Below are 72,089 nucleotides of genomic sequence, written 5' to 3'. Positions count from 1 at the left end.
ATGTGAAATTAGGGGGGAAACACACATTTTAGTAAAAAAAAAATTTTTTTTAACATATGCAAAAGTCGTGAAACCCTGTGGGGTATTAAGGCTCACTTTATTCCTTGTTACGTTCCTCAAGGGGTCTAGTTTCCAAAATGGTATGCCATGTGGGAGTTTTTGCTGTTCTGGCACCATAGGGGGCTCCCTAAATGCGACATCCCACCCGAGCAAAATTTGCTCTCAAAAAGCCAAATATGACTCCTTCTCTTCTGAGCATTGTAGTTCGCCCGTATTACACTTCAGGTCAACCTATGGGGTACCTCCATACTCAGAAGAAATTGGGTTACAAATTGAGGGGGGTATTTTCTGCTATTAACCCTTGCAAAAATGTGAAACTGGGGGGGAAACACACATTTTAGTTACATTTTTATTTTTTTTTACATATGCAAAAGTCGTGAAACCACTGTGGGGTATTAAGGCTCACTTTATTCCTTGTTACGTTCCCCAAAGGGTCTAGTTTCCAAAATGGTATGCCATGTGTTTTTTTTTTTTCTGTTCTGGCACCATAGGGTCTAAAGCCAAATTTGCTCTCAAAATGCCAAATATGACTCCTTCTCTTCTGAGCATTGTAGTTCGCCCGTATTGCACTTCAGGTCAATTTATGGGGTACCTCCATACTCAGAAGAGATGGGGTTACAAATTTTGGGGGGTATTTTCTGCTATGAACCCTTGCAAAAATGTGAAATTGGGGGGGAAACACACATTTTAGTGAAAACATTTTTTTTTTTTACATATGCAAAAGTCGTGAAACCCCTGTGGGGTATTAAGGCTCACTTTATTCCTTGTTACGTTCCTAAAGGGGTCTAATTTCCAAAATGGTATGCCATGCGTTTATTTTTGCTGTTCTGGCACCATATTGGCTTCCTAAATGCGACATGCCCCCCCCCCCCCCCCGTGCAAATTTGCTCTCAAAATGCCAAAGATGACTCCTTCTCTTCTGAGCACTGTAGCTTGCCCGTAGTGCACTTCAGGTCAACCTATGGGGTACCTCCATACTCAGAAGAGATGGGGTTACAAATTTTAGGGGGTATTTTCTGCTATTAACCCTTGCAAAAATGTGAAATTAGGGGGGAAACACACATTTTAGTAAAAAAAATATTTTATTTTATCATATGCAAAAGTCGTGAAACCCTGTGGGGTATTAAGGCTCACTTTATTCCTTGTTACGTTCCTCAAGGGGTCTAGTTTCAAAAATGGTATGCCATGTGTTTTTTTTTTTTTTTTGCTGCTCTGGCACCATAGGGGCTTCCTAAATGCGACATGCCCCTCGTGCAAAATTTGCTCTCAAAAAGCCAAATATGACTCCTTCTCTTCTGAGCATTGTAGTTTGCCCGTAGTGCACTTCAGGTCAACTTATGGGGTACCTCCATACTCAGAAGAGATGGGGTTACAAATTTTGGGAGGTATTTTTTGCTATTAACCCTTGCAAAAATGTGAAATTTGGGGGGAAACACACATTTTAATGAAACATCTTTTTTTTTTTTACATATGCAAAAGTCGTGAAACCCCTGTGGGGTATTAAGGCTCACTTTACTCCTTGTTACGTTCCTCAAGGGGTCTAGTTTCCAAAATGGTATGCCATGTGTTTTTTTTTTTTTTGCTGTTCTGGCACCATAGGGTCTAAAGCAAAATTTGCTCTCAAAATGCCAAATATGACTCCTTCTCTTCTGAGCATTGTAGTTCGCCCGTATTGCTCTTCAGGTGAACTTATGGGGTACCTCCATACTCAGAAGAGATGGGGTTACAAATTTTGGGGGGTATTTTCTGCTATTAACCCTTGCAAAAATTTGAAATTGGGGGGAAACACACATTTTAGTAAAAACAATATTTTTTTTTTTACGTATGCAAAAGTCGCGAAACCCCTGTGGGGTATTAAGGCTTACTTTATTACTTGTTACGTTCCTCACGGGGTCTAGTTTCCAAAATGGTATGCCATGTGTTTTTTTTGTTTGCTGTTCTGGCACTATAGGGGCTGCCTAAATTCGACATGCCCCCCGAGCAAAATTTGCTCTCAAAACGCCAAATATGACTCCTTCTCTTCTGAGCATTGTAGTTCGCCCGTATTGCACTTCAGGTCAACTTATGGGGTACCTCCATACTCAGAAGAGATGGGGTTACAAATTTTGGGGGGTATTTTCTGCTATTAACCCTTGCATAAATGTGAAATTTGGGGGGAAACACACATTTTAGTGACAATTTTTTCTTGTTTTTTACATATGCAAAAGTTGTGAAACCCCTGTGGGGTATTAAGGCTCACTTAATTCCTTGTTATGTTCCTCAAGGGGTCTAGTTTACAAAATGGTATGCCATGTGGTAGTTTTTTGCTGTTCTGGCACCATAGGGGCTTCTTAAATGCGACATGCCCCCCATGCAAAATTTGCTCTCAAAATGCCAAATATGACCCCTTCTCTTCTGAGCATTGTAGTTCGCCCGTATTGCACTTCATGTCAACTTATGGGGTACCTCCATACTCAGAAGAGATGGGGTTACAAATTTTGTGGGGTATTTTCTGCTATTAACCCTTGCAAAAATGTGAAATTTGGGGGGAACACACATTTTAGTGAAAATTAATTTTTTTTACATATGCAAAAGTCGTGAAACCCCTGTGGGGTATTAAGGCTCACTTTATTCCTTGTTACGTTCCCCAAGGGGTCTAGTTTCCAAAACGGTATGCCATGTGGTTTTTTTTTTTGCTCTTCTGACACCATAGGGGCTCCCTAAATGCGGCATGCCCCCCGAGCAAAATTTGCTCTCAAAAAGCCAAATATGACTCCTTCTCTTCTGAGCATTTTAGTTCGCCCGTAGTGCACTTCAGGTCAACTTATGGGGTACCTCCATACTCAGAAGAGATGGGGTTACAAATTTTGGGGGGTATTTTCTGCTATTAACCCTTGCAAAAATGTGAAATTTGGGGGGAAACAGACATTTTAGTGAAAAAAATTATTTTTTTTACATATTCAAAAGTCGTGAAACCCCTGTGGGGTATTAAGGCTCACTTTATTCCTCGTTACGTTCCTCAAGGGGTCTAGTTTCCAAAATGGTATGCCATGTGTTTTTTTTTTTTTTGCTGTTCTGGCACCATAGGGACTCCCTAAATGCGACATGCCCCCCGAGCAAAATTTGCTCTCAAAAAACCAAATATGACTCCTTCTCTTCTGAGCATTGTAGTTATCCCGTATTGCACTTCAGGTCAACTTATGGGGTACCTCCATACTCAGAAGAGATGGGGTTACAAATTTTGGGGGGTATTTTCTGCTATTAACCCTTGCAAAAATGTGAAATTGGGGGGGAAACACACATTTTAGTAAAAAAATTATTATTTTTTACATATGCAAAAGTCGTGAAACCCCTGTGGGGTATTAAGGCTCACTTTATTCCTTGTTACGTTCATCAAGGGGTTTAGTTTCCAAAATGGTATGCCATGTGTTTTTTTTTTTTTGCTGTTCTGGCACCATAGGGGCTTCCTAAATGCGACATGCCCCCCGCGCAAAATTTGCTCTCAAAAAGCCAAATATGACTCCTTCTCTTCTGAGCATTTTAGTTCGCCCGTAGTGCACTTCAGGTCAACTTATGGGGTACCTCCATACTCAGAAGAGATGGGGTTACAAATTTTGGGGGGTATTTTCTGTTATTAACCCTTGCAAAAATGTGAAATTTTGGGGGAAACAGACATTTTAGTGAAAACATTTTTTTTTTACATATGCAAAAGTCGTGAAACCCCTGTGGGGTATTAAGGCTCACTTTATTCCTTGTTACGTTCCTCAAGGGGTCTAGTTTCCAAAATGGTATGCCGTTTTTTTTTTTTTTTTGCTGTTCTGTCACCATAGGGACTCCCTAAATGCGACATGCCCCCCCGAGCAAAATTTGCTCTCAAAAAGCCAAATATGACTCCTTCTCTTCTGAGCATTGTAGTTTGCCCGTAGTGCACTTCAGGTCAACTTATGGGGTACCTCCATACTCAGAAGAGATGGGGTTACAAATTTTGGGGGGTGTTTCTGCTATTAACCCTTGCAAAAATGTGAAATTGGGGGGGAAACACACATTTTAGTAAAAAAATTATTTTTTTTACATATGCAAAAGTCGTGAAAACCCTTTGGGGTATTAAGGCTCACTTTATTCCTTGTTACGTTCCTCAAGGGGTCTAGTTTCCAAAATGGTATGCCATGTGTTTTTTGTTTGCTGTTCTGGCACCATAGGGTCTAAAGCAAAATTTGCTCTCAAAATGCCAAATATGACTCCTTCTCTTCTGAGCATTGTAGTTCGCCCGTATTGCACTTCAGGTCAACTTATGGGGTACATCCATACTCAGAAGAGATGGGGTTACAAATTTTGGGGGGAATTTTCTGCTATTAACCCTTGCAAAAATGTGAAATTTGGGGGGAAACACACATTTTAGTGAAAACATTTTTTTTTTTTACATATGCAAAAGTCGTGAAACCCCTGTGGGGTATTAAGGCTCACTTTATTCCTTGTTACGTTCCTCAAGGGGTCTAATTTCCAAAATGGGATGCCATGTGGGAGTTTTTGCTGTTCTGGCACCATAGGGGCTCCCTAAATGCGACATCCCACCCGAGCAAAATTTGCTCTCAAAAAGCCAAATATGACTCCTTCTCTTCTGAGCATTGTAGTTCGCCCGTATTACACTTCAAGTCAACCTATGGGGTACCTCCATACTCAGAAGAAATTGGGTTACAAATTGAGGGGGGTATTTTCTGCTATTAACCCTTGCAAAAATGTGAAAATTGGGGGGAAACACGCATTTTAGTGAAAAAAATAATACAATATTTTTTTTTCATATGCAAAAGTCATGAAACCCCTGTTGGGTATTAAGGCTCACTGTATTCCTTGTTACATTCCTCAAGGGGTCTAGTTTCCAAAATGGGATGCCATGTGTTTTTTTTTTTTGCTGTTCTGGCACCATATTGGCTTCCTAAATGCGACATGCCCTTCCCCCCCGTGCAAAATTTGCTCTCAAAATGCCAAATATGACTCCTTCTCTTCTGAGCACTGTAGCTTGCCTGAAGTGCACTTCAGGTCAACCTAGGGGGTACCTCCATACTCAGAAGAGATGGGGTTACAAATTTTGGGGGGTATTTTTTGCTATTAACCCTTGCAAAAATGTGATATTAGGGGGGAAACACACATTTTAGTAAAAAAAAAAAATTTTTTTACGTATGCAAAAGTCGTGAAACCCTGTGGGGTATTAAGGCTCACTGTATTCCTTGTTACATTCCTCAAGGGGTCTAGTTTCCAAAATGGGATGCCATGTGTTTTTTTTTTGCTGTTCTGGCACCATATTGGCTTCCTAAATGCGACATGCCCTTCCCCCCCGTGCAAAATTTGCTCTCAAAATGCCAAATATGACTCCTTCTCTTCTGAGCACTGTAGCTTGCCTGTAGTGCACTTCAGGTCAACCTAGGGGGTACCTCCATACTCAGAAGAGATGGGGTTACAAATTTTGGGGGGTATTTTTTGCTATTAACCCTTGCAAAAATGTGATATTAGGGGGGAAACACACATTTTAGTAAAAAAAAAAATTTTTTTACATATGCAAAAGTCGTGAAACCCTGTGGGGTATTAAGGCTCACATTATTCCTTGTTACGTTCCTCAAGGGGTCTAGTTTCCAAAATGGTATGCCATGTGGGAGTTTTTGCTGTTCTGGCACCATAGGGGCTCCCTAAATGCGACATCCCACCCGAGCAAAATTTGCTCTCAAAAAGCCAAATATGACTCCTTCTCTTCTGAGCATTGTAGTTCGCCCGTATTACACTTCAAGTCAACCTATGGGGTACCTCCATACTCAGAAGAAATTGGGTTACAAATTGAGGGGGGTATTTTCTGCTATTAACCCTTGCAAAAATGTGAAAATTGGGGGGAAACACGCATTTTAGTGAAAAAAATAATACAATATTTTTTTTTCATATGCAAAAGTCATGAAACCCCTGTGGGGTATTAAGGCTCACTGTATTCCTTGTTACATTCCTCAAGGGGTCTAGTTTCCAAAATGGTATGCCATGTGTTTTTTTTTGCTGTTCTGGCACCATAGGGGCTCCCTAAATGCGACATCCCACCCGAGCAAAATTTGCTCTCAAAAAGCCAAATATGACTCCTTCTCTTCTGAGCATTGTAGTTCGCCCGTATTACACTTCAGGTCAACCTATGGGGTACCTCCATACTCAGAAGAAATTGGGTTACAAATTGAGGGGGGTATTTTCTGCTATTTACCCTTGCAAAAATGTGAAAATTGGGGGGAAACACACATTTTAGTGAAAAAAATAATACAATATTTTTTTTTCATATGCAAAAGTCGTGAAACCCCTGTGGGGTATTAAGGCTCACTGTATTCCTTGCTACATTCCTCAAGGGGTCTAGTTTCCAAAATGGTATGCCATGTGGGGGGGTTTTGCTGTTCTGGCACCATAGGGGCTTCCTAAATGCGACATGCCCCCCGTGCAAAATTTGCTCTCAAAAAGCCAAATATGACTCCTTCTCTTCTGAGCATTTTAGTTCGCCCGTAGTGCACTTCAGGTCAACTTATGGGGTACCTCCATACTCAGAAGAGATGGGGGTTACAAATTTTGGGGGGTATTTTCTGCTATTAACCCTTGCAAAAATGTGAAATTTGGGGGAACACACATTTTAGTGAAATTTTTTTTTTTTACATATGCAAAAGTCGTGAAACTCCTGTGGTGTATTAAGGCTCACTTTATTCCTTGTTACGTTCCTCAAGGGGTCTAGTTTCCAAAATGGAATGCAATGTGTTTTTTTTTTTTGCTGTTCTGGCACCATAGGGGCTCCCTAAATGCGATATGCCCCCCGAGTAAAATTTGCTCTCTAAAAGCCAAATATGACTCCTTCTCTTCTGAGCACTGTAGCTTGCCTGTAGTGCACTTCAGGTCAACCTAGGGGGTACCTCCATACTCAGAAGAGATGGGGTTACAAATTTTGGGGGGTATTTTTTGCTATTAACCCTTGCAAAAATGTGAAATTAGGGGGGAAACACACATTTTAGTAAAAAAAAAATTTTTTTTTAACATATGCAAAAGTCGTGAAACCCTGTGGGGTATTAAGGCTCACTTTATTCCTTGTTACGTTCCTCAAGGGGTCTAGTTTCCAAAATGGTATGCCATGTGGGAGTTTTTGCTGTTCTGGCACCATAGGGGCTCCCTAAATGCGACATCCCACCCGAGCAAAATTTGCTCTCAAAAAGCCAAATATGACTCCTTCTCTTCTGAGCATTGTAGTTCGCCCGTATTACACTTCAGGTCAACCTATGGGGTACCTCCATACTCAGAAGAAATTGGGTTACAAATTGAGGGGGGTATTTTCTGCTATTAACCCTTGCAAAAATGTGAAACTGGGGGGGAAACACACATTTTAGTTAATTTTTTTTTTTTTTTTACATATGCAAAAGTCGTGAAACCACTGTGGGGTATTAAGGCTCACTTTATTCCTTGTTACGTTCCTCAAAGGGTCTAGTTTCCAAAATGGTATGCCATGTGTTTTTTTTTTTTGCTGTTCTGGCACCATAGGGTCTAAAGCCAAATTTGCTCTCAAAATGCCAAATATGACTCCTTCTCTTCTGAGCATTGTAGTTCGCCCGTATTGCACTTCAGGTCAATTTATGGGGTACCTCCATACTCAGAAGAGATGGGGTTACAAATTTTGGGGGGTATTTTCTGCTATTAACCCTTGCAAAAATGTGAAATTGGGGGGGAAACACACATTTTAGTGAAAACATTTTTTTTTTTACATATGCAAAAGTCGTGAAACCCCTGTGGGGTATTAAGGCTCACTTTATTCCTTGTTACGTTCCTCAAGGGGTCTAATTTCCAAAATGGTATGCCATGCGTTTATTTTTGCTGTTCTGGCACCATATTGGCTTCCTAAATGCGCCATCCCCCCCCCCCGTGCAAATTTGCTCTCAAAATGCCAAAGATGACTCCTTCTCTTCTGAGCACTGTAGCTTGCCCGTAGTGCACTTCAGGTCAACCTATGGGGTACCTCCATACTCAGAAGAGATGGGGTTACAAATTTTAGGGGGTATTTTCTGCTATTAACCCTTGCAAAAATGTGAAATTAGGGGGGAAACACACATTTTAGTAAAAAAAATATTTTATTTTATCATATGCAAAAGTCGTGAAACCCTGTGGGGTATTAAGGCTCACTTTATTCCTTGTTACGTTCCTCAAGGGGTCTAGTTTCAAAAATGGTATGCCATGTAATTTTTTTTTTTTTGCTGCTCTGGCACCATAGGGGCTTCCTAAATGCGACATGCCCCTCGTGCAAAATTTGCTCTCAAAAAGCCAAATATGACTCCTTCTCTTCTGAGCATTGTAGTTTGCCCGTAGTGCACTTCAGGTCAACTTATGGGGTACCTCCATACTCAGAAGAGATGGGGTTACAAATTTTGGGAGGTATTTTTTGCTATTAACCCTTGCAAAAATGTGAAATTTGGGGGGAAACACACATTTTAATGAAACATCTTTTTTTTTTTTTACATATGCAAAAGTCGTGAAACCCCTGTGGGGTATTAAGGCTCACTTTACTCCTTGTTACGTTCCTCAAGGGGTCTAGTTTCCAAAATGGTATGCCATGTGTTTTTTTTTTTTGCTGTTCTGGCACCATAGGGTCTAAAGCAAAATTTGCACTCAAAATGCCAAATATGACTCCTTCTCTTCTGAGCATTGTAGTTTGCCCGTATTGCTCTTCAGGTGAACTTATGGGGTACCTCCATACTCAGAAGAGATGGGGTTACAAATTTTGGGGGGTATTTTCTGCTATTAACCCTTGCAAAAATTTGAAATTGGGGGGAAACACACATTTTAGTAAAAAAAATTTTTTTTTTTTTACGTATGCAAAAGTCGCGAAACCCCTGTGGGGTATTAAGGCTTACTTTATTACTTGTTACGTTCCTCACGGGGTCTAGTTTCCAAAATGGTATGCCATGTGTTTTTTTTGTTTGCTGTTCTGGCACTATAGGGGCTGCCTAAATTCGACATGCCCCCCGAGCAAAATTTGCTCTCAAAACGCCAAATATGACTCCTTCTCTTCTGAGCATTGTAGTTCGCCCGTATTGCACTTCAGGTCAACTTATGGGGTACCTCCATACTCAGAAGAGATGGGGTTACAAATTTTGGGGGGTATTTTCTGCTATTAACCCTTGCATAAATGTGAAATTTGGGGGGAAACACACATTTTAGTGACAATTTTTTCTTGTTTTTTACATATGCAAAAGTTGTGAAACCCCTGTGGGGTATTAAGGTTCACTTAATTCCTTGTTATGTTCCTCAAGGGGTCTAGTTTCCAAAACGGTATGCCATGTGGTTTTTTTTTTTGCTCTTCTGACACCATAGGGGCTCCCTAAATGCGGCATGCCCCCCGAGCAAAATTTGCTCTCAAAAAGCCAAATATGACTCCTTCTCTTCTGAGCATTGTAGTTATCCCGTATTGCACTTCAGGGCAACTTATTGGGTACCTCCATACTCAGAAGAGATGGGGTTACAAATTTTGGGGGGTATTTTCTGCTATTAACCCTTGCAAAAATGTGAAATTTGGGGAGGAAACACACATTTTAGTGAATTTTTTTACATATGCAAAAGTCGTGAAATCCCTGTGGGGTATTAAGGCTCACTTAATTCCTTGTTATGTTCCTCAAGGGGTCTAGTTTCCAAAATGGTATGCCATGAGGAAGGTTTTTGCTGTTCTGGCACCATAGGGGCTTCCTAAATGCGGCATGCCCCCCGTGCAAATTTTGCTCTCAAAATGCCAAATATGACCACTTCTCTTCTGAGCATTGTAGTTCGCCCGTATTGCACTTCAGGTCAACTTATAGGGTACCTCCATACTCAGAAGAGATGGGGTTACAAATTTTGGGGGGGTATTTTCTGCTATTAACCTTTGCAAAAATGTGAAAATTGGGGGGAAACACAAATTTTTGTGAAACATTTTTTTTTTTTACATATGCAAAAGTCGTGAAACCCCTGTGGGGTATTAAGGCTCACTTTATTCCTCGTTACGTTCCTCAAGGGGTCTAGTTTCCAAAATGGTATGCCATGTGTTTTTTTTTTTTGCTGTTCTGGCACCATAGGGTCTAAAGCAAAATTTGCTCTCAAAATGCCAAATATGACTCCTTCTCTTCTGAGCATTGTAGTTCGCCCGTATTGCTCTTCAGGTGAACTTATGGGGTACCTCCATACTCAGAAGAGATGGGGTTACAAATTTTGGGGGGTATTTTCTGCTATAAACCCTTGCAAAAATTTGAAATTGGGGGGAAACACACATTTTAGTAAAAAAAATATTTTTTTTTTTACGTATGCAAAAGTCGCGAAACCCCTGTGGGGTATTAAGGCTTACTTTATTACTTGTTACGTTCCTCACGGGGTCTAGTTTCCAAAATGGTATGCCATGTGTTTTTTTTGTTTGCTGTTCTGGCACTATAGGGGCTGCCTAAATTCGACATGCCCCCCGAGCAAAATTTGCTCTCAAAACGCCAAATATGACTCCTTCTCTTCTGAGCATTGTAGTTCGCCCGTATTGCACTTCAGGTCAACTTATGGGGTACCTCCATACTCAGAAGAGATGGGTTACAAATTTTGGGGGGTATTTTCTGCTATTAACCCTTGCATAAATGTGAAATTTTGGGGGAAACACACATTTTAGTGACAATTTTTTCTTTTTTTTTACATATGCAAAAGTTGTGAAACCCCTGTGGGGTATTAAGGCTCACTTAATTCCTTGTTATGTTCCTCAAGGGGTCTAGTTTACAAAATGGTATGCCATGTGGTAGTTTTTTGCTGTTCTGGCAACATAGGGGCTTCTTAAATGCGACATGCCCCCCGAGCAAAATTTGCTCTCAAAAAGCCAAATATGACTCCTTCTCTTCTGAGCATTGTAGTTATCCCGTATTGCACTTCAGGTCAACTTATGGGGTACCTCCATACTCAGAAGAGATGGGGTTACAAATTTTGGGGGGTATTTTCTGCTATTAACCCTTGCAAAAATGTGAAATTGGGGGGGAAACACACATTTTAGTAAAAAAATTATTTTTTTTTACATATGCAAAAGTCGTGAAACCCCTGTGGGGTATTAAGGCTCACTTTATTCCTTGTTACGTTCCTCAAGGGGTCTAGTTTCCAAAATGGTATGCCGTTTTTTTTTTTTTTTTGCTGTTCTGTCACCATAGGGACTCCCTAAATGCGACATGCCCCCCGAGCAAAATTTGCTCTCAAAAAGCCAAATATGACTCCTTCTCTTCTGAGCATTGTAGTTTGCCCGTAGTGCACTTCAGGTCAACTTATGGGGTACATCCATACTCAGAAGAGATGGGGTTACAAATTTTGGGGGGTGTTTCTGCTATTAACCCTTGCAAAAATGTGAAATTTTGGGGGAAACACACATTTTAGTAAAAAAATATTTTTTTTTACATATGCAAAAGTCGTGAAACCCCTGTGGGGTATTAAGGCTGACTTTATTCCTTGTTACGTTCCTCAAGGGGTCTAGTTTCCAAAATGGTATGCCATGTGTTTTTTGTTTGCTGTTCTGGCACCATAGGGTCTAAAGCAAAATTTGCTCTCAAAATGCCAAATATGACTCCTTCTCTTCTGAGCATTGTAGTTCGCCCGTATTGCACTTCAGGTCAACTTATGGGGTACATCCATACTCAGAAGAGATGGGGTTACAAATTTTGGGGGGAATTTTCTGCTATTAACCCTTGCAAAAATGTGAAATTTGGGGGGAAACACACATTTTAGTGAAAACATTTTTTTTTTTTACATATGCAAAAGTCGTGAAACCCCTGTGGGGTATTAAGGCTCACTTTATTCCTTTTTACGTTCCTCAAGGGGTCTAATTTCCAAAATGGGATGCCATGTTTTTTTTTTTGCTGTTCTGGCACCATATTGGCTTCCTAAATGCGACATGCCCTTCCCCCCCGTGCAAAATTTGCTCTCAAAATGCCAAATATGACTCCTTCTCTTCTGAGCACTGTAGTGCACTTCAGGTCAACCTAGGGGGTACCTCCATACTCAGAAGAGATGGGGTTACAAATTTTGGGGGGTATTTTTTGCTATTAACCCTTGCAAAAATGTGATATTAGGGGGGAAACACACATTTTAGTAAAAAAAAAAAATTTTTTACATATGCAAAAGTCGTGAAACCCTGTGGGGTATTAAGGCTCACTTTATTCCTTGTTACGTTCCTCAAGGGGTCTAGTTTCCAAAATGGTATGCCATGTGGGAGTTTTTGCTGTTCTGGCACCATAGGGGCTCCCTAAATGCGACATCCCACCCGAGCAAAATTTGCTCTCAAAAAGCCAAATATGACTCCTTCTCTTCTGAGCATTGTAGTTCGCCCATATTACACTTCAAGTCAACCTATGGGGTACCTCCATACTCAGAAGAAATTGGGTTACAAATTGAGGGGGGTATTTTCTGCTATTAACCCTTGCAAAAATGTGAAAATTGGGGGGAAACACGCATTTTAGTGAAAAAAATAATACAATATTTTTTTTTCATATGCAAAAGTCATGAAACCCCTGTGGGGTATTAAGGCTCACTGTATTCCTTGTTACATTCCTCAAGGGGTCTAGTTTCCAAAATGGTATGCCATGTGTTTTTTTTTGCTGTTCTGGCACCATAGGGGCTCCCTAAATGCGACATCCCACCCGAGCAAAATTTGCTCTCAAAAAGCCAAATATGACTCCTTCTCTTCTGAGCATTGTAGTTCGCCCGTATTACACTTCAGGTCAACCTATGGGGTACCTCCATACTCAGAAGAAATTGGGTTACAAATTGAGGGGGGTATTTTCTGCTATTAACCCTTGCAAAAATGTGAAAATTGGGGGGAAACACACATTTTAGTGAAAAAAATAATACAATATTTTTTTTTCATATGCAAAAGTCGTGAAACCCCTGTGGGGTATTAAGGCTCACTGTATTCCTTGTTACATTCCTCAAGGGGTCTAGTTTCCAAAATGGTATGCCATGTGGGGGGGTTTTGCTGTTCTGGCACCATAGGGGCTTCCTAAATGCGACATGCCCCCCGTGCAAAGTTTGCTCTCAAAAAGCCAAATATGACTCCTTCTCTTCTGAGCATTTTAGTTCGCCCGTAGTGCACTTCAGGTCAACTTATGGGGTACCTCCATACTCAGAAGAGATGGGGGTTACAAATTTTGGGGGGTATTTTCTGCTATTAACCCTTGCAAAAATGTGAAATTTGGGGGAACACACATTTTAGTGAATTTTTTTTTTTTACATATGCAAAAGTCGTGAAACTCCTGTGGTGTATTAAGGCTCACTTTATTCCTTGTTACGTTCCTCAAGGGGTCTAGTTTCCAAAATGGTATGCCATGTGGGGGGGTTTTGCTGTTCCGGCACCATAGGGGCTCCCTAAATGCGATATGCCCCCCGAGTAAAATTTGCTCTCTAAAAGCCAAATATGACTCCTTCTCTTCTGAGCACTGTAGCTTGCCTGTAGTGCACTTCAGGTCAACCTAGGGGGTACCTCCATACTCAGAAGAGATGGGGTTACAAATTTTGGGGGGTATTTTTTGCTATTAACCCTTGCAAAAATGTGAAATTAGGGGGGAAACACACATTTTAGTAAAAAAAAAAATTTTTTTTAACATATGCAAAAGTCGTGAAACCCTGTGGGGTATTAAGGCTCACTTTATTCCTTGTTACGTTCCTCAAGGGGTCTAGTTTCCAAAATGGTATGCCATGTGGGAGTTTTTGCTGTTCTGGCACCATAGGGGCTCCCTAAATGCGACATCCCACCCGAGCAAAATTTGCTCTCAAAAAGCCAAATATGACTCCTTCTCTTCTGAGCATTGTAGTTCGCCCGTATTACACTTCAGGTCAACCTATGGGGTACCTCCATACTCAGAAGAAATTGGGTTACAAATTGAGGGGGGTATTTTCTGCTATTAACCCTTGCAAAAATGTGAAACTGGGGGGGAAACACACATTTTAGTTAAATTTTTTTTTTTTTTTACATATGCAAAAGTCGTGAAACCACTGTGGGGTATTAAGGCTCACTTTATTCCTTGTTACGTTCCTCAAAGGGTCTAGTTTCCAAAATGGTATGCCATGTGTTTTTTTTTTTTGCTGTTCTGGCACCATAGGGTCTAAAGCCAAATTTGCTCTCAAAATGCCAAATATGACTCCTTCTCTTCTGAGCATTGTAGTTCGCCCGTATTGCACTTCAGGTCAATTTATGGGGTACCTCCATACTCAGAAGAGATGGGGTTACAAATTTTGGGGGGTATTTTCTGCTATTAACCCTTGCAAAAATGTGAAATTGGGGGGGAAACACACATTTTAGTGAAAACATTTTTTTTTTTTACATATGCAAAAGTCGTGAAACCCCTGTGGGGTATTAAGGCTCACTTTATTCCTTGTTACGTTCCTCAAGGGGTCTAATTTCCAAAATGGTATGCCATGCGTTTATTTTTGCTGTTCTGGCACCATATTGGCTTCCTAAATGCGACATGCCCCCCCCCCGTGCAAATTTGCTCTCAAAATGCCAAAGATGACTCCTTCTCTTCTGAGCACTGTAGCTTGCCCGTAGTGCACTTCAGGTCAACCTATGGGGTACCTCCATACTCAGAAGAGATGGGGTTACAAATTTTAGGGGGTATTTTCTGCTATTAACCCTTGCAAAAATGTGAAATTAGGGGGGAAACACACATTTTAGTAAAAAAAATATTTTATTTTATCATATGCAAAAGTCGTGAAACCCTGTGGGGTATTAAGGCTCACTTTATTCCTTGTTACGTTCCTCAAGGGGTCTAGTTTCAAAAATGGTATGCCATGTGTTTTTTTTTTTTGCTGTTCTGGCACCATAGGGTCTAAAGCAAAATTTGCTCTCAAAATGCCAAATATGACTCCTTCTCTTCTGAGCATTGTAGTTCGCCCGTATTGCTCTTCAGGTGAACTTATGGGGTACCTCCATACTCAGAAGAGATGGGGTTACAAATTTTGGGGGGTATTTTCTGCTATTAACCCTTGCAAAAATTTGAAATTGGGGGGAAACACACATTTTAGTAAAAAAAATATTTTTTTTTTTACGTATGCAAAAGTCGCGAAACCCCTGTGGGGTATTAAGGCTTACTTTATTACTTGTTACGTTCCTCACGGGGTCTAGTTTCCAAAATGGTATGCCATGTGTTTTTTTTGTTTGCTGTTCTGGCACTATAGGGGCTGCCTAAATTCGACATGCCCCCCGAGCAAAATTTGCTCTCAAAAAGCCAAATATGACTCCTTCTCTTCTGAGCATTGTAGTTCGCCCGTATTGCACTTCAGGTCAACTTATGGGGTACCTCCATACTCAGTAGAGATGGGGTTACAAATTTTGGGGGGTATTTTCTGCTATTAACCCTTGCATAAATGTGAAATTTGGGGGGAAACACACATTTTAGTGACAATTTTTTCTTGTTTTTTACATATGCAAAAGTTGTGAAACCCCTGTGGGGTATTAAGGCTCACTTAATTCCTTGTTATGTTTCTCAAGGGGTCTAGTTTACAAAATGGTATGCCATGTGGTAGTTTTTTGCTGTTCTGGCACCATAGGGGCTTCTTAAATGCGACATGCCCCCCATGCAAAATTTGCTCTCAAAATGCCAAATATGACCCCTTCTCTTCTGAGCATTGTAGTTCGCCCGTAGTGCGCTTCATGTCAACTTATGGGGTACCTCCATACTCAGAAGAGATGGGGTTACAAATTTTGTGGGGTATTTTCTGCTATTAACCCTTGCAAAAATGTGAAATTTGGGGGGAAACACACATTTTAATGAAACATCTTTTTTTTTTTTACATATGCAAAAGTCGTGAAACCCCTGTGGGGTATTAAGGCTCACTTTACTCCTTGTTACGTTCCTCAAGGGGTCTAGTTTCCAAAATGGTATGCCATGTGTTTTTTTTTTGCTGCTCTGGCACCATAGGGGCTTCCTAAATGCGACATGCCCCTCGTGCAAAATTTGCTCTCAAAAAGCCAAATATGACTCCTTCTCTTCTGAGCATTGTAGTTTGCCCGTAGTGCACTTCAGGTCAACTTATGGGGTACCTCCATACTCAGAAGAGATGGGATTACAAATTTTGGGAGGTATTTTTTGCTATTAACCCTTGCAAAAATGTGAAATTTGGGGGGAAACACACATTTTAATGACACATCTTTTTTTTTTTTACATATGCAAAAGTCGTGAAACCCCTGTGGGGTATTAAGGCTCACTTTACTCCTTGTTACGTTCCTCAAGGGGTCTAGTTTCCAAAATGGTATGCCATGTGTTTTTTTTTTTTTGCTGTTCTGGCACCATAGGGTCTAAAGCAAAATTTGCTCTCAAAATGCCAAATATGACTCCTTCTCTTCTGAGCATTGTAGTTCGCCCGTATTGCTCTTCAGGTGAACTTATGGGGTACCTCCATACTCAGAAGAGATGGGGTTACAAATTTTGGGGGGTATTTTCTGCTATTAACCCTTGCAAAAATTTGAAATTGGGGGGAAACACACATTTTAGTAAAAAAAATATTTTTTTTTTTACGTATGCAAAAGTCGCGAAACCCCTGTGGGGTATTAAGGCTTACTTTATTACTTGTTACGTTCCTCACGGGGTCTAGTTTCCAAAATGGTATGCCATGTGTTTTTTTTGTTTGCTGTTCTGGCACTATAGGGGCTGCCTAAATTCGACATGCCCCCCGAGCAAAATTTGCTCTCAAAACGCCAAATATGACTCCTTCTCTTCTGAGCATTGTAGTTCGCCCGTATTGCACTTCAGGTCAACTTATGGGGTACCTCCATACTCAGAAGAGATGGGGTTACAAATTTTGGGGGGTATTTTCTGCTATTAACCCTTGCATAAATGTGAAATTTGGGGGGAAACACACATTTTAGTGACAATTTTTTCTTGTTTTTTACATATGCAAAAGTTGTGAAACCCCTGTGGGGTATTAAGGCTCACTTAATTCCTTGTTATGTTCCTCAAGGGGTCTAGTTTACAAAATGGTATGCCATGTGGTAGTTTTTTGCTGTTCTGGCACCATAGGGGCTTCTTAAATGCGACATGCCCCCCATGCAAAATTTGCTCTCAAAATGCCAAATATGACCCCTTCTCTTCTGAGCATTGTAGTTCGCCCGTAGTGCGCTTCATGTCAACTTATGGGGTACCTCCATACTCAGAAGAGATGGGGTTACAAATTTTGTGGGGTATTTTCTGCTATTAACCCTTGCAAAAATGTGAAATTTGGGGGGAACACACATTTTAGTGAAAATTTATTTTTTTTACATATGCAAAAGTCGTGAAACCCCTGTGGGGTATTAAGGCTCACTTTATTCCTTGTTACGTTCCCCAAGGGGTCTAGTTTCCAAAACGGTATGCCATGTGGTTTTTTTTTTTGCTCTTCTGACACCATAGGGGCTCCCTAAATGCGGCATGCCCCCCGAGCAAATTTTGCTCTCAAAAAGCCAAATATGACTCCTTCTCTTCTGAGCATTGTAGTTATCCCGTATTGCACTTCAGGGCAACTTATTGGGTACTTCCATACTCAGAAGAGATGGGGTTACAAATTTTGGGGGGTATTTTCTGCTATTAACCCTTGCAAAAATGTGAAATTTGGGGAGGAAACACACATTTTAGTGAATTTTTTTTTTTTTTTTACATATGCAAAAGTCGTGAAATCCCTGTGGGGTATTAAGGCTCACTTAATTCCTTGTTATGTTCCTCAAGGGGTCTAGTTTCCAAAATGGTATGCCATGAGGAAGGTTTTTGCTGTTCTGGCACCATAGGGGCTTCCTAAATGCGGCATGCCCCCCGTGCAAATTTTGCTCTCAAAATGCCAAATATGACCACTTCTCTTCTGAGCATTGTAGTTCGCCCGTATTGCACTTCAGGTCAACTTATAGGGTACCTCCATACTCAGAAGAGATGGGGTTACAAATTTTGGGGGGGTATTTTCTGCTATTAACCTTTGCAAAAATGTGAAAATTGGGGGGAAACACAAATTTTTGTGAAACATTTTTTTTTTTTTACATATGCAAAAGTCGTGAAACCCCTGTGGGGTATTAAGGCTCACTTTACTCCTTGTTACGTTCCTCAAGGGGTCTAGTTTCCAAAATGGTATGCCATGTGTTTTTTTTTGCTGTTCTGGCACCATAGGGGCTTCCTAAATGCGACATGCCCCCCCGCGCAAAATTTGCTCTCAAAAAGCCAAATATGACTCCTTCTCTTCTGAGCATTTTAGTTCGCCCGTAGTGCACTTCAGGTCAACTTATGGGGTACCTCCATACTCAGAAGAGATGGGGTTACAAATTTTGGGGGGTATTTTCTGCTATTAACCCTTGCAAAAATGTGAAATTTGGGGGGAAACAGACATTTTAGTGAAAAAAATTATTTTTTTTACATATTCAAAAGTCGTGAAACCCCTGTGGGGTATTAAGGCTCACTTTATTCCTCGTTACGTTCCTCAAGGGGTCTAGTTTCCAAAATGGTATGCCATGTGTTTTTTTTTTTTTGCTGTTCTGGCACCATAGGGACTCCCTAAATGCGACATGCCCCCCGAGCAAAATTTGCTCTCAAAAAGCCAAATATGACTCCTTCTCTTCTGAGCATTGTAGTTTGCCCGTGGTGCACTTCAGGTTAACTTATGGGGTACCTCCATACTCAGAAGAGATGGGGTTACAAATTTTGGGAGGTATTTTTTGCTATTAACCCTTGCAAAAATGTGAAATTTGGGGGGAAACACACATTTTAATGAAACATCTTTTTTTTTTTTACATATGCAAAAGTCGTGAAACCCCTGTGGGGTATTAAGGCTCACTTTACTCCTTGTTACGTTCCTCAAGGGGTCTAGTTTCCAAAATGGTATGCCATGTGTTTTTTTTTTTTGCTGTTCTGGCACCATAGGGTCTAAAGCAAAATTTGCTCTCAAAATGCCAAATATGACTCCTTCTCTTCTGAGCATTGTAGTTCGCCCGTATTGCTCTTCAGGTGAACTTATGGGGTACCTCCATACTCAGAAGAGATGGGGTTACAAATTTTGGGGGGTATTTTCTGCTATAAACCCTTGCAAAAATTTGAAATTGGGGGGAAACACACATTTTAGTAAAAAAAATATTTTTTTTTTTACGTATGCAAAAGTCGCGAAACCCCTGTGGGGTATTAAGGCTTACTTTATTACTTGTTACGTTCCTCACGGGGTCTAGTTTCCAAAATGGTATGCCATGTGTTTTTTTTGTTTGCTGTTCTGGCACTATAGGGGCTGCCTAAATTCGACATGCCCCCCGAGCAAAATTTGCTCTCAAAACGCCAAATATGACTCCTTCTCTTCTGAGCATTGTAGTTCGCCCGTATTGCACTTCAGGTCAACTTATGGGGTACCTCCATACTCAGAAGAGATGGGTTACAAATTTTGGGGGGTATTTTCTGCTATTAACCCTTGCATAAATGTGAAATTTTGGGGGAAACACACATTTTAGTGACAATTTTTTCTTTTTTTTTACATATGCAAAAGTTGTGAAACCCCTGTGGGGTATTAAGGCTCACTTAATTCCTTGTTATGTTCCTCAAGGGGTCTAGTTTACAAAATGGTATGCCATGTGGTAGTTTTTTGCTGTTCTGGCAACATAGGGGCTTCTTAAATGCGACATGCCCCCCGAGCAAAATTTGCTCTCAAAAAGCCAAATATGACTCCTTCTCTTCTGAGCATTGTAGTTATCCCGTATTGCACTTCAGGTCAACTTATGGGGTACCTCCATACTCAGAAGAGATGGGGTTACAAATTTTGGGGGGTATTTTCTGCTATTAACCCTTGCAAAAATGTGAAATTGGGGGGGAAACACACATTTTAGTAAAAAAATTATTTTTTTTTACATATGCAAAAGTCGTGAAACCCCTGTGGGGTATTAAGGCTCACTTTATTCCTTGTTACGTTCCTCAAGGGGTCTAGTTTCCAAAATGGTATGCCGTTTTTTTTTTTTTTTTGCTGTTCTGTCACCATAGGGACTCCCTAAATGCGACATGCCCCCCGAGCAAAATTTGCTCTCAAAAAGCCAAATATGACTCCTTCTCTTCTGAGCATTGTAGTTTGCCCGTAGTGCACTTCAGGTCAACTTATGGGGTACATCCATACTCAGAAGAGATGGGGTTACAAATTTTGGGGGGTGTTTCTGCTATTAACCCTTGCAAAAATGTGAAATTTTGGGGGAAACACACATTTTAGTAAAAAAATATTTTTTTTTACATATGCAAAAGTCGTGAAACCCCTGTGGGGTATTAAGGCTCACTTTATTCCTTGTTACGTTCCTCAAGGGGTCTAGTTTCCAAAATGGTATGCCATGTGTTTTTTGTTTGCTGTTCTGGCACCATAGGGTCTAAAGCAAAATTTGCTCTCAAAATGCCAAATATGACTCCTTCTCTTCTGAGCATTGTAGTTCGCCCGTATTGCACTTCAGGTCAACTTATGGGGTACATCCATACTCAGAAGAGATGGGGTTACAAATTTTGGGGGGAATTTTCTGCTATTAACCCTTGCAAAAATGTGAAATTTGGGGGGAAACACACATTTTAGTGAAAACATTTTTTTTTTTAACATATGCAAAAGTCGTGAAACCCCTGTGGGGTATTAAGGCTCACTTTATTCCTTTTTACGTTCCTCAAGGGGTCTAATTTCCAAAATGGGATGCCATGTTTTTTTTTTTGCTGTTCTGGCACCATATTGGCTTCCTAAATGCGACATGCCCTTCCCCCCCCGTGCAAAATTTGCTCTCAAAATGCCAAATATGACTCCTTCTCTTCTGAGCACTGTAGTGCACTTCAGGTCAACCTAGGGGGTACCTCCATACTCAGAAGAGATGGGGTTACAAATTTTGGGGGGTATTTTTTGCTATTAACCCTTGCAAAAATGTGATATTAGGGGGGAAACACACATTTTAGTAAAAAAAAAAAAATTTTTACATATGCAAAAGTCGTGAAACCCTGTGGGGTATTAAGGCTCACTTTATTCCTTGTTACGTTCCTCAAGGGGTCTAGTTTCCAAAATGGTATGCCATGTGGGAGTTTTTGCTGTTCTGGCACCATAGGGGCTCCCTAAATGCGACATCCCACCCGAGCAAAATTTGCTCTCAAAAAGCCAAATATGACTCCTTCTCTTCTGAGCATTGTAGTTCGCCCATATTACACTTCAAGTCAACCTATGGGGTACCTCCATACTCAGAAGAAATTGGGTTACAAATTGAGGGGGGTATTTTCTGCTATTAACCCTTGCAAAAATGTGAAAATTGGGGGGAAACACGCATTTTAGTGAAAAAAATAATACAATATTTTTTTTTCATATGCAAAAGTCATGAAACCCCTGTGGGGTATTAAGGCTCACTGTATTCCTTGTTACATTCCTCAAGGGGTCTAGTTTCCAAAATGGTATGCCATGTGTTTTTTTTTGCTGTTCTGGCACCATAGGGGCTCCCTAAATGCGACATCCCACCCGAGCAAAATTTGCTCTCAAAAAGCCAAATATGACTCCTTCTCTTCTGAGCATTGTAGTTCGCCCGTATTACACTTCAGGTCAACCTATGGGGTACCTCCATACTCAGAAGAAATTGGGTTACAAATTGAGGGGGGTATTTTCTGCTATTAACCCTTGCAAAAATGTGAAAATTGGGGGGAAACACACATTTTAGTGAAAAAAATAATACAATATTTTTTTTTCATATGCAAAAGTCGTGAAACCCCTGTGGGGTATTAAGGCTCACTGTATTCCTTGTTACATTCCTCAAGGGGTCTAGTTTCCAAAATGGTATGCCATGTGGGGGGGTTTTGCTGTTCTGGCACCATAGGGGCTTCCTAAATGCGACATGCCCCCCGTGCAAAGTTTGCTCTCAAAAAGCCAAATATGACTCCTTCTCTTCTGAGCATTTTAGTTCGCCCGTAGTGCACTTCAGGTCAACTTATGGGGTACCTCCATACTCAGAAGAGATGGGGGTTACAAATTTTGGGGGGTATTTTCTGCTATTAACCCTTGCAAAAATGTGAAATTTGGGGGAACACACATTTTAGTGAATTTTTTTTTTTTTTACATATGCAAAAGTCGTGAAACTCCTGTGGTGTATTAAGGCTCACTTTATTCCTTGTTACGTTCCTCAAGGGGTCTAGTTTCCAAAATGGTATGCCATGTGGGGGGGTTTTGCTGTTCTGGCACCATAGGGGCTCCCTAAATGCGATATGCCCCCCGAGTAAAATTTGCTCTCTAAAAGCCAAATATGACTCCTTCTCTTCTGAGCACTGTAGCTTGCCTGTAGTGCACTTCAGGTCAACCTAGGGGGTACCTCCATACTCAGAAGAGATGGGGTTACAAATTGAGGGGGGTATTTTCTGCTATTAACCCTTGCAAAAATGTGAAATTGGGGGGGAAACACACATTTTAGTGAAAACATTTTTTTTTTTACATATGCAAAAGTCGTGAAACCCCTGTGGGGTATTAAGGCTCACTTTATTCCTTGTTACGTTCCTCAAGGGGTCTAATTTCCAAAATGGTATGCCATGCGTTTATTTTTGCTGTTCTGGCACCATATTGGCTTCCTAAATGCGACATGCCCCCCCCCCCCGTGCAAATTTGCTCTCAAAATGCCAAAGATGACTCCTTCTCTTCTGAGCACTGTAGCTTGCCCGTAGTGCACTTCAGGTCAACCTATGGGGTACCTCCATACTCAGAAGAGATGGGGTTACAAATTTTAGGGGGTATTTTCTGCTATTAACCCTTGCAAAAATGTGAAATTAGGGGGGAAACACACATTTTAGTAAAAAAAATATTTTATTTTATCATATGCAAAAGTCGTGAAACCCTGTGGGGTATTAAGGCTCACTTTACTCCTTGTTATGTTCCTCAAGGGGTCTAGTTTCCAAAATGGTATGCCATGTGTTTTTTTTTTTGCTGTTCTGGCACCATAGGGTCTAAAGCAAAATTTGCTCTCAAAATGCCAAATATGACTCCTTCTCTTCTGAGCATTGTAGTTCGCCCGTATTGCTCTTCAGGTGAACTTATGGGGTACCTCCATACTCAGAAGAGATGGGGTTACAAATTTTGGGGGGTATTTTCTGCTATTAACCCTTGCAAAAATTTGAAATTGGGGGGAAACACACATTTTAGTAAAAAAAATATTTTTTTTTTTACGTATGCAAAAGTCGCGAAACCCCTGTGGGGTATTAAGGCTTACTTTATTACTTGTTACGTTCCTCACGGGGTCTAGTTTCCAAAATGGTATGCCATGTGTTTTTTTTGTTTGCTGTTCTGGCACTATAGGGGCTGCCTAAATTCGACATGCCCCCCGAGCAAAATTTGCTCTCAAAAAGCCAAATATGACTCCTTCTCTTCTGAGCATTGTAGTTCGCCCGTATTGCACTTCAGGTCAACTTATGGGGTACCTCCATACTCAGTAGAGATGGGGTTACAAATTTTGGGGGGTATTTTCTGCTATTAACCCTTGCATAAATGTGAAATTTGGGGGGAAACACACATTTTAGTGACAATTTTTTCTTGTTTTTTACATATGCAAAAGTTGTGGAACCCCTGTGGGGTATTAAGGCTCACTTAATTCCTTGTTATGTTTCTCAAGGGGTCTAGTTTACAAAATGGTATGCCATGTGGTAGTTTTTTGCTGTTCTGGCACCATAGGGGCTTCTTAAATGCGACATGCCCCCCATGCAAAATTTGCTCTCAAAATGCCAAATATGACCCCTTCTCTTCTGAGCATTGTAGTTCGCCCGTAGTGCGCTTCATGTCAACTTATGGGGTACCTCCATACTCAGAAGAGATGGGGTTACAAATTTTGTGGGGTATTTTCTGCTATTAACCCTTGCAAAAATGTGAAATTTGGGGGGAAACACACATTTTAATGAAACATCTTTTTTTTTTTTACATATGCAAAAGTCGTGAAACCCCTGTGGGGTATTAAGGCTCACTTTACTCCTTGTTACGTTCCTCAAGGGGTCTAGTTTCCAAAATGGTATGCCATGTGTTTTTTTTTTGCTGCTCTGGCACCATAGGGGCTTCCTAAATGCGACATGCCCCTCGTGCAAAATTTGCTCTCAAAAAGCCAAATATGACTCCTTCTCTTCTGAGCATTGTAGTTTGCCCGTAGTGCACTTCAGGTCAACTTATGGGGTACCTCCATACTCAGAAGAGATGGGATTACAAATTTTGGGAGGTATTTTTTGCTATTAACCCTTGCAAAAATGTGAAATTTGGGGGGAAACACACATTTTAATGACACATCTTTTTTTTTTTTACATATGCAAAAGTCGTGAAACCCCTGTGGGGTATTAAGGCTCACTTTACTCCTTGTTATGTTCCTCAAGGGGTCTAGTTTCCAAAATGGTATGCCATGTGTTTTTTTTTTTTTTGCTGTTCTGGCACCATAGGGTCTAAAGCAAAATTTGCTCTCAAAATGCCAAATATGACTCCTTCTCTTCTGAGCATTGTAGTTCGCCCGTATTGCTCTTCAGGTGAACTTATGGGGTACCTCCATACTCAGAAGAGATGGGGTTACAAATTTTGGGGGGTATTTTCTGCTATTAACCCTTGCAAAAATTTGAAATTGGGGGGAAACACACATTTTAGTAAAAAAAAATATTTTTATTTTTACGTATGCAAAAGTCGCGAAACCCCTGTGGGGTATTAAGGCTTACTTTATTACTTGTTACGTTCCTCACGGGGTCTAGTTTCCAAAATGGTATGCCATGTGTTTTTTTTGTTTGCTGTTCTGGCACTATAGGGGCTGCCTAAATTCGACATGCCCCCCGAGCAAAATTTGCTCTCAAAACGCCAAATATGACTCCTTCTCTTCTGAGCATTGTAGTTCGCCCGTATTGCACTTCAGGTCAACTTATGGGGTACCTCCATACTCAGAAGAGATGGGGTTACAAATTTTGGGGGGTATTTTCTGCTATTAACCCTTGCATAAATGTGAAATTTGGGGGGAAACACACATTTTAGTGACAATTTGTTCTTGTTTTTTACATATGCAAAAGTTGTGAAACCCCTGTGGGGTATTAAGGCTCACTTAATTCCTTGTTATGTTCCTCAAGGGGTCTAGTTTACAAAATGGTATGCCATGTGGTAGTTTTTTGCTGTTCTGGCACCATAGGGGCTTCTTAAATGCGACATGCCCCCCATGCAAAATTTGCTCTCAAAATGCCAAATATGACCCCTTCTCTTCTGAGCATTGTAGTTCGCCCGTAGTGCGCTTCATGTCAACTTATGGGGTACCTCCATACTCAGAAGAGATGGGGTTACAAATTTTGTGGGGTATTTTCTGCTATTAACCCTTGCAAAAATGTGAAATTTGGGGGGAACACACATTTTAGTGAAAATTTTTTTTTTTTACATATGCAAAAGTCGTGAAACCCCTGTGGTGTATTAAGGCTCACTTTATTCCTTGTTACGTTCCCCAAGGGGTCTAGTTTCCAAAACGGTATGCCATGTGGTTTTTTTTTTTGCTCTTCTGACACCATAGGGGCTCCCTAAATGCGGCATGCCCCCCGAGCAAATTTTGCTCTCAAAAAGCCAAATATGACTCCTTCTCTTCTGAGCATTGTAGTTATCCCGTATTGCACTTCAGGGCAACTTATTGGGTACTTCCATACTCAGAAGAGATGGGGTTACAAATTTTGGGGGGTATTTTCTGCTATTTACCCTTGCAAAAATGTGAAATTTGGGGAGGAAACACACATTTTAGTGAATTTTTTTTTTTTTTTACATATGCAAAAGTCGTGAAATCCCTGTGGGGTATTAAGGCTCACTTAATTCCTTGTTATGTTCCTCAAGGGGTCTAGTTTCCAAAATGGTATGCCATGAGGAAGGTTTTTGCTGTTCTGGCACCATAGGGGCTTCCTAAATGCGGCATGCCCCCCGTGCAAATTTTGCTCTCAAAATGCCAAATATGACCACTTCTCTTCTGAGCATTGTAGTTCGCCCGTATTGCACTTCAGGTCAACTTATAGGGTACCTCCATACTCAGAAGAGATGGGGTTACAAATTTTGGGGGGGTATTTTCTGCTATTAACCTTTGCAAAAATGTGAAAATTGGGGGGAAACACAAATTTTTGTGAAACATTTTTTTTTTTTTACATATGCAAAAGTCGTGAAACCCCTGTGGGGTATTAAGGCTCACTTTACTCCTTGTTACGTTCCTCAAGGGGTCTAGTTTCCAAAATGGTATGCCATGTGTTTTTTTTTTTTGCTGTTCTGGCACCATAGGGGCTTCCTAAATGCGACATGCCCCCCCGCGCAAAATTTGCTCTCAAAAAGCCAAATATGACTCCTTCTCTTCTGAGCATTTTAGTTCGCCCGTAGTGCACTTCAGGTCAACTTATGGGGTACCTCCATACTCAGAAGAGATGGGGTTACAAATTTTGGGGGGTATTTTCTGCTATTAACCCTTGCAAAAATGTGAAATTTGGGGGGAAACAGACATTTTAGTGAAAAAAATTATTTTTTTTACATATTCAAAAGTCGTGAAACCCCTGTGGGGTATTAAGGCTCACTTTATTCCTCGTTACGTTCCTCAAGGGGTCTAGTTTCCAAAATGGTATGCCATGTGTTTTTTTTTTTTGCTGTTCTGGCACCATAGGGACTCCCTAAATTCGACATGCCCCCCGAGCAAAATTTGCTCTCAAAAAGCCAAATATGACTCCTTCTCTTCTGAGCATTGTAGTTTGCCCGTATTGCACTTCAGGTCAACTTATGGGGTACCTCCATACTCAGAAGAGATGGGTTACAAATTTTGGGGGGTATTTTCTGCTATTAACCCTTGCATAAATGTGAAATTTGGGGGGAAACACACATTTTAGTGACAATTTTTTCTTGTTTTTTACATATGCAAAAGTTGTGAAACCCCTGTGGGGTATTAAGGCTCACTTAATTCCTTGTTATGTTCCTCAAGGGGTCTAGTTTACAAAATGGTATGCCATGTGGTAGTTTTTTGCTGTTCTGGCACCATAGGGGCTTCTTAAATGCGACATGCCCCCCGAGCAAAATTTGCTCTCAAAAAGCCAAATATGACTCCTTCTCTTCTGAGCATTGTAGTTATCCCGTATTGCACTTCAGGTCAACTTATGGGGTACCTCCATACTCAGAAGAGATGGGGTTACAAATTTTGGGGGGTATTTTCTGCTATTAACCCTTGCAAAAATGTGAAATTGGGGGGGAAACACACATTTTAGTAAAAAAATTATTTTTTTTTACATATGCAAAAGTCGTGAAACCCCTGTGGGGTATTAAGGCTCACTTTATTCCTTGTTACGTTCCTCAAGGGGTCTAGTTTCCAAAATGGTATGCCGTTTTTTTTTTTTTTTTTGCTGTTCTGTCACCATAGGGACTCCCTAAATGCGACATGCCCCCCGAGCAAAATTTGCTCTCAAAAAGCCAAATATGACTCCTTCTCTTCTGAGCATTGTAGTTTGCCCGTAGTGCACTTCAGGTCAACTTATGGGGTACCTCCATACTCAGAAGAGATGGGGTTACAAATTTTGGGGGGTGTTTCTGCTATTAACCCTTGCAAAAATGTGAAATTGGGGGGGAAACACACATTTTAGTAAAAAAATAATTTTTTTTACATATGCAAAAGTCGTGAAACCCCTGTGGGGTATTAAGGCTCACTTTATTCCTTGTTACGTTCCTCAAGGGGTCTAGTTTCCAAAATGGTATGCCGTTTTTTTTTTTTTTTTTGCTGTTCTGTCACCATAGGGACTCCCTAAATGCGACATGCCCCCCGAGCAAAATTTGCTCTCAAAAAGCCAAATATGACTCCTTCTCTTCTGAGCATTGTAGTTTGCCCGTAGTGCACTTCAGGTCAACTTATGGGGTACCTCCATACTCAGAAGAGATGGGGTTACAAATTTTGGGGGGTGTTTCTGCTATTAACCCTTGCAAAAATGTGAAATTGGGGGGGAAACACACATTTTAGTAAAAAAATAATTTTTTTTACATATGCAAAAGTCGTGAAACCCCTGTGGGGTATTAAGGCTCACTTTATTCCTTGTTACGTTCCTCAAGGGGTCTAGTTTCCAAAATGGTATGCCATGTGTTTTTTGTTTGCTGTTCTGGCACCATAGGGTCTAAAGCAAAATTTGCTCTCAAAATGCCAAATATGACTCCTTCTCTTCTGAGCATTGTAGTTCGCCCGTATTGCTCTTCAGGTGAACTTATGGGGTACCTCCATACTCAGAAGAGATGGGGTTACAAATTTTGGGGGGTATTTTCTGCTATTAACCCTTGCAAAAATTTGAAATTGGGGGGAAACACACATTTTAGTAAAAAAAATATTTTTTTTTTTACGTATGCAAAAGTCGCGAAACCCCTGTGGGGTATTAAGGCTTACTTTATTACTTGTTACGTTCCTCACGGGGTCTAGTTTCCAAAATGGTATGCCATGTGTTTTTTTTGTTTGCTGTTCTGGCACTATAGGGGCTGCCTAAATTCGACATGCCCCCCGAGCAAAATTTGCTCTCAAAACGCCAAATATGACTCCTTCTCTTCTGAGCATTGTAGTTCGCCCGTATTGCACTTCAGGTCAACTTATGGGGTACCTCCATACTCAGAAGAGATGGGTTACAAATTTTGGGGGGTTATTTCTGCTATTAACCCTTGCATAAATGTGAAATTTGGGGGGAAACACACATTTTAGTGACAATTTTTTCTTTTTTTTTACATATGCAAAAGTCGTGAAACCCCTGTGGGGTATTAAGGCTCACTTTATTCCTTGTTACGTTCATCAAGGGGTTTAGTTTCCAAAATGGTATGCCATGTGTTTTTTTTTTTTTGCTGTTCTGGCACCATAGGGGCTTCCTAAATGCGACATGCCCCCCGCGCAAAATTTGCTCTCAAAAAGCCAAATATGACTCCTTCTCTTCTGAGCATTTTAGTTCGCCCGTAGTGCACTTCAGGTCAACTTATGGGGTACCTCCATACTCAGAAGAGATGGGGTTACAAATTTTGGGGGGTATTTTCTGCTATTAACCCTTGCAAAAATGTGAAATTTTGGGGGAAACAGACATTTTAGTGAAAACATTTTTTTTTTACATATGCAAAAGTCGTGAAACCCCTGTGGGGTATTAAGGCTCACTTTATTCCTTGTTACGTTCCTCAAGGGGTCTAGTTTCCAAAATGGTATGCCATGTGTTTTTTGTTTGCTGTTCTGGCACCATAGGGTCTAAAGCAAAATTTGCTCTCAAAATGCCAAATATGACTCCTTCTCTTCTGAGCATTGTAGTTCGCCCGTATTGCACTTCAGGTCAACTTATGGGGTACATCCATACTCAGAAGAGACGGGGTTACAAATTTTGGGGGGAATTTTCTGCTATTAACCCTTGCAAAAATGTGAAATTTGGGGGGAAACACACATTTTAGTGAAAACATTTTTTTTTTTTACATATGCAAAAGTCGTGAAACCCCTGTGGGGTATTAAGGCTCACTTTATTCCTTTTTACGTTCCTCAAGGGGTCTAATTTCCAAAATGGGATGCCATGTGTTTTTTTTTGCTGTTCTGGCACCATATTGGCTTCCTAAATGCGACATGCCCTTCCCCCCCGTGCAAAATTTGCTCTCAAAATGCCAAATATGACTCCTTCTCTTCTGAGCACTGTAGTGCACTTCAGGTCAACCTAGGGGGTACCTCCATACTCAGAAGAGATGGGGTTACAAATTTTGGGGGGTATTTTTTGCTATTAACCCTTGCAAAAATGTGATATTAGGGGGGAAACACACATTCTAGTAAAAAAAAAAATTTTTTACATATGCAAAAGTCGTGAAACCCTGTGGGGTATTAAGGCTCACTTTATTCCTTGTTACGTTCCTCAAGGGGTCTAGTTTCCAAAATGGTATGCCATGTGGGAGTTTTTGCTGTTCTGGCACCATAGGGGCTCCCTAAATGCGACATCCCACCCGAGCAAAATTTGCTCTCAAAAAGCCAAATATGACTCCTTCTCTTCTGAGCATTGTAGTTCGCCCATATTACACTTCAAGTCAACCTATGGGGTACCTCCATACTCAGAAGAAATTGGGTTACAAATTGAGGGGGGTATTTTCTGCTATTAACCCTTGCAAAAATGTGAAAATTGGGGGGAAACACGCATTTTAGTGAAAAAAATAATACAATATTTTTTTTTCATATGCAAAAGTCATGAAACCCCTGTGGGGTATTAAGGCTCACTGTATTCCTTGTTACATTCCTCAAGGGGTCTAGTTTCCAAAATGGTATGCCATGTGTTTTTTTTTTGCTGTTCTGGCACCATAGGGGCTCCCTAAATGCGACATCCCACCCGAGCAAAATTTGCTCTCAAAAAGCCAAATATGACTCCTTCTCTTCTGAGCATTGTAGTTCGCCCGTATTACACTTCAGGTCAACCTATGGGGTACCTCCATACTCAGAAGAAATTGGGTTACAAATTGAGGGGGGTATTTTCTGCTATTAACCCTTGCAAAAATGTGAAAATTGGGGGGAAACACACATTTTAGTGAAAAAAATAATACAATATTTTTTTTTCATATGCAAAAGTCGTGAAACCCCTGTGGGGTATTAAGGCTCACTGTATTCCTTGTTACATTCCTCAAGGGGTCTAGTTTCCAAAATGGTATGCCATGTGGGGGGGTTTTGCTGTTCTGGCACCATAGGGGCTTCCTAAATGCGACATGCCCCCCGTGCAAAATTTGCTCTCAAAAAGCCAAATATGACTCCTTCTCTTCTGAGCATTTTAGTTCGCCCGTAGTGCACTTCAGGTCAACTTATGGGGTACCTCCATACTCAGAAGAGATGGGGGTTACAAATTTTGGGGGGTATTTTCTGCTATTAACCCTTGCAAAAATGTGAAATTTGGGGGAACACACATTTTAGTGAAATTTTTTTTTTTTACATATGCAAAAGTCGTGAAACTCCTGTGGTATATTAAGGCTCACTTTATTCCTTGTTACGTTCCTCAAGGGGTCTAGTTTCCAAAATGGTATGCCATGTGGGGGGGTTTTGCTGTTCTGGCACCATAGGGGCTCCCTAAATGCGATATGCCCCCCGAGTAAAATTTGCTCTCTAAAAGCCAAATATGACTCCTTCTCTTCTGAGCACTGTAGCTTGCCTGTAGTGCACTTCAGGTCAACCTAGGGGGTACCTCCATACTCAGAAGAGATGGGGTTACAAATTTTGGGGGGTATTTTTTGCTATTAACCCTTGCAAAAATGTGAAATTAGGGGGGAAACACACATTTTAGTAAAAAAAAAATTTTTTTTTAACATATGCAAAAGTCGTGAAACCCTGTGGGGTATTAAGGCTCACATTATTCCTTGTTACGTTCCTCAAGGGGTCTAGTTTCCAAAATGGTATGCCATGTGGGAGTTTTTGCTGTTCTGGCACCATAGGGGCTCCCTAAATGCGACATCCCACCCGAGCAAAATTTGCTCTCAAAAAGCCAAATATGACTCCTTCTCTTCTGAGCATTGTAGTTCGCCCGTATTACACTTCAGGTCAACCTATGGGGTACCTCCATACTCAGAAGAAATTGGGTTACAAATTGAGGGGGGTATTTTCTGCTATTAACCCTTGCAAAAATGTGAAACTGGGTGGGAAACACACATTTTAGTTAAATTTTTTTTTTTTTTTACATATGCAAAAGTCGTGAAACCACTGTGGGGTATTAAGGCTCACTTTATTCCTTGTTACGTTCCTCAAAGGGTCTAGTTTCCAAAATGGTATGCCATGTGTTTTTTTTTTTTGCTGTTCTGGCACCATAGGGTCTAAAGCCAAATTTGCTCTCAAAATGCCAAATATGACTCCTTCTCTTCTGAGCATTGTAGTTCGCCCGTATTGCACTTCAGGTCAATTTATGGGGTACCTCCATACTCAGAAGAGATGGGGTTACAAATTTTGGGGGGTATTTTCTGCTATTAACCCTTGCAAAAATGTGAAATTGGGGGGAAACACACATTTTAGTGAAAACATTTTTTTTTTTACATATGCAAAAGTCGTGAAACCCCTGTGGGGTATTAAGGCTCACTTTATTCCTTGTTACGTTCCTCAAGGGGTCTAATTTCCAAAATGGTATGCCATGCGTTTATTTTTGCTGTTCTGGCACCATATTGGCTTCCTAAATGCGACATGCCCCCCCCCGTGCAAATTTGCTCTCAAAATGCCAAAGATGACTCCTTCTCTTCTGAGCACTGTAGCTTGCCCGTAGTGCACTTCAGGTCAACCTATGGGGTACCTCCATACTCAGAAGAGATGGGGTTACAAATTTTAGGGGGTATTTTCTGCTATTAACCCTTGCAAAAATGTGAAATTAGGGGGGAAACACACATTTTAGTAAAAAAAATATTTTATTTTATCATATGCAAAAGTCGTGAAACCCTGTGGGGTATTAAGGCTCACTTTATTCCTTGTTACGTTCCTCAAGGGGTCTAGTTTCAAAAATGGTATGCCATGTAATTTTTTTTTTTTTGCTGCTCTGGCACCATAGGGGCTTCCTAAATGCGACATGCCCCTCGTGCAAAATTTGCTCTCAAAAAGCCAAATATGACTCCTTCTCTTCTGAGCATTGTAGTTTGCCCGTAGTGCACTTCAGGTCAACTTATGGGGTACCTCCATACTCAGAAGAGATGGGGTTACAAATTTTGGGAGGTATTTTTTGCTATTAACCCTTGCAAAAATGTGAAATTTGGGGGGAAACACACATTTTAATGAAACATCTTTTTTTTTTTTACATATGCAAAAGTCGTGAAACCCCTGTGGGGTATTAAGGCTCACTTTACTCCTTGTTACGTTCCTCAAGGGGTCTAGTTTCCAAAATGGTATGCCATGTGTTTTTTTTTTTTGCTGTTCTGGCACCATAGGGTCTAAAGCAAAATTTGCTCTCAAAATGCCAAATATGACTCCTTCTCTTCTGAGCATTGTAGTTCGCCCGTATTGCTCTTCAGGTGAACTTATGGGGTACCTCCATACTCAGAAGAGATGGGGTTACAAATTTTGGGGGGTATTTTCTGCTATTAACCCTTGCAAAAATTTGAAATTGGGGGGAAACACACATTTTAGTAAAAAAAATATTTTTTTTTTTACGTATGCAAAAGTCGCGAAACCCCTGTGGGGTATTAAGGCTTACTTTATTACTTGTTACGTTCCTCACGGGGTCTAGTTTCCAAAATGGTATGCCATGTGTTTTTTTGTTTGCTGTTCTGGCACTATAGGGGCTGCCTAAATTCGACATGCCCCCCGAGCAAAATTTGCTCTCAAAACGCCAAATATGACTCCTTCTCTTCTGAGCATTGTAGTTCGCCCGTATTGCACTTCAGGTCAACTTATGGGGTACCTCCATACTCAGAAGAGATGGGGTTACAAATTTTGGGGGGTATTTTCTGCTATTAACCCTTGCATAAATGTGAAATTTGGGGGGAAACACACATTTTAGTGACAATTTGTTCTTGTTTTTTACATATGCAAAAGTTGTGAAACCCCTGTGGGGTATTAAGGCTCACTTAATTCCTTGTTATGTTCCTCAAGGGGTCTAGTTTACAAAATGGTATGCCATGTGGTAGTTTTTTGCTGTTCTGGCACCATAGGGGCTTCTTAAATGCGACATGCCCCCCATGCAAAATTTGCTCTCAAAATGCCAAATATGACCCCTTCTCTTCTGAGCATTGTAGTTCGCCCGTAGTGCGCTTCATGTCAACTTATGGGGTACCTCCATACTCAGAAGAGATGGGGTTACAAATTTTGTGGGGTATTTTCTGCTATTAACCCTTGCAAAAATGTGAAATTTGGGGGGAACACACATTTTAGTGAAAATTAATTTTTTTTACATATGCAAAAGTCGTGAAACCCCTGTGGGGTATTAAGGCTCACTTTATTCCTTGTTACGTTCCCCAAGGGATCTAGTTTCCAAAACGGTATGCCATGTGGTTTTTTTTTTTGCTCTTCTGACACCATAGGGGCTCCCTAAATGCGGCATGCCCCCCGAGCAAAATTTGCTCTCAAAAAGCCAAATATGACTCCTTCTCTTCTGAGCATTGTAGTTATCCCGTATTGCACTTCAGGGCAACTTATTGGGTACCTCCATACTCAGAAGAGATGGGGTTACAAATTTTGGGGGGTATTTTCTGCTATTAACCCTTGCAAAAATGTGAAATTTGGGGAGGAAACACACATTTTAGTGAATTTTTTTTTTTTTTTTACATATGCAAAAGTTGTGAAACCCCTGTGGGGTATTAAGGCTCACTTTATTCCTTGTTACATTCCTCAAGGGGTCTAGTTTCCAAAATGGTATGCCATGTGTTTTTTTTTTTGCTGTTCTGGCACCATAGGGGCTTCCTAAATGCGACATGCCCCCCCGCGCAAAATTTGCTCTCAAAAAGCCAAATATGACTCCTTCTCTTCTGAGCATTTTAGTTCGCCCGTAGTGCACTTCAGGTCAACTTATGGGGTACCTCCATACTCAGAAGAGATGGGGTTACAAATTTTGGGGGGTATTTTCTGCTATTAACCCTTGCAAAAATGTGAAATTTGGGGGGAAACAGACATTTTAGTGAAAAAAATTATTTTTTTTACATATTCAAAAGTCGTGAAACCCCTGTGGGGTATTAAGGCTCACTTTATTCCTCGTTACGTTCCTCAAGGGGTCTAGTTTCCAAAATGGTATGCCATGTGTTTTTTTTTTTTTGCTGTTCTGGCACCATAGGGACTCCCTAAATGCGACATGCCCCCCGAGCAAAATTTGCTCTCAAAAAGCCAAATATGACTCCTTCTCTTCTGAGCATTGTAGTTTGCCCGTAGTGCACTTCAGGTCAACTTATGGGGTACCTCCATACTCAGAAGAGATGGGGTTACAAATTTTGGGAGGTATTTTTTGCTATTAACCCTTGCAAAAATGTGAAATTTGGGGGGAAACACACATTTTAATGAAACATATGCAAAAGTCGCGAAACCCCTGTGGGGTATTAAGGCTTACTTTATTACTTGTTACGTTCCTCACGGGGTCTAGTTTCCAAAATGGTATGCCATGTGTTTTTTTTGTTTGCTGTTCTGGCACTATAGGGGCTGCCTAAATTCGACATGCCCCCCGAGCAAAATTTGCTCTCAAAACGCCAAATATGACTCCTTCTCTTCTGAGCATTGTAGTTCGCCCGTATTGCACTTCAGGTCAACTTATGGGGTACCTCCATACTCAGAAGAGATGGGTTACAAATTTTGGGGGGTATTTTCTGCTATTAACCCTTGCATAAATGTGAAATTTGGGGGGAAACACACATTTTAGTGACAATTTTTTCTTTTTTTTTACATATGCAAAAGTTGTGAAACCCCTGTGGGGTATTAAGGCTCACTTAATTCCTTGTTATGTTCCTCAAGGGGTCTAGTTTACAAAATGGTATGCCATGTGGTAGTTTTTTGCTGTTCTGGCACCATAGGGGCTTCTTAAATGCGACATGCCCCCCGAGCAAAATTTGCTCTCAAAAAGCCAAATATGACTCCTTCTCTTCTGAGCATTGTAGTTATCCCGTATTGCACTTCAGGTCAACTTATGGGGTACCTCCATACTCAGAAGAGATGGGGTTACAAATTTTGGGGGGTATTTTCTGCTATTAACCCTTGCAAAAATGTGAAATTGGGGGGGAAACACACATTTTAGTAAAAAAATTATTTTTTTTTACATATGCAAAAGTCGTGAAACCCCTGTGGGGTATTAAGGCTCACTTTATTCCTTGTTACGTTCATCAAGGGGTTTAGTTTCCAAAATGGTATGCCATGTGTTTTTTTTTTTTTGCTGTTCTGGCACCATAGGGGCTTCCTAAATGCGACATGCCCCCCGCGCAAAATTTGCTCTCAAAAAGCCAAATATGACTCCTTCTCTTCTGAGCATTTTAGTTCGCCCGTAGTGCACTTCAGGTCAACTTATGGGGTACCTCCATACTCAGAAGAGATGGGGTTACAAATTTTGGGGGGTATTTTCTGCTATTAACCCTTGCAAAAATGTGAAATTTTGGGGGAAACAGACATTTTAGTGAAAACATTTTTTTTTTACATATGCAAAAGTCGTGAAACCCCTGTGGGGTATTAAGGCTCACTTTATTCCTTGTTACGATCCTCAAGGGGTCTAGTTTCCAAAATGGTATGCCGTTTTTTTTTTTTTTTGCTGTTCTGTCACCATAGGGACTCCCTAAATGCGACATGCCCCCCGAGCAAAATTTGCTCTCAAAAAGCCAAATATGACTCCTTCTCTTCTGAGCATTGTAGTTTGCCCGTAGTGCACTTCAGGTCAACTTATGGGGTACCTCCATACTCAGAAGAGATGGGGTTACAAATTTTGGGGGGTGTTTCTGCTATTAACCCTTGCAAAAATGTGAAATTGGGGGGGAAACACACATTTTAGTAAAAAAATAATTTTTTTTACATATGCAAAAGTCGTGAAACCCCTGTGGGGTATTAAGGCTCACTTTATTCCTTGTTACGTTCCTCAAGGGGTCTAGTTTCCAAAATGGTATGCCATGTGTTTTTTGTTTGCTGTTCTGGCACCATAGGGTCTAAAGCAAAATTTGCTCTCAAAATGCCAAATATGACTCCTTCTCTTCTGAGCATTGTAGTTCGCCCGTATTGCACTTCAGGTCAACTTATGGGGTACATCCATACTCAGAAGAGATGGGGTTACAAATTTTGGGGGGAATTTTCTGCTATTAACCCTTGCAAAAATGTGAAATTTGGGGGGAAACACACATTTTAGTGAAAACATTTTTTTTTTTACATATGCAAAAGTCGTGAAACCCCTGTGGGGTATTAAGGCTCACTTTATTCCTTTTTACGTTCCTCAAGGGGTCTAATTTCCAAAATGGGATGCCATGTGTTTTTTTTTTGCTGTTCTGGCACCATATTGGCTTCCTAAATGCGACATGCCCTTCCCCCCCGTGCAAAATTTGCTCTCAAAATGCCAAATATGACTCCTTCTCTTCTGAGCACTGTAGTGCACTTCAGGTCAACCTAGGGGGTACCTCCATACTCAGAAGAGATGGGGTTACAAATTTTGGGGGGTATTTTTTGCTATTAACCCTTGCAAAAATGTGATATTAGGGGGGAAACACACATTTTAGTAAAAAAAAAAAAATTTTTACATATGCAAAAGTCGTGAAACCCTGTGGGGTATTAAGGCTCACTTTATTCCTTGTTACGTTCCTCAAGGGGTCTAGTTTCCAAAATGGTATGCCATGTGGGAGTTTTTGCTGTTCTGGCACCATAGGGGCTCCCTAAATGCGACATCCCACCCGAGCAAAATTTGCTCTCAAAAAGCCAAATATGACTCCTTCTCTTCTGAGCATTGTAGTTCGCCCATATTACACTTCAAGTCAACCTATGGGGTACCTCCATACTCAGAAGAAATTGGGTTACAAATTGAGGGGGGTATTTTCTGCTATTAACCCTTGCAAAAATGTGAAAATTGGGGGGAAACACACATTTTAGTGAAAAAAATAATACAATATTTTTTTTTCATATGCAAAAGTCGTGAAACCCCTGTGGGGTATTAAGGCTCACTGTATTCCTTGTTACATTCCTCAAGGGGTCTAGTTTCCAAAATGGTATGCCATGTGGGGGGGTTTTGCTGTTCTGGCACCATAGGGGCTTCCTAAATGCGACATGCCCCCCGTGCAAAATTTGCTCTCAAAAAGCCAAATATGACTCCTTCTCTTCTGAGCATTTTAGTTCGCCCGTAGTGCACTTCAGGTCAACTTATGGGGTACCTCCATACTCAGAAGAGATGGGGGTTACAAATTTTGGGGGGTATTTTCTGCTATTAACCCTTGCAAAAATGTGAAATTTGGGGGAACACACATTTTAGTGAAATTTTTTTTTTTTACATATGCAAAAGTCGTGAAACTCCTGTGGTATATTAAGGCTCACTTTATTCCTTGTTACGTTCCTCAAGGGGTCTAGTTTCCAAAATGGTATGCCATGTGGGGGGGTTTTGCTGTTCTGGCACCATAGGGGCTCCCTAAATGCGATATGCCCCCCGAGTAAAATTTGCTCTCTAAAAGCCAAATATGACTCCTTCTCTTCTGAGCACTGTAGCTTGCCTGTAGTGCACTTCAGGTCAACCTAGGGGGTACCTCCATACTCAGAAGAGATGGGGTTACAAATTTTGGGGGGTATTTTTTGCTATTAACCCTTGCAAAAATGTGAAATTAGGGGGGAAACACACATTTTAGTAAAAAAAAAATTTTTTTTTAACATATGCAAAAGTCGTGAAACCCTGTGGGGTATTAAGGCTCACATTATTCCTTGTTACGTTCCTCAAGGGGTCTAGTTTCCAAAATGGTATGCCATGTGGGAGTTTTTGCTGTTCTGGCACCATAGGGGCTCCCTAAATGCGACATCCCACCCGAGCAAAATTTGCTCTCAAAAAGCCAAATATGACTCCTTCTCTTCTGAGCATTGTAGTTCGCCCGTATTACACTTCAGGTCAACCTATGGGGTACCTCCATACTCAGAAGAAATTGGGTTACAAATTGAGGGGGGTATTTTCTGCTATTAACCCTTGCAAAAATGTGAAACTGGGTGGGAAACACACATTTTAGTTAAATTTTTTTTTTTTTTTACATATGCAAAAGTCGTGAAACCACTGTGGGGTATTAAGGCTCACTTTATTCCTTGTTACGTTCCTCAAAGGGTCTAGTTTCCAAAATGGTATGCCATGTGTTTTTTTTTTTTGCTGTTCTGGCACCATAGGGTCTAAAGCCAAATTTGCTCTCAAAATGCCAAATATGACTCCTTCTCTTCTGAGCATTGTAGTTCGCCCGTATTGCACTTCAGGTCAATTTATGGGGTACCTCCATACTCAGAAGAGATGGGGTTACAAATTTTGGGGGGTATTTTCTGCTATTAACCCTTGCAAAAATGTGAAATTGGGGGGAAACACACATTTTAGTGAAAACATTTTTTTTTTTACATATGCAAAAGTCGTGAAACCCCTGTGGGGTATTAAGGCTCACTTTATTCCTTGTTACGTTCCTCAAGGGGTCTAATTTCCAAAATGGTATGCCATGCGTTTATTTTTGCTGTTCTGGCACCATATTGGCTTCCTAAATGCGACATGCCCCCCCCCGTGCAAATTTGCTCTCAAAATGCCAAAGATGACTCCTTCTCTTCTGAGCACTGTAGCTTGCCCGTAGTGCACTTCAGGTCAACCTATGGGGTACCTCCATACTCAGAAGAGATGGGGTTACAAATTTTAGGGGGTATTTTCTGCTATTAACCCTTGCAAAAATGTGAAATTAGGGGGGAAACACACATTTTAGTAAAAAAAATATTTTATTTTATCATATGCAAAAGTCGTGAAACCCTGTGGGGTATTAAGGCTCACTTTATTCCTTGTTACGTTCCTCAAGGGGTCTAGTTTCAAAAATGGTATGCCATGTAATTTTTTTTTTTTTGCTGCTCTGGCACCATAGGGGCTTCCTAAATGCGACATGCCCCTCGTGCAAAATTTGCTCTCAAAAAGCCAAATATGACTCCTTCTCTTCTGAGCATTGTAGTTTGCCCGTAGTGCACTTCAGGTCAACTTATGGGGTACCTCCATACTCAGAAGAGATGGGGTTACAAATTTTGGGAGGTATTTTTTGCTATTAACCCTTGCAAAAATGTGAAATTTGGGGGGAAACACACATTTTAATGAAACATCTTTTTTTTTTTTACATATGCAAAAGTCGTGAAACCCCTGTGGGGTATTAAGGCTCACTTTACTCCTTGTTACGTTCCTCAAGGGGTCTAGTTTCCAAAATGGTATGCCATGTGTTTTTTTTTTTTGCTGTTCTGGCACCATAGGGTCTAAAGCAAAATTTGCTCTCAAAATGCCAAATATGACTCCTTCTCTTCTGAGCATTGTAGTTCGCCCGTATTGCTCTTCAGGTGAACTTATGGGGTACCTCCATACTCAGAAGAGATGGGGTTACAAATTTTGGGGGGTATTTTCTGCTATTAACCCTTGCAAAAATTTGAAATTGGGGGGAAACACACATTTTAGTAAAAAAAATATTTTTTTTTTTACGTATGCAAAAGTCGCGAAACCCCTGTGGGGTATTAAGGCTTACTTTATTACTTGTTACGTTCCTCACGGGGTCTAGTTTCCAAAATGGTATGCCATGTGTTTTTTTGTTTGCTGTTCTGGCACTATAGGGGCTGCCTAAATTCGACATGCCCCCCGAGCAAAATTTGCTCTCAAAACGCCAAATATGACTCCTTCTCTTCTGAGCATTGTAGTTCGCCCGTATTGCACTTCAGGTCAACTTATGGGGTACCTCCATACTCAGAAGAGATGGGGTTACAAATTTTGGGGGGTATTTTCTGCTATTAACCCTTGCATAAATGTGAAATTTGGGGGGAAACACACATTTTAGTGACAATTTGTTCTTGTTTTTTACATATGCAAAAGTTGTGAAACCCCTGTGGGGTATTAAGGCTCACTTAATTCCTTGTTATGTTCCTCAAGGGGTCTAGTTTACAAAATGGTATGCCATGTGGTAGTTTTTTGCTGTTCTGGCACCATAGGGGCTTCTTAAATGCGACATGCCCCCCATGCAAAATTTGCTCTCAAAATGCCAAATATGACCCCTTCTCTTCTGAGCATTGTAGTTCGCCCGTAGTGCGCTTCATGTCAACTTATGGGGTACCTCCATACTCAGAAGAGATGGGGTTACAAATTTTGGGGGGTATTTTTTGCTATTAACCCTTGCAAAAATGTGAAATTAGGGGGGAAACACACATTTTAGTAAAAAAAAAATTTTTTTTTAACATATGCAAAAGTCGTGAAACCCTGTGGGGTATTAAGGCTCACATTATTCCTTGTTACGTTCCTCAAGGGGTCTAGTTTCCAAAATGGTATGCCATGTGGGAGTTTTTGCTGTTCTGGCACCATAGGGGCTCCCTAAATGCGACATCCCACCCGAGCAAAATTTGCTCTCAAAAAGCCAAATATGACTCCTTCTCTTCTGAGCATTGTAGTTCGCCCGTATTACACTTCAGGTCAACCTATGGGGTACCTCCATACTCAGAAGAAATTGGGTTACAAATTGAGGGGGGTATTTTCTGCTATTAACCCTTGCAAAAATGTGAAACTGGGTGGGAAACACACATTTTAGTTAAATTTTTTTTTTTTTTTACATATGCAAAAGTCGTGAAACCACTGTGGGGTATTAAGGCTCACTTTATTCCTTGTTACGTTCCTCAAAGGGTCTAGTTTCCAAAATGGTATGCCATGTGTTTTTTTTTTTTGCTGTTCTGGCACCATAGGGTCTAAAGCCAAATTTGCTCTCAAAATGCCAAATATGACTCCTTCTCTTCTGAGCATTGTAGTTCGCCCGTATTGCACTTCAGGTCAATTTATGGGGTACCTCCATACTCAGAAGAGATGGGGTTACAAATTTTGGGGGGTATTTTCTGCTATTAACCCTTGCAAAAATGTGAAATTGGGGGGAAACACACATTTTAGTGAAAACATTTTTTTTTTTACATATGCAAAAGTCGTGAAACCCCTGTGGGGTATTAAGGCTCACTTTATTCCTTGTTACGTTCCTCAAGGGGTCTAATTTCCAAAATGGTATGCCATGCGTTTATTTTTGCTGTTCTGGCACCATATTGGCTTCCTAAATGCGACATGCCCCCCCCCGTGCAAATTTGCTCTCAAAATGCCAAAGATGACTCCTTCTCTTCTGAGCACTGTAGCTTGCCCGTAGTGCACTTCAGGTCAACCTATGGGGTACCTCCATACTCAGAAGAGATGGGGTTACAAATTTTAGGGGGTATTTTCTGCTATTAACCCTTGCAAAAATGTGAAATTAGGGGGGAAACACACATTTTAGTAAAAAAAATATTTTATTTTATCATATGCAAAAGTCGTGAAACCCTGTGGGGTATTAAGGCTCACTTTATTCCTTGTTACGTTCCTCAAGGGGTCTAGTTTCAAAAATGGTATGCCATGTAATTTTTTTTTTTTTGCTGCTCTGGCACCATAGGGGCTTCCTAAATGCGACATGCCCCTCGTGCAAAATTTGCTCTCAAAAAGCCAAATATGACTCCTTCTCTTCTGAGCATTGTAGTTTGCCCGTAGTGCACTTCAGGTCAACTTATGGGGTACCTCCATACTCAGAAGAGATGGGGTTACAAATTTTGGGAGGTATTTTTTGCTATTAACCCTTGCAAAAATGTGAAATTTGGGGGGAAACACACATTTTAATGAAACATCTTTTTTTTTTTTACATATGCAAAAGTCGTGAAACCCCTGTGGGGTATTAAGGCTCACTTTACTCCTTGTTACGTTCCTCAAGGGGTCTAGTTTCCAAAATGGTATGCCATGTGTTTTTTTTTTTTGCTGTTCTGGCACCATAGGGTCTAAAGCAAAATTTGCTCTCAAAATGCCAAATATGACTCCTTCTCTTCTGAGCATTGTAGTTCGCCCGTATTGCTCTTCAGGTGAACTTATGGGGTACCTCCATACTCAGAAGAGATGGGGTTACAAATTTTGGGGGGTATTTTCTGCTATTAACCCTTGCAAAAATTTGAAATTGGGGGGAAACACACATTTTAGTAAAAAAAATATTTTTTTTTTTACGTATGCAAAAGTCGCGAAACCCCTGTGGGGTATTAAGGCTTACTTTATTACTTGTTACGTTCCTCACGGGGTCTAGTTTCCAAAATGGTATGCCATGTGTTTTTTTGTTTGCTGTTCTGGCACTATAGGGGCTGCCTAAATTCGACATGCCCCCCGAGCAAAATTTGCTCTCAAAACGCCAAATATGACTCCTTCTCTTCTGAGCATTGTAGTTCGCCCGTATTGCACTTCAGGTCAACTTATGGGGTACCTCCATACTCAGAAGAGATGGGGTTACAAATTTTGGGGGGTATTTTCTGCTATTAACCCTTGCATAAATGTGAAATTTGGGGGGAAACACACATTTTAGTGACAATTTGTTCTTGTTTTTTACATATGCAAAAGTTGTGAAACCCCTGTGGGGTATTAAGGCTCACTTAATTCCTTGTTATGTTCCTCAAGGGGTCTAGTTTACAAAATGGTATGCCATGTGGTAGTTTTTTGCTGTTCTGGCACCATAGGGGCTTCTTAAATGCGACATGCCCCCCATGCAAAATTTGCTCTCAAAATGCCAAATATGACCCCTTCTCTTCTGAGCATTGTAGTTCGCCCGTAGTGCGCTTCATGTCAACTTATGGGGTACCTCCATACTCAGAAGAGATGGGGTTACAAATTTTGTGGGGTATTTTCTGCTATTAACCCTTGCAAAAATGTGAAATTTGGGGGGAACACACATTTTAGTGAAAATTAATTTTTTTTACATATGCAAAAGTCGTGAAACCCCTGTGGGGTATTAAGGCTCACTTTATTCCTTGTTACGTTCCCCAAGGGATCTAGTTTCCAAAACGGTATGCCATGTGGTTTTTTTTTTTGCTCTTCTGACACCATAGGGGCTCCCTAAATGCGGCATGCCCCCCGAGCAAAATTTGCTCTCAAAAAGCCAAATATGACTCCTTCTCTTCTGAGCATTGTAGTTATCCCGTATTGCACTTCAGGGCAACTTATTGGGTACCTCCATACTCAGAAGAGATGGGGTTACAAATTTTGGGGGGTATTTTCTGCTATTAACCCTTGCAAAAATGTGAAATTTGGGGAGGAAACACACATTTTAGTGAATTTTTTTTTTTTTTTTACATATGCAAAAGTTGTGAAACCCCTGTGGGGTATTAAGGCTCACTTTATTCCTTGTTACATTCCTCAAGGGGTCTAGTTTCCAAAATGGTATGCCATGTGTTTTTTTTTTTGCTGTTCTGGCACCATAGGGGCTTCCTAAATGCGACATGCCCCCCCGCGCAAAATTTGCTCTCAAAAAGCCAAATATGACTCCTTCTCTTCTGAGCATTTTAGTTCGCCCGTAGTGCACTTCAGGTCAACTTATGGGGTACCTCCATACTCAGAAGAGATGGGGTTACAAATTTTGGGGGGTATTTTCTGCTATTAACCCTTGCAAAAATGTGAAATTTGGGGGGAAACAGACATTTTAGTGAAAAAAATTATTTTTTTTACATATTCAAAAGTCGTGAAACCCCTGTGGGGTATTAAGGCTCACTTTATTCCTCGTTACGTTCCTCAAGGGGTCTAGTTTCCAAAATGGTATGCCATGTGTTTTTTTTTTTTTGCTGTTCTGGCACCATAGGGACTCCCTAAATGCGACATGCCCCCCGAGCAAAATTTGCTCTCAAAAAGCCAAATATGACTCCTTCTCTTCTGAGCATTGTAGTTTGCCCGTAGTGCACTTCAGGTCAACTTATGGGGTACCTCCATACTCAGAAGAGATGGGGTTACAAATTTTGGGAGGTATTTTTTGCTATTAACCCTTGCAAAAATGTGAAATTTGGGGGGAAACACACATTTTAATGAAACATATGCAAAAGTCGCGAAACCCCTGTGGGGTATTAAGGCTTACTTTATTACTTGTTACGTTCCTCACGGGGTCTAGTTTCCAAAATGGTATGCCATGTGTTTTTTTTGTTTGCTGTTCTGGCACTATAGGGGCTGCCTAAATTCGACATGCCCCCCGAGCAAAATTTGCTCTCAAAACGCCAAATATGACTCCTTCTCTTCTGAGCATTGTAGTTCGCCCGTATTGCACTTCAGGTCAACTTATGGGGTACCTCCATACTCAGAAGAGATGGGTTACAAATTTTGGGGGGTATTTTCTGCTATTAACCCTTGCATAAATGTGAAATTTGGGGGGAAACACACATTTTAGTGACAATTTTTTCTTTTTTTTTACATATGCAAAAGTTGTGAAACCCCTGTGGGGTATTAAGGCTCACTTAATTCCTTGTTATGTTCCTCAAGGGGTCTAGTTTACAAAATGGTATGCCATGTGGTAGTTTTTTGCTGTTCTGGCACCATAGGGGCTTCTTAAATGCGACATGCCCCCCGAGCAAAATTTGCTCTCAAAAAGCCAAATATGACTCCTTCTCTTCTGAGCATTGTAGTTATCCCGTATTGCACTTCAGGTCAACTTATGGGGTACCTCCATACTCAGAAGAGATGGGGTTACAAATTTTGGGGGGTATTTTCTGCTATTAACCCTTGCAAAAATGTGAAATTGGGGGGGAAACACACATTTTAGTAAAAAAATTATTTTTTTTTACATATGCAAAAGTCGTGAAACCCCTGTGGGGTATTAAGGCTCACTTTATTCCTTGTTACGTTCATCAAGGGGTTTAGTTTCCAAAATGGTATGCCATGTGTTTTTTTTTTTTTGCTGTTCTGGCACCATAGGGGCTTCCTAAATGCGACATGCCCCCCGCGCAAAATTTGCTCTCAAAAAGCCAAATATGACTCCTTCTCTTCTGAGCATTTTAGTTCGCCCGTAGTGCACTTCAGGTCAACTTATGGGGTACCTCCATACTCAGAAGAGATGGGGTTACAAATTTTGGGGGGTATTTTCTGCTATTAACCCTTGCAAAAATGTGAAATTTTGGGGGAAACAGACATTTTAGTGAAAACATTTTTTTTTTACATATGCAAAAGTCGTGAAACCCCTGTGGGGTATTAAGGCTCACTTTATTCCTTGTTACGATCCTCAAGGGGTCTAGTTTCCAAAATGGTATGCCGTTTTTTTTTTTTTTTGCTGTTCTGTCACCATAGGGACTCCCTAAATGCGACATGCCCCCCGAGCAAAATTTGCTCTCAAAAAGCCAAATATGACTCCTTCTCTTCTGAGCATTGTAGTTTGCCCGTAGTGCACTTCAGGTCAACTTATGGGGTACCTCCATACTCAGAAGAGATGGGGTTACAAATTTTGGGGGGTGTTTCTGCTATTAACCCTTGCAAAAATGTGAAATTGGGGGGGAAACACACATTTTAGTAAAAAAATAATTTTTTTTACATATGCAAAAGTCGTGAAACCCCTGTGGGGTATTAAGGCTCACTTTATTCCTTGTTACGTTCCTCAAGGGGTCTAGTTTCCAAAATGGTATGCCATGTGTTTTTTGTTTGCTGTTCTGGCACCATAGGGTCTAAAGCAAAATTTGCTCTCAAAATGCCAAATATGACTCCTTCTCTTCTGAGCATTGTAGTTCGCCCGTATTGCACTTCAGGTCAACTTATGGGGTACATCCATACTCAGAAGAGATGGGGTTACAAATTTTGGGGGGAATTTTCTGCTATTAACCCTTGCAAAAATGTGAAATTTGGGGGGAAACACACATTTTAGTGAAAACATTTTTTTTTTTACATATGCAAAAGTCGTGAAACCCCTGTGGGGTATTAAGGCTCACTTTATTCCTTTTTACGTTCCTCAAGGGGTCTAATTTCCAAAATGGGATGCCATGTGTTTTTTTTTTGCTGTTCTGGCACCATATTGGCTTCCTAAATGCGACATGCCCTTCCCCCCCGTGCAAAATTTGCTCTCAAAATGCCAAATATGACTCCTTCTCTTCTGAGCACTGTAGTGCACTTCAGGTCAACCTAGGGGGTACCTCCATACTCAGAAGAGATGGGGTTACAAATTTTGGGGGGTATTTTTTGCTATTAACCCTTGCAAAAATGTGATATTAGGGGGGAAACACACATTTTAGTAAAAAAAAAAAAATTTTTACATATGCAAAAGTCGTGAAACCCTGTGGGGTATTAAGGCTCACTTTATTCCTTGTTACGTTCCTCAAGGGGTCTAGTTTCCAAAATGGTATGCCATGTGGGAGTTTTTGCTGTTCTGGCACCATAGGGGCTCCCTAAATGCGACATCCCACCCGAGCAAAATTTGCTCTCAAAAAGCCAAATATGACTCCTTCTCTTCTGAGCATTGTAGTTCGCCCATATTACACTTCAAGTCAACCTATGGGGTACCTCCATACTCAGAAGAAATTGGGTTACAAATTGAGGGGGGTATTTTCTGCTATTAACCCTTGCAAAAATGTGAAAATTGGGGGGAAACACACATTTTAGTGAAAAAAATAATACAATATTTTTTTTTCATATGCAAAAGTCGTGAAACCCCTGTGGGGTATTAAGGCTCACTGTATTCCTTGTTACATTCCTCAAGGGGTCTAGTTTCCAAAATGGTATGCCATGTGGGGGGGTTTTGCTGTTCTGGCACCATAGGGGCTTCCTAAATGCGACATGCCCCCCGTGCAAAATTTGCTCTCAAAAAGCCAAATATGACTCCTTCTCTTCTGAGCATTTTAGTTCGCCCGTAGTGCACTTCAGGTCAACTTATGGGGTACCTCCATACTCAGAAGAGATGGGGGTTACAAATTTTGGGGGGTATTTTCTGCTATTAACCCTTGCAAAAATGTGAAATTTGGGGGAACACACATTTTAGTGAAATTTTTTTTTTTTACATATGCAAAAGTCGTGAAACTCCTGTGGTATATTAAGGCTCACTTTATTCCTTGTTACGTTCCTCAAGGGGTCTAGTTTCCAAAATGGTATGCCATGTGGGGGGGTTTTGCTGTTCTGGCACCATAGGGGCTCCCTAAATGCGATATGCCCCCCGAGTAAAATTTGCTCTCTAAAAGCCAAATATGACTCCTTCTCTTCTGAGCACTGTAGCTTGCCTGTAGTGCACTTCAGGTCAACCTAGGGGGTACCTCCATACTCAGAAGAGATGGGGTTACAAATTTTGGGGGGTATTTTTTGCTATTAACCCTTGCAAAAATGTGAAATTAGGGGGGAAACACACATTTTAGTAAAAAAAAAATTTTTTTTTAACATATGCAAAAGTCGTGAAACCCTGTGGGGTATTAAGGCTCACATTATTCCTTGTTACGTTCCTCAAGGGGTCTAGTTTCCAAAATGGTATGCCATGTGGGAGTTTTTGCTGTTCTGGCACCATAGGGGCTCCCTAAATGCGACATCCCACCCGAGCAAAATTTGCTCTCAAAAAGCCAAATATGACTCCTTCTCTTCTGAGCATTGTAGTTCGCCCGTATTACACTTCAGGTCAACCTATGGGGTACCTCCATACTCAGAAGAAATTGGGTTACAAATTGAGGGGGGTATTTTCTGCTATTAACCCTTGCAAAAATGTGAAACTGGGTGGGAAACACACATTTTAGTTAAATTTTTTTTTTTTTTTACATATGCAAAAGTCGTGAAACCACTGTGGGGTATTAAGGCTCACTTTATTCCTTGTTACGTTCCTCAAAGGGTCTAGTTTCCAAAATGGTATGCCATGTGTTTTTTTTTTTTGCTGTTCTGGCACCATAGGGTCTAAAGCCAAATTTGCTCTCAAAATGCCAAATATGACTCCTTCTCTTCTGAGCATTGTAGTTCGCCCGTATTGCACTTCAGGTCAATTTATGGGGTACCTCCATACTCAGAAGAGATGGGGTTACAAATTTTGGGGGGTATTTTCTGCTATTAACCCTTGCAAAAATGTGAAATTGGGGGGAAACACACATTTTAGTGAAAACATTTTTTTTTTTACATATGCAAAAGTCGTGAAACCCCTGTGGGGTATTAAGGCTCACTTTATTCCTTGTTACGTTCCTCAAGGGGTCTAATTTCCAAAATGGTATGCCATGCGTTTATTTTTGCTGTTCTGGCACCATATTGGCTTCCTAAATGCGACATGCCCCCCCCCGTGCAAATTTGCTCTCAAAATGCCAAAGATGACTCCTTCTCTTCTGAGCACTGTAGCTTGCCCGTAGTGCACTTCAGGTCAACCTATGGGGTACCTCCATACTCAGAAGAGATGGGGTTACAAATTTTAGGGGGTATTTTCTGCTATTAACCCTTGCAAAAATGTGAAATTAGGGGGGAAACACACATTTTAGTAAAAAAAATATTTTATTTTATCATATGCAAAAGTCGTGAAACCCTGTGGGGTATTAAGGCTCACTTTATTCCTTGTTACGTTCCTCAAGGGGTCTAGTTTCAAAAATGGTATGCCATGTAATTTTTTTTTTTTTGCTGCTCTGGCACCATAGGGGCTTCCTAAATGCGACATGCCCCTCGTGCAAAATTTGCTCTCAAAAAGCCAAATATGACTCCTTCTCTTCTGAGCATTGTAGTTTGCCCGTAGTGCACTTCAGGTCAACTTATGGGGTACCTCCATACTCAGAAGAGATGGGGTTACAAATTTTGGGAGGTATTTTTTGCTATTAACCCTTGCAAAAATGTGAAATTTGGGGGGAAACACACATTTTAATGAAACATCTTTTTTTTTTTTACATATGCAAAAGTCGTGAAACCCCTGTGGGGTATTAAGGCTCACTTTACTCCTTGTTACGTTCCTCAAGGGGTCTAGTTTCCAAAATGGTATGCCATGTGTTTTTTTTTTTTGCTGTTCTGGCACCATAGGGTCTAAAGCAAAATTTGCTCTCAAAATGCCAAATATGACTCCTTCTCTTCTGAGCATTGTAGTTCGCCCGTATTGCTCTTCAGGTGAACTTATGGGGTACCTCCATACTCAGAAGAGATGGGGTTACAAATTTTGGGGGGTATTTTCTGCTATTAACCCTTGCAAAAATTTGAAATTGGGGGGAAACACACATTTTAGTAAAAAAAATATTTTTTTTTTTACGTATGCAAAAGTCGCGAAACCCCTGTGGGGTATTAAGGCTTACTTTATTACTTGTTACGTTCCTCACGGGGTCTAGTTTCCAAAATGGTATGCCATGTGTTTTTTTGTTTGCTGTTCTGGCACTATAGGGGCTGCCTAAATTCGACATGCCCCCCGAGCAAAATTTGCTCTCAAAACGCCAAATATGACTCCTTCTCTTCTGAGCATTGTAGTTCGCCCGTATTGCACTTCAGGTCAACTTATGGGGTACCTCCATACTCAGAAGAGATGGGGTTACAAATTTTGGGGGGTATTTTCTGCTATTAACCCTTGCATAAATGTGAAATTTGGGGGGAAACACACATTTTAGTGACAATTTGTTCTTGTTTTTTACATATGCAAAAGTTGTGAAACCCCTGTGGGGTATTAAGGCTCACTTAATTCCTTGTTATGTTCCTCAAGGGGTCTAGTTTACAAAATGGTATGCCATGTGGTAGTTTTTTGCTGTTCTGGCACCATAGGGGCTTCTTAAATGCGACATGCCCCCCATGCAAAATTTGCTCTCAAAATGCCAAATATGACCCCTTCTCTTCTGAGCATTGTAGTTCGCCCGTAGTGCGCTTCATGTCAACTTATGGGGTACCTCCATACTCAGAAGAGATGGGGTTACAAATTTTGTGGGGTATTTTCTGCTATTAACCCTTGCAAAAATGTGAAATTTGGGGGGAACACACATTTTAGTGAAAATTAATTTTTTTTACATATGCAAAAGTCGTGAAACCCCTGTGGGGTATTAAGGCTCACTTTATTCCTTGTTACGTTCCCCAAGGGATCTAGTTTCCAAAACGGTATGCCATGTGGTTTTTTTTTTTGCTCTTCTGACACCATAGGGGCTCCCTAAATGCGGCATGCCCCCCGAGCAAAATTTGCTCTCAAAAAGCCAAATATGACTCCTTCTCTTCTGAGCATTGTAGTTATCCCGTATTGCACTTCAGGGCAACTTATTGGGTACCTCCATACTCAGAAGAGATGGGGTTACAAATTTTGGGGGGTATTTTCTGCTATTAACCCTTGCAAAAATGTGAAATTTGGGGAGGAAACACACATTTTAGTGAATTTTTTTTTTTTTTTTACATATGCAAAAGTTGTGAAACCCCTGTGGGGTATTAAGGCTCACTTTATTCCTTGTTACATTCCTCAAGGGGTCTAGTTTCCAAAATGGTATGCCATGTGTTTTTTTTTTTGCTGTTCTGGCACCATAGGGGCTTCCTAAATGCGACATGCCCCCCCGCGCAAAATTTGCTCTCAAAAAGCCAAATATGACTCCTTCTCTTCTGAGCATTTTAGTTCGCCCGTAGTGCACTTCAGGTCAACTTATGGGGTACCTCCATACTCAGAAGAGATGGGGTTACAAATTTTGGGGGGTATTTTCTGCTATTAACCCTTGCAAAAATGTGAAATTTGGGGGGAAACACACATTTTAGTGAAAAAAATTATTTTTTTTACATATTCAAAAGTCGTGAAACCCCTGTGGGGTATTAAGGCTCACTTTATTCCTCGTTACGTTCCTCAAGGGGTCTAGTTTCCAAAATGGTATGCCATGTGTTTTTTTTTTTTTGCTGTTCTGGCACCATAGGGACTCCCTAAATGCGACATGCCCCCCGAGCAAAATTTGCTCTCAAAAAGCCAAATATGACTCCTTCTCTTCTGAGCATTGTAGTTTGCCCGTAGTGCACTTCAGGTCAACTTATGGGGTACCTCCATACTCAGAAGAGATGGGGTTACAAATTTTGGGAGGTATTTTTTGCTATTAACCCTTGCAAAAATGTGAAATTTGGGGGGAAACACACATTTTAATGAAACATATGCAAAAGTCGCGAAACCCCTGTGGGGTATTAAGGCTTACTTTATTACTTGTTACGTTCCTCACGGGGTCTAGTTTCCAAAATGGTATGCCATGTGTTTTTTTTGTTTGCTGTTCTGGCACTATAGGGGCTGCCTAAATTCGACATGCCCCCCGAGCAAAATTTGCTCTCAAAACGCCAAATATGACTCCTTCTCTTCTGAGCATTGTAGTTCGCCCGTATTGCACTTCAGGTCAACTTATGGGGTACCTCCATACTCAGAAGAGATGGGTTACAAATTTTGGGGGGTATTTTCTGCTATTAACCCTTGCATAAATGTGAAATTTGGGGGGAAACACACATTTTAGTGACAATTTTTTCTTTTTTTTTACATATGCAAAAGTTGTGAAACCCCTGTGGGGTATTAAGGCTCACTTAATTCCTTGTTATGTTCCTCAAGGGGTCTAGTTTACAAAATGGTATGCCATGTGGTAGTTTTTTGCTGTTCTGGCACCATAGGGGCTTCTTAAATGCGACATGCCCCCCGAGCAAAATTTGCTCTCAAAAAGCCAAATATGACTCCTTCTCTTCTGAGCATTGTAGTTATCCCGTATTGCACTTCAGGTCAACTTATGGGGTACCTCCATACTCAGAAGAGATGGGGTTACAAATTTTGGGGGGTATTTTCTGCTATTAACCCTTGCAAAAATGTGAAATTGGGGGGGAAACACACATTTTAGTAAAAAAATTATTTTTTTTTACATATGCAAAAGTCGTGAAACCCCTGTGGGGTATTAAGGCTCACTTTATTCCTTGTTACGTTCATCAAGGGGTTTAGTTTCCAAAATGGTATGCCATGTGTTTTTTTTTTTTTGCTGTTCTGGCACCATAGGGGCTTCCTAAATGCGACATGCCCCCCGCGCAAAATTTGCTCTCAAAAAGCCAAATATGACTCCTTCTCTTCTGAGCATTTTAGTTCGCCCGTAGTGCACTTCAGGTCAACTTATGGGGTACCTCCATACTCAGAAGAGATGGGGTTACAAATTTTGGGGGGTATTTTCTGCTATTAACCCTTGCAAAAATGTGAAATTTTGGGGGAAACAGACATTTTAGTGAAAACATTTTTTTTTTACATATGCAAAAGTCGTGAAACCCCTGTGGGGTATTAAGGCTCACTTTATTCCTTGTTACGATCCTCAAGGGGTCTAGTTTCCAAAATGGTATGCCGTTTTTTTTTTTTTTTGCTGTTCTGTCACCATAGGGACTCCCTAAATGCGACATGCCCCCCGAGCAAAATTTGCTCTCAAAAAGCCAAATATGACTCCTTCTCTTCTGAGCATTGTAGTTTGCCCGTAGTGCACTTCAGGTCAACTTATGGGGTACCTCCATACTCAGAAGAGATGGGGTTACAAATTTTGGGGGGTGTTTCTGCTATTAACCCTTGCAAAAATGTGAAATTGGGGGGGAAACACACATTTTAGTAAAAAAATAATTTTTTTTACATATGCAAAAGTCGTGAAACCCCTGTGGGGTATTAAGGCTCACTTTATTCCTTGTTACGTTCCTCAAGGGGTCTAGTTTCCAAAATGGTATGCCATGTGTTTTTTGTTTGCTGTTCTGGCACCATAGGGTCTAAAGCAAAATTTGCTCTCAAAATGCCAAATATGACTCCTTCTCTTCTGAGCATTGTAGTTCGCCCGTATTGCACTTCAGGTCAACTTATGGGGTACATCCATACTCAGAAGAGATGGGGTTACAAATTTTGGGGGGAATTTTCTGCTATTAACCCTTGCAAAAATGTGAAATTTGGGGGGAAACACACATTTTAGTGAAAACATTTTTTTTTTTACATATGCAAAAGTCGTGAAACCCCTGTGGGGTATTAAGGCTCACTTTATTCCTTTTTACGTTCCTCAAGGGGTCTAATTTCCAAAATGGGATGCCATGTGTTTTTTTTTTGCTGTTCTGGCACCATATTGGCTTCCTAAATGCGACATGCCCTTCCCCCCCGTGCAAAATTTGCTCTCAAAATGCCAAATATGACTCCTTCTCTTCTGAGCACTGTAGTGCACTTCAGGTCAACCTAGGGGGTACCTCCATACTCAGAAGAGATGGGGTTACAAATTTTGGGGGGTATTTTTTGCTATTAACCCTTGCAAAAATGTGATATTAGGGGGGAAACACACATTTTAGTAAAAAAAAAAAAATTTTTACATATGCAAAAGTCGTGAAACCCTGTGGGGTATTAAGGCTCACTTTATTCCTTGTTACGTTCCTCAAGGGGTCTAGTTTCCAAAATGGTATGCCATGTGGGAGTTTTTGCTGTTCTGGCACCATAGGGGCTCCCTAAATGCGACATCCCACCCGAGCAAAATTTGCTCTCAAAAAGCCAAATATGACTCCTTCTCTTCTGAGCATTGTAGTTCGCCCATATTACACTTCAAGTCAACCTATGGGGTACCTCCATACTCAGAAGAAATTGGGTTACAAATTGAGGGGGGTATTTTCTGCTATTAACCCTTGCAAAAATGTGAAAATTGGGGGGAAACACGCATTTTAGTGAAAAAAATAATACAATATTTTTTTTTCATATGCAAAAGTCATGAAACCCCTGTGGGGTATTAAGGCTCACTGTATTCCTTGTTACATTCCTCAAGGGGTCTAGTTTCCAAAATGGTATGCCATGTGTTTTTTTTTGCTGTTCTGGCACCATAGGGGCTCCCTAAATGCGACATCCCACCCGAGCAAAATTTGCTCTCAAAAAGCCAAATATGACTCCTTCTCTTCTGAGCATTGTAGTTCGCCCGTATTACACTTCAGGTCAACCTATGGGGTACCTCCATACTCAGAAGAAATTGGGTTACAAATTGAAGGGGGTATTTTCTGCTATTAACCCTTGCAAAAATTTGAAAATTGGGGGGAAACACACATTTTAGTGAAAAAAATAATACAATATTTTTTTTTCATATGCAAAAGTCGTGAAACCCCTGTGGGGTATTAAGGCTCACTGTATTCCTTGTTACATTCCTCAAGGGGTCTAGTTTCCAAAATGGTATGCCATGTGGGGGGGTTTTGCTGTTCTGGCACCATAGGGGCTTCCTAAATGCGACATGCCCCCCGTGCAAAATTTGCTCTCAAAAAGCCAAATATGACTCCTTCTCTTCTGAGCATTTTAGTTCGCCCGTAGTGCACTTCAGGTCAACTTATGGGGTACCTCCATACTCAGAAGAGATGGGGGTTACAAATTTTGGGGGGTATTTTCTGCTATTAACCCTTGCAAAAATGTGAAATTTGGGGGAACACACATTTTAGTGAAATTTTTTTTTTTTACATATGCAAAAGTCGTGAAACTCCTGTGGTGTATTAAGGCTCACTTTATTCCTTGTTACGTTCCTCAAGGGGTCTAGTTTCCAAAATGGTATGCCATGTGGGGGGGTTTTGCTGTTCTGGCACCATAGGGGCTCCCTAAATGCGATATGCCCCCCGAGTAAAATTTGCTCTCTAAAAGCCAAATATGACTCCTTCTCTTCTGAGCACTGTAGCTTGCCTGTAGTGCACTTCAGGTCAACCTAGGGGGTACCTCCATACTCAGAAGAGATGGGGTTACAAATTTTGGGGGGTATTTTTTGCTATTAACCCTTGCAAAAATGTGAAATTAGGGGGGAAACACACATTTTAGTAAAAAAAAAATTTTTTTTTAACATATGCAAAAGTCGTGAAACCCTGTGGGGTATTAAGGCTCACTTTATTCCTTTTTACGTTCCTCAAGGGGTCTAGTTTCCAAAATGGTATGCCATGTGGGAGTTTTTGCTGTTCTGGCACCATAGGGGCTCCCTAAATGCGACATCCCACCCGAGCAAAATTTGCTCTCAAAAAGCCAAATATGACTCCTTCTCTTCTGAGCATTGTAGTTCGCCCGTATTACACTTCAGGTCAACCTATGGGGTACCTCCATACTCAGAAGAAATTGGGTTACAAATTGAGGGGGGTATTTTCTGCTATTAACCCTTGCAAAAATGTGAAACTGGGTGGGAAACACACATTTTAGTTAAATTTTTTTTTTTTTTTACATATGCAAAAGTCGTGAAACCACTGTGGGGTATTAAGGCTCACTTTATTCCTTGTTACGTTCCTCAAAGGGTCTAGTTTCCAAAATTGTATGCCATGTGTTTTTTTTTTTTGCTGTTCTGGCACCATAGGGTCTAAAGCCAAATTTGCTCTCAAAATGCCAAATATGACTCCTTCTCTTCTGAGCATTGTAGTTCGCCCGTATTACACTTCAGGTCAACCTATGGGGTACCTCCATACTCAGAAGAAATTGGGTTACAAATTGAGGGGGGTATTTTCTGCTATTAACCCTTGCAAAAATGTGAAAATTGGGGGGAAACACACATTTTAGTGAAAAAAATAATACAATATTTTTTTTTCATATGCAAAAGTCGTGAAACCCCTGTGGGGTATTAAGGCTCACTGTATTCCTTGTTACATTCCTCAAGGGGTCTAGTTTCCAAAATGGTATGCCATGTGGGGGGGTTTTGCTGTTCTGGCACCATAGGGGCTTCCTAAATGCGACATGCCCCCCGTGCAAAATTTGCTCTCAAAAAGCCAAATATGACTCCTTCTCTTCTGAGCATTTTAGTTCGCCCGTAGTGCACTTCAGGTCAACTTATGGGGTACCTCCATACTCAGAAGAGATGGGGGTTACAAATTTTGGGGGGTATTTTCTGCTATTAACCCTTGCAAAAATGTGAAATTTGGGGGAACACACATTTTAGTGAAATTTTTTTTTTTTACATATGCAAAAGTCGTGAAACTCCTGTGGTATATTAAGGCTCACTTTATTCCTTGTTACGTTCCTCAAGGGGTCTAGTTTCCAAAATGGTATGCCATGTGGGGGGGTTTTGCTGTTCTGGCACCATAGGGGCTCCCTAAATGCGATATGCCCCCCGAGTAAAATTTGCTCTCTAAAAGCCAAATATGACTCCTTCTCTTCTGAGCACTGTAGCTTGCCTGTAGTGCACTTCAGGTCAACCTAGGGGGTACCTCCATACTCAGAAGAGATGGGGTTACAAATTTTGGGGGGTATTTTTTGCTATTAACCCTTGCAAAAATGTGAAATTAGGGGGGAAACACACATTTTAGTAAAAAAAAAATTTTTTTTTAACATATGCAAAAGTCGTGAAACCCTGTGGGGTATTAAGGCTCACTTTATTCCTTTTTACGTTCCTCAAGGGGTCTAGTTTCCAAAATGGTATGCCATGTGGGAGTTTTTGCTGTTCTGGCACCATAGGGGCTCCCTAAATGCGACATCCCACCCGAGCAAAATTTGCTCTCAAAAAGCCAAATATGACTCCTTCTCTTCTGAGCATTGTAGTTCGCCCGTATTACACTTCAGGTCAACCTATGGGGTACCTCCATACTCAGAAGAAATTGGGTTACAAATTGAGGGGGGTATTTTCTGCTATTAACCCTTGCAAAAATGTGAAACTGGGGGGGAAACACACATTTTAGTTAATTTTTTTTTTTTTTTTACATATGCAAAAGTCGTGAAACCACTGTGGGGTATTAAGGCTCACTTTATTCCTTGTTACGTTCCTCAAAGGGTCTAGTTTCCAAAATGGTATGCCATGTGTTTTTTTTTTTTTGCTGTTCTGGCACCATAGGGTCTAAAGCCAAATTTGCTCTCAAAATGCCAAATATGACTCCTTCTCTTCTGAGCATTGTAGTTCGCCCGTATTGCACTTCAGGTCAATTTATGGGGTACCTCCATACTCAGAAGAGATGGGGTTACAAATTTTGGGGGGTATTTTCTGCTATTAACCCTTGCAAAAATGTGAAATTGGGGGGAAACACACATTTTAGTGAAAACATTTTTTTTTTTACATATGCAAAAGTCGTGAAACCCCTGTGGGGTATTAAGGCTCACTTTATTCCTTGTTACGTTCCTCAAGGGGTCTAATTTCCAAAATGGTATGCCATGCGTTTATTTTTGCTGTTCTGGCACCATATTGGCTTCCTAAATGCGACATGCCCCCCCCCGTGCAAATTTGCTCTCAAAATGCCAAAGATGACTCCTTCTCTTCTGAGCACTGTAGCTTGCCCGTAGTGCACTTCAGGTCAACCTATGGGGTACCTCCATACTCAGAAGAGATGGGGTTACAAATTTTAGGGGGTATTTTCTGCTATTAACCCTTGCAAAAATGTGAAATTAGGGGGGAAACACACATTTTAGTAAAAAAAATATTTTATTTTATCATATGCAAAAGTCGTGAAACCCTGTGGGGTATTAAGGCTCACTTTATTCCTTGTTACGTTCCTCAAGGGGTCTAGTTTCAAAAATGGTATGCCATGTAATTTTTTTTTTTTTGCTGCTCTGGCACCATAGGGGCTTCCTAAATGCGACATGCCCCTCGTGCAAAATTTGCTCTCAAAAAGCCAAATATGACTCCTTCTCTTCTGAGCATTGTAGTTTGCCCGTAGTGCACTTCAGGTCAACTTATGGGGTACCTCCATACTCAGAAGAGATGGGGTTACAAATTTTGGGAGGTATTTTTTGCTATTAACCCTTGCAAAAATGTGAAATTTGGGGGGAAACACACATTTTAATGAAACATCTTTTTTTTTTTTACATATGCAAAAGTCGTGAAACCCCTGTGGGGTATTAAGGCTCACTTTACTCCTTGTTACGTTCCTCAAGGGGTCTAGTTTCCAAAATGGTATGCCATGTGTTTTTTTTTTTTTGCTGTTCTGGCACCATAGGGTCTAAAGCAAAATTTGCTCTCAAAATGCCAAATATGACTCCTTCTCTTCTGAGCATTGTAGTTCGCCCGTATTGCTCTTCAGGTGAACTTATGGGGTACCTCCATACTCAGAAGAGATGGGGTTACAAATTTTGGGGGGTATTTTCTGCTATTAACCCTTGCAAAAATTTGAAATTGGGGGGAAACACACATTTTAGTAAAAAAAATATTTTTTTTTTTACGTATGCAAAAGTCGCGAAACCCCTGTGGGGTATTAAGGCTTACTTTATTACTTGTTACGTTCCTCACGGGGTCTAGTTTCCAAAATGGTATGCCATGTGTTTTTTTGTTTGCTGTTCTGGCACTATAGGGGCTGCCTAAATTCGACATGCCCCCCGAGCAAAATTTGCTCTCAAAACGCCAAATATGACTCCTTCTCTTCTGAGCATTGTAGTTCGCCCGTATTGCACTTCAGGTCAACTTATGGGGTACCTCCATACTCAGAAGAGATGGGGTTACAAATTTTGGGGGGTATTTTCTGCTATTAACCCTTGCATAAATGTGAAATTTGGGGGGAAACACACATTTTAGTGACAATTTGTTCTTGTTTTTTACATATGCAAAAGTTGTGAAACCCCTGTGGGGTATTAAGGCTCACTTAATTCCTTGTTATGTTCCTCAAGGGGTCTAGTTTACAAAATGGTATGCCATGTGGTAGTTTTTTGCTGTTCTGGCACCATAGGGGCTTCTTAAATGCGACATGCCCCCCATGCAAAATTTGCTCTCAAAATGCCAAATATGACCCCTTCTCTTCTGAGCATTGTAGTTCGCCCGTAGTGCGCTTCATGTCAACTTATGGGGTACCTCCATACTCAGAAGAGATGGGGTTACAAATTTTGTGGGGTATTTTCTGCTATTAACCCTTGCAAAAATGTGAAATTTGGGGGGAACACACATTTTAGTGAAAATTAATTTTTTTTACATATGCAAAAGTCGTGAAACCCCTGTGGGGTATTAAGGCTCACTTTATTCCTTGTTACGTTCCCCAAGGGGTCTAGTTTCCAAAACGGTATGCCATGTGGTTTTTTTTTTTGCTCTTCTGACACCATAGGGGCTCCCTAAATGCGGCATGCCCCCCGAGCAAAATTTGCTCTCAAAAAGCCAAATATGACTCCTTCTCTTCTGAGCATTGTAGTTATCCCGTATTGCACTTCAGGGCAACTTATTGGGTACCTCCATACTCAGAAGAGATGGGGTTACAAATTTTGGGGGGTATTTTCTGCTATTAACCCTTGCAAAAATGTGAAATTTGGGGAGGAAACACACATTTTAGTGAATTTTTTTTTTTTTTTTACATATGCAAAAGTTGTGAAACCCCTGTGGGGTATTAAGGCTCACTTTATTCCTTGTTACATTCCTCAAGGGGTCTAGTTTCCAAAATGGTATGCCATGTGTTTTTTTTTTTGCTGTTCTGGCACCATAGGGGCTTCCTAAATGCGACATGCCCCCCCGCGCAAAATTTGCTCTCAAAAAGCCAAATATGACTCCTTCTCTTCTGAGCATTTTAGTTCGCCCGTAGTGCACTTCAGGTCAACTTATGGGGTACCTCCATACTCAGAAGAGATGGGGTTACAAATTTTGGGGGGTATTTTCTGCTATTAACCCTTGCAAAAATGTGAAATTTGGGGGGAAACAGACATTTTAGTGAAAAAAATTATTTTTTTTACATATTCAAAAGTCGTGAAACCCCTGTGGGGTATTAAGGCTCACTTTATTCCTCGTTACGTTCCTCAAGGGGTCTAGTTTCCAAAATGGTATGCCATGTGTTTTTTTTTTTTTGCTGTTCTGGCACCATAGGGACTCCCTAAATGCGACATGCCCCCCGAGCAAAATTTGCTCTCAAAAAGCCAAATATGACTCCTTCTCTTCTGAGCATTGTAGTTTGCCCGTAGTGCACTTCAGGTCAACTTATGGGGTACCTCCATACTCAGAAGAGATGGGGTTACAAATTTTGGGAGGTATTTTTTGCTATTAACCCTTGCAAAAATGTGAAATTTGGGGGGAAACACACATTTTAATGAAACATATGCAAAAGTCGCGAAACCCCTGTGGGGTATTAAGGCTTACTTTATTACTTGTTACGTTCCTCACGGGGTCTAGTTTCCAAAATGGTATGCCATGTGTTTTTTTTGTTTGCTGTTCTGGCACTATAGGGGCTGCCTAAATTCGACATGCCCCCCGAGCAAAATTTGCTCTCAAAACGCCAAATATGACTCCTTCTCTTCTGAGCATTGTAGTTCGCCCGTATTGCACTTCAGGTCAACTTATGGGGTACCTCCATACTCAGAAGAGATGGGTTACAAATTTTGGGGGGTATTTTCTGCTATTAACCCTTGCATAAATGTGAAATTTGGGGGGAAACACACATTTTAGTGACAATTTTTTCTTTTTTTTTACATATGCAAAAGTTGTGAAACCCCTGTGGGGTATTAAGGCTCACTTAATTCCTTGTTATGTTCCTCAAGGGGTCTAGTTTACAAAATGGTATGCCATGTGGTAGTTTTTTGCTGTTCTGGCACCATAGGGGCTTCTTAAATGCGACATGCCCCCCGAGCAAAATTTGCTCTCAAAAAGCCAAATATGACTCCTTCTCTTCTGAGCATTGTAGTTATCCCGTATTGCACTTCAGGTCAACTTATGGGGTACCTCCATACTCAGAAGAGATGGGGTTACACATATTGGGGGGTATTTTCTGCTATTAACCCTTGCAAAAATGTGAAATTGGGGGGGAAACACACATTTTAGTAAAAAAATTATTTTTTTTTACATATGCAAAAGTCGTGAAACCCCTGTGGGGTATTAAGGCTCACTTTATTCCTTGTTACGTTCATCAAGGGGTTTAGTTTCCAAAATGGTATGCCATGTGTTTTTTTTTTTTTGCTGTTCTGGCACCATAGGGGCTTCCTAAATGCGACATGCCCCCCGCGCAAAATTTGCTCTCAAAAAGCCAAATATGACTCCTTCTCTTCTGAGCATTTTAGTTCGCCCGTAGTGCACTTCAGGTCAACTTATGGGGTACCTCCATACTCAGAAGAGATGGGGTTACAAATTTTGGGGGGTATTTTCTGCTATTAACCCTTGCAAAAATGTGAAATTTTGGGGGAAACAGACATTTTAGTGAAAACATTTTTTTTTTACATATGCAAAAGTCGTGAAACCCCTGTGGGGTATTAAGGCTCACTTTATTCCTTGTTACGATCCTCAAGGGGTCTAGTTTCCAAAATGGTATGCCGTTTTTTTTTTTTTTTGCTGTTCTGTCACCATAGGGACTCCCTAAATGCGACATGCCCCCCGAGCAAAATTTGCTCTCAAAAAGCCAAATATGACTCCTTCTCTTCTGAGCATTGTAGTTTGCCCGTAGTGCACTTCAGGTCAACTTATGGGGTACCTCCATACTCAGAAGAGATGGGGTTACAAATTTTGGGGGGTGTTTCTGCTATTAACCCTTGCAAAAATGTGAAATTGGGGGGGAAACACACATTTTAGTAAAAAAATAATTTTTTTTACATATGCAAAAGTCGTGAAACCCCTGTGGGGTATTAAGGCTCACTTTATTCCTTGTTACGTTCCTCAAGGGGTCTAGTTTCCAAAATGGTATGCCATGTGTTTTTTGTTTGCTGTTCTGGCACCATAGGGTCTAAAGCAAAATTTGCTCTCAAAATGCCAAATATGACTCCTTCTCTTCTGAGCATTGTAGTTCGCCCGTATTGCACTTCAGGTCAACTTATGGGGTACATCCATACTCAGAAGAGATGGGGTTACAAATTTTGGGGGGAATTTTCTGCTATTAACCCTTGCAAAAATGTGAAATTTGGGGGGAAACACACATTTTAGTGAAAACATTTTTTTTTTTTACATATGCAAAAGTCGTGAAACCCCTGTGGGGTATTAAGGCTCACTTTATTCCTTTTTACGTTCCTCAAGGGGTCTAATTTCCAAAATGGGATGCCATGTGTTTTTTTTTTGCTGTTCTGGCACCATATTGGCTTCCTAAATGCGACATGCCCTTCCCCCCCGTGCAAAATTTGCTCTCAAAATGCCAAATATGACTCCTTCTCTTCTGAGCACTGTAGTGCACTTCAGGTCAACCTAGGGGGTACCTCCATACTCAGAAGAGATGGGGTTACAAATTTTGGGGGGTATTTTTTGCTATTAACCCTTGCAAAAATGTGATATTAGGGGGGAAACACACATTTTAGTAAAAAAAAAAAAATTTTTACATATGCAAAAGTCGTGAAACCCTGTGGGGTATTAAGGCTCACTTTATTCCTTGTTACGTTCCTCAAGGGGTCTAGTTTCCAAAATGGTATGCCATGTGGGAGTTTTTGCTGTTCTGGCACCATAGGGGCTCCCTAAATGCGACATCCCACCCGAGCAAAATTTGCTCTCAAAAAGCCAAATATGACTCCTTCTCTTCTGAGCATTGTAGTTCGCCCATATTACACTTCAAGTCAACCTATGGGGTACCTCCATACTCAGAAGAAATTGGGTTACAAATTGAGGGGGGTATTTTCTGCTATTAACCCTTGCAAAAATGTGAAAATTGGGGGGAAACACGCATTTTAGTGAAAAAAATAATACAATATTTTTTTTTCATATGCAAAAGTCATGAAACCCCTGTGGGGTATTAAGGCTCACTGTATTCCTTGTTACATTCCTCAAGGGGTCTAGTTTCCAAAATGGTATGCCATGTGTTTTTTTTTGCTGTTCTGGCACCATAGGGGCTCCCTAAATGCGACATCCCACCCGAGCAAAATTTGCTCTCAAAAAGCCAAATATGACTCCTTCTCTTCTGAGCATTGTAGTTCGCCCGTATTACACTTCAGGTCAACCTATGGGGTACCTCCATACTCAGAAGAAATTGGGTTACAAATTGAAGGGGGTATTTTCTGCTATTAACCCTTGCAAAAATTTGAAAATTGGGGGGAAACACACATTTTAGTGAAAAAAATAATACAATATTTTTTTTTCATATGCAAAAGTCGTGAAACCCCTGTGGGGTATTAAGGCTCACTGTATTCCTTGTTACATTCCTCAAGGGGTCTAGTTTCCAAAATGGTATGCCATGTGGGGGGGTTTTGCTGTTCTGGCACCATAGGGGCTTCCTAAATGCGACATGCCCCCCGTGCAAAATTTGCTCTCAAAAAGCCAAATATGACTCCTTCTCTTCTGAGCATTTTAGTTCGCCCGTAGTGCACTTCAGGTCAACTTATGGGGTACCTCCATACTCAGAAGAGATGGGGGTTACAAATTTTGGGGGGTATTTTCTGCTATTAACCCTTGCAAAAATGTGAAATTTGGGGGAACACACATTTTAGTGAAATTTTTTTTTTTTACATATGCAAAAGTCGTGAAACTCCTGTGGTGTATTAAGGCTCACTTTATTCCTTGTTACGTTCCTCAAGGGGTCTAGTTTCCAAAATGGTATGCCATGTGGGGGGGTTTTGCTGTTCTGGCACCATAGGGGCTCCCTAAATGCGATATGCCCCCCGAGTAAAATTTGCTCTCTAAAAGCCAAATATGACTCCTTCTCTTCTGAGCACTGTAGCTTGCCTGTAGTGCACTTCAGGTCAACCTAGGGGGTACCTCCATACTCAGAAGAGATGGGGTTACAAATTTTGGGGGGTATTTTTTGCTATTAACCCTTGCAAAAATGTGAAATTAGGGGGGAAACACACATTTTAGTAAAAAAAAAATTTTTTTTTAACATATGCAAAAGTCGTGAAACCCTGTGGGGTATTAAGGCTCACTTTATTCCTTTTTACGTTCCTCAAGGGGTCTAGTTTCCAAAATGGTATGCCATGTGGGAGTTTTTGCTGTTCTGGCACCATAGGGGCTCCCTAAATGCGACATCCCACCCGAGCAAAATTTGCTCTCAAAAAGCCAAATATGACTCCTTCTCTTCTGAGCATTGTAGTTCGCCCGTATTACACTTCAGGTCAACCTATGGGGTACCTCCATACTCAGAAGAAATTGGGTTACAAATTGAGGGGGGTATTTTCTGCTATTAACCCTTGCAAAAATGTGAAACTGGGTGGGAAACACACATTTTAGTTAAATTTTTTTTTTTTTTTACATATGCAAAAGTCGTGAAACCACTGTGGGGTATTAAGGCTCACTTTATTCCTTGTTACGTTCCTCAAAGGGTCTAGTTTCCAAAATGGTATGCCATGTGTTTTTTTTTTTTGCTGTTCTGGCACCATAGGGTCTAAAGCCAAATTTGCTCTCAAAATGCCAAATATGACTCCTTCTCTTCTGAGCATTGTAGTTCGCCCGTATTACACTTCAGGTCAACCTATGGGGTACCTCCATACTCAGAAGAAATTGGGTTACAAATTGAGGGGGGTATTTTCTGCTATTAACCCTTGCAAAAATGTGAAAATTGGGGGGAAACACACATTTTAGTGAAAGAAATAATACAATATTTTTTTTTCATATGCAAAAGTCGTGAAACCCCTGTGGGGTATTAAGGCTCACTGTATGCCTTGTTACATTCCTCAAGGGGTCTAGTTTCCAAAATGGTATGCCATGTGGGGGGGTTTTGCTGTTCTGGCACCATAGGGGCTTCCTAAATGCGACATGCCCCCCGTGCAAAATTTGCTCTCAAAAAGCCAAATATGACTCCTTCTCTTCTGAGCATTTTAGTTCGCCCGTAGTGCACTTCAGGTCAACTTATGGGGTACCTCCATACTCAGAAGAGATGGGGGTTACAAATTTTGGGGGGTATTTTCTGCTATTAACCCTTGCAAAAATGTGAAATTTGGGGGAACACACATTTTAGTGAAATTTTTTTTTTTTACATATGCAAAAGTCGTGAAACTCCTGTGGTATATTAAGGCTCACTTTATTCCTTGTTACGTTCCTCAAGGGGTCTAGTTTCCAAAATGGTATGCCATGTGGGGGGGTTTTGCTGTTCTGGCACCATAGGGGCTCCCTAAATGCGATATGCCCCCCGAGTAAAATTTGCTCTCTAAAAGCCAAATATGACTCCTTCTCTTCTGAGCACTGTAGCTTGCCTGTAGTGCACTTCAGGTCAACCTAGGGGGTACCTCCATACTCAGAAGAGATGGGGTTACAAATTTTGGGGGGTATTTTTTGCTATTAACCCTTGCAAAAATGTGAAATTAGGGGGGAAACACACATTTTAGTAAAAAAAAAATTTTTTTTTAACATATGCAAAAGTCGTGAAACCCTGTGGGGTATTAAGGCTCACTTTATTCCTTTTTACGTTCCTCAAGGGGTCTAGTTTCCAAAATGGTATGCCATGTGGGAGTTTTTGCTGTTCTGGCACCATAGGGGCTCCCTAAATGCGACATCCCACCCGAGCAAAATTTGCTCTCAAAAAGCCAAATATGACTCCTTCTCTTCTGAGCATTGTAGTTCGCCCGTATTACACTTCAGGTCAACCTATGGGGTACCTCCATACTCAGAAGAAATTGGGTTACAAATTGAGGGGGGTATTTTCTGCTATTAACCCTTGCAAAAATGTGAAACTGGGGGGGAAACACACATTTTAGTTAATTTTTTTTTTTTTTTTACATATGCAAAAGTCGTGAAACCACTGTGGGGTATTAAGGCTCACTTTATTCCTTGTTACGTTCCTCAAAGGGTCTAGTTTCCAAAATGGTATGCCATGTGTTTTTTTTTTTTGCTGTTCTGGCACCATAGGGTCTAAAGCCAAATTTGCTCTCAAAATGCCAAATATGACTCCTTCTCTTCTGAGCATTGTAGTTCGCCCGTATTGCACTTCAGGTCAATTTATGGGGTACCTCCATACTCAGAAGAGATGGGGTTACAAATTTTGGGGGGTATTTTCTGCTATTAACCCTTGCAAAAATGTGAAATTGGGGGGAAACACACATTTTAGTGAAAACATTTTTTTTTTTACATATGCAAAAGTCGTGAAACCCCTGTGGGGTATTAAGGCTCACTTTATTCCTTGTTACGTTCCTCAAGGGGTCTAATTTCCAAAATGGTATGCCATGCGTTTATTTTTGCTGTTCTGGCACCATATTGGCTTCCTAAATGCGACATGCCCCCCCCCGTGCAAATTTGCTCTCAAAATGCCAAAGATGACTCCTTCTCTTCTGAGCACTGTAGCTTGCCCGTAGTGCACTTCAGGTCAACCTATGGGGTACCTCCATACTCAGAAGAGATGGGGTTACAAATTTTAGGGGGTATTTTCTGCTATTAACCCTTGCAAAAATGTGAAATTAGGGGGGAAACACACATTTTAGTAAAAAAAATATTTTATTTTATCATATGCAAAAGTCGTGAAACCCTGTGGGGTATTAAGGCTCACTTTATTCCTTGTTACGTTCCTCAAGGGGTCTAGTTTCAAAAATGGTATGCCATGTAATTTTTTTTTTTTTGCTGCTCTGGCACCATAGGGGCTTCCTAAATGCGACATGCCCCTCGTGCAAAATTTGCTCTCAAAAAGCCAAATATGACTCCTTCTCTTCTGAGCATTGTAGTTTGCCCGTAGTGCACTTCAGGTCAACTTATGGGGTACCTCCATACTCAGAAGAGATGGGGTTACAAATTTTGGGAGGTATTTTTTGCTATTAACCCTTGCAAAAATGTGAAATTTGGGGGGAAACACACATTTTAATGAAACATCTTTTTTTTTTTTACATATGCAAAAGTCGTGAAACCCCTGTGGGGTATTAAGGCTCACTTTACTCCTTGTTACGTTCCTCAAGGGGTCTAGTTTCCAAAATGGTATGCCATGTGTTTTTTTTTTTTGCTGTTCTGGCACCATAGGGTCTAAAGCAAAATTTGCTCTCAAAATGCCAAATATGACTCCTTCTCTTCTGAGCATTGTAGTTCGCCCGTATTGCTCTTCAGGTGAACTTATGGGGTACCTCCATACTCAGAAGAGATGGGGTTACAAATTTTGGGGGGTATTTTCTGCTATTAACCCTTGCAAAAATTTGAAATTGGGGGGAAACACACATTTTAGTAAAAAAAATATTTTTTTTTTTACGTATGCAAAAGTCGCGAAACCCCTGTGGGGTATTAAGGCTTACTTTATTACTTGTTACGTTCCTCACGGGGTCTAGTTTCCAAAATGGTATGCCATGTGTTTTTTTGTTTGCTGTTCTGGCACTATAGGGGCTGCCTAAATTCGACATGCCCCCCGAGCAAAATTTGCTCTCAAAACGCCAAATATGACTCCTTCTCTTCTGAGCATTGTAGTTCGCCCGTATTGCACTTCAGGTCAACTTATGGGGTACCTCCATACTCAGAAGAGATGGGGTTACAAATTTTGGGGGGTATTTTCTGCTATTAACCCTTGCATAAATGTGAAATTTGGGGGGAAACACACATTTTAGTGACAATTTGTTCTTGTTTTTTACATATGCAAAAGTTGTGAAACCCCTGTGGGGTATTAAGGCTCACTTAATTCCTTGTTATGTTCCTCAAGGGGTCTAGTTTACAAAATGGTATGCCATGTGGTAGTTTTTTGCTGTTCTGGCACCATAGGGGCTTCTTAAATGCGACATGCCCCCCATGCAAAATTTGCTCTCAAAATGCCAAATATGACCCCTTCTCTTCTGAGCATTGTAGTTCGCCCGTAGTGCGCTTCATGTCAACTTATGGGGTACCTCCATACTCAGAAGAGATGGGGTTACAAATTTTGTGGGGTATTTTCTGCTATTAACCCTTGCAAAAATGTGAAATTTGGGGGGAACACACATTTTAGTGAAAATTAATTTTTTTTACATATGCAAAAGTCGTGAAACCCCTGTGGGGTATTAAGGCTCACTTTATTCCTTGTTACGTTCCCCAAGGGGTCTAGTTTCCAAAACGGTATGCCATGTGGTTTTTTTTTTTGCTCTTCTGACACCATAGGGGCTCCCTAAATGCGGCATGCCCCCCGAGCAAAATTTGCTCTCAAAAAGCCAAATATGACTCCTTCTCTTCTGAGCATTGTAGTTATCCCGTATTGCACTTCAGGGCAACTTATTGGGTACCTCCATACTCAGAAGAGATGGGGTTACAAATTTTGGGGGGTATTTTCTGCTATTAACCCTTGCAAAAATGTGAAATTTGGGGAGGAAACACACATTTTAGTGAATTTTTTTTTTTTTTTTACATATGCAAAAGTTGTGAAACCCCTGTGGGGTATTAAGGCTCACTTTATTCCTTGTTACATTCCTCAAGGGGTCTAGTTTCCAAAATGGTATGCCATGTGTTTTTTTTTTTGCTGTTCTGGCACCATAGGGGCTTCCTAAATGCGACATGCCCCCCCGCGCAAAATTTGCTCTCAAAAAGCCAAATATGACTCCTTCTCTTCTGAGCATTTTAGTTCGCCCGTAGTGCACTTCAGGTCAACTTATGGGGTACCTCCATACTCAGAAGAGATGGGGTTACAAATTTTGGGGGGTATTTTCTGCTATTAACCCTTGCAAAAATGTGAAATTTGGGGGGAAACAGACATTTTAGTGAAAAAAATTATTTTTTTTACATATTCAAAAGTCGTAAAACCCCTGTGGGGTATTAAGGCTCACTTTATTCCTCGTTACGTTCCTCAAGGGGTCTAGTTTCCAAAATGGTATGCCATGTGTTTTTTTTTTTTTGCTGTTCTGGCACCATAGGGACTCCCTAAATGCGACATGCCCCCCGAGCAAAATTTGCTCTCAAAAAGCCAAATATGACTCCTTCTCTTCTGAGCATTGTAGTTTGCCCGTAGTGCACTTCAGGTCAACTTATGGGGTACCTCCATACTCAGAAGAGATGGGGTTACAAATTTTGGGAGGTATTTTTTGCTATTAACCCTTGCAAAAATGTGAAATTTGGGGGGAAACACACATTTTAATGAAACATATGCAAAAGTCGCGAAACCCCTGTGGGGTATTAAGGCTTACTTTATTACTTGTTACGTTCCTCACGGGGTCTAGTTTCCAAAATGGTATGCCATGTGTTTTTTTTGTTTGCTGTTCTGGCACTATAGGGGCTGCCTAAATTCGACATGCCCCCCGAGCAAAATTTGCTCTCAAAACGCCAAATATGACTCCTTCTCTTCTGAGCATTGTAGTTCGCCCGTATTGCACTTCAGGTCAACTTATGGGGTACCTCCATACTCAGAAGAGATGGGTTACAAATTTTGGGGGGTATTTTCTGCTATTAACCCTTGCATAAATGTGAAATTTGGGGGGAAACACACATTTTAGTGACAATTTTTTCTTTTTTTTTACATATGCAAAAGTTGTGAAACCCCTGTGGGGTATTAAGGCTCACTTAATTCCTTGTTATGTTCCTCAAGGGGTCTAGTTTACAAAATGGTATGCCATGTGGTAGTTTTTTGCTGTTCTGGCACCATAGGGGCTTCTTAAATGCGACATGCCCCCCGAGCAAAATTTGCTCTCAAAAAGCCAAATATGACTCCTTCTCTTCTGAGCATTGTAGTTATCCCGTATTGCACTTCAGGTCAACTTATGGGGTACCTCCATACTCAGAAGAGATGGGGTTACAAATTTTGGGGGGTATTTTCTGCTATTAACCCTTGCAAAAATGTGAAATTGGGGGGGAAACACACATTTTAGTAAAAAAATTATTTTTTTTTACATATGCAAAAGTCGTGAAACCCCTGTGGGGTATTAAGGCTCACTTTATTCCTTGTTACGTTCATCAAGGGGTTTAGTTTCCAAAATGGTATGCCATGTGTTTTTTTTTTTTTGCTGTTCTGGCACCATAGGGGCTTCCTAAATGCGACATGCCCCCCGCGCAAAATTTGCTCTCAAAAAGCCAAATATGACTCCTTCTCTTCTGAGCATTTTAGTTCGCCCGTAGTGCACTTCAGGTCAACTTATGGGGTACCTCCATACTCAGAAGAGATGGGGTTACAAATTTTGGGGGGTATTTTCTGCTATTAACCCTTGCAAAAATGTGAAATTTTGGGGGAAACAGACATTTTAGTGAAAACATTTTTTTTTTACATATGCAAAAGTCGTGAAACCCCTGTGGGGTATTAAGGCTCACTTTATTCCTTGTTACGATCCTCAAGGGGTCTAGTTTCCAAAATGGTATGCCGTTTTTTTTTTTTTTTTGCTGTTCTGTCACCATAGGGACTCCCTAAATGCGACATGCCCCCCGAGCAAAATTTGCTCTCAAAAAGCCAAATATGACTCCTTCTCTTCTGAGCATTGTAGTTTGCCCGTAGTGCACTTCAGGTCAACTTATGGGGTACCTCCATACTCAGAAGAGATGGGGTTACAAATTTTGGGGGGTGTTTCTGCTATTAACCCTTGCAAAAATGTGAAATTGGGGGGGAAACACACATTTTAGTAAAAAAATATTTTTTTTTACATATGCAAAAGTCGTGAAACCCCTGTGGGGTATTAAGGCTCACTTTATTCCTTGTTACGTTCCTCAAGGGGTCTAGTTTCCAAAATGGTATGCCATGTGTTTTTTGTTTGCTGTTCTGGCACCATAGGGTCTAAAGCAAAATTTGCTCTCAAAATGCCAAATATGACTCCTTCTCTTCTGAGCATTGTAGTTCGCCCGTATTGCACTTCAGGTCAACTTATGGGGTACATCCATACTCAGAAGAGATGGGGTTACAAATTTTGGGGGGAATTTTCTGCTATTAACCCTTGCAAAAATGTGAAATTTGGGGGGAAACACACATTTTAGTGAAAACATTTTTTTTTTTTACATATGCAAAAGTCGTGAAACCCCTGTGGGGTATTAAGGCTCACTTTATTCCTTTTTACGTTCCTCAAGGGGTCTAATTTCCAAAATGGGATGCCATGTGTTTTTTTTTTGCTGTTCTGGCACCATATTGGCTTCCTAAATGCGACATGCCCTTCCCCCCCGTGCAAAATTTGCTCTCAAAATGCCAAATATGACTCCTTCTCTTCTGAGCACTGTAGTGCACTTCAGGTCAACCTAGGGGGTACCTCCATACTCAGAAGAGATGGGGTTACAAATTTTGGGGGGTATTTTTTGCTATTAACCCTTGCAAAAATGTGATATTAGGGGGGAAACACACATTTTAGTAAAAAAAAAAAAATTTTTACATATGCAAAAGTCGTGAAACCCTGTGGGGTATTAAGGCTCACTTTATTCCTTGTTACGTTCCTCAAGGGGTCTAGTTTCCAAAATGGTATGCCATGTGGGAGTTTTTGCTGTTCTGGCACCATAGGGGCTCCCTAAATGCGACATCCCACCCGAGCAAAATTTGCTCTCAAAAAGCCAAATATGACTCCTTCTCTTCTGAGCATTGTAGTTCACCCATATTACACTTCAAGTCAACCTATGGGGTACCTCCATACTCAGAAGAAATTGGGTTACAAATTGAGGGGGGTATTTTCTGCTATTAACCCTTGCAAAAATGTGAAAATTGGGGGGAAACACGCATTTTAGTGAAAAAAATAATACAATATTTTTTTTTCATATGCAAAAGTCATGAAACCCCTGTGGGGTATTAAGGCTCACTGTATTCCTTGTTACATTCCTCAAGGGGTCTAGTTTCCAAAATGGTATGCCATGTGCTTTTTTTTGCTGTTCTGGCACCATAGGGGCTCCCTAAATGCGACATCCCACCCGAGCAAAATTTGCTCTCAAAAAGCCAAATATGACTCCTTCTCTTCTGAGCATTGTAGTTCGCCCGTATTACACTTCAGGTCAACCTATGGGGTACCTCCATACTCAGAAGAAATTGGGTTACAAATTGAAGGGGGTATTTTCTGCTATTAACCCTTGCAAAAATTTGAAAATTGGGGGGAAACACACATTTTAGTGAAAAAAATAATACAATATTTTTTTTTCATATGCAAAAGTCGTGAAACCCCTGTGGGGTATTAAGGCTCACTGTATTCCTTGTTACATTCCTCAAGGGGTCTAGTTTCCA

The sequence above is a fragment of the Hyla sarda genome, chromosome 3 (genome assembly GCF_029499605.1).
Source record: "Hyla sarda isolate aHylSar1 chromosome 3, aHylSar1.hap1, whole genome shotgun sequence".
In the NCBI taxonomy this organism is placed as follows: Eukaryota; Metazoa; Chordata; class Amphibia; order Anura; family Hylidae; genus Hyla; species Hyla sarda.
This window is presented reverse-complemented; position numbering follows the sequence as displayed.